The sequence below is a fragment of the Lacerta agilis genome, chromosome 7 (genome assembly GCF_009819535.1).
Source record: "Lacerta agilis isolate rLacAgi1 chromosome 7, rLacAgi1.pri, whole genome shotgun sequence".
NCBI lineage: Eukaryota > Metazoa > Chordata > Lepidosauria > Squamata > Lacertidae > Lacerta > Lacerta agilis.
The window spans coordinates 72,555,082-72,627,170 of record NC_046318.1 but is presented as its reverse complement, the minus strand read 5'-3'; the positions used below and the strand labels follow the sequence as shown (position 1 = coordinate 72,627,170).

Sequence of the window (72,089 nt, the reverse complement as noted above, 5' to 3'; positions counted from 1 at the left end):
TTATTTAAGAAGACACCACACAGCAATAACAAACAGTAATTACATTCAGGTATCATTAACAGCCTGCTTTGAATCCACAAACACAAAGGAGTCTCTCTCTCTCTCTCTTCTTGCTCTAAAGGCTGGAAACTCCATCCTTAAGTCATTTGTTTAAGGACTCTGACAAATATAGTGCGCCTGAAGACCCCCCTCTGCATCCCTCCTGCCCACAAACAACTGCATTAAACACACACACAGAGAGAGAGAGAGCAGTAAAGGATACAGTTTGAACTTTAACTCTCTTTCCTGAGTTGTGTTGCTTTTCAAAGCAAATCGCTCCTCCTCCTTTGCTTAAGTTAATACGATGCCTTGAGAGCTTGCTAAGAAGGAGATAATAGAGCATCTTCTAGACAAACAGATTCTTAAATCCTCATCTTTAAGGTCTGTAAGGATCTGGTCTCCCAGGTGTTAGCAGTTCAAAGCGCAGGCTTAGGTGAGTTTGTGTTGACCAAATAAGTTCAATTTGCATAGACACAACCGTTGAGAGCAAGGGTGGGTGTTTGTGTTATTTTTTTTTTTCTTCTTCTGTATTTAGGCATGGCAGGAAGCAAAGAGCTCACATCAAAGGATGCTGAAAGGTGCCTTGGAAGTTCACAAGCTAAAAGAGGCCTCTGGTCAGCTATCTGGGCGAGAGATCTCCTGGGAAAAGGCTTTCTCACAACACTTCCAGTCACTCCTAATCCTTCTCGGATCAGAAACATGCATTGGGCATGTTATTTCAGTTCCCCTGGTTTTGGTCAAACTCAGGGTGCAATTACATGGCCGTCTTAATCCAAGATGATGTTTTAAAACTGAATGGGGAGATCCAGATGGATTTCCAATTCAGGGGCAGCAAGCTGGTTTTGTGAGCTTCTTGTTTTTTAGAAACAAAATAGGAAACAAAATAGGAAATTCTTTCCAGTAGCACCTTAGAGACCAACTGAGTTTGTTCTTGGTATGAGCTTTCGTGTGCATGCACACTTCTTGTTTTTTAGAGTTTGTGGTGGATTGGGAACTAAATGTTTGCCAGATAAAAGGCAGCTGGACTAGATTAATATTAGGCAGGGGCCTTCAATGCATTGCTTGGAGCACCTGCTAATATATATATTTTTGTTTAAGCAAATCTAGCCAGAGTCCCAGAAATATAATTTTATTATTTGTATCTGTTTTAATTGGTTTGTTTTACCTGTATTGATAGGACGCAGGTGGCGCTGTGGGTTAAACCACAGAGCCTAGGACTTGCCGATCAGAAGGTCGGCGGTTTGAATCCCCGCAACGGGGTGAGCTCCTGTTGCTCGGTCCCTGCTCCTGCCAACCTAGCAGTTTGAAAGCATGTCAAGTGCAAGTAGATAAATAGGTACCACTCTGGTGGGAAGGTAAACAGCGTTTCCGTGCTCTGCTCTGGTTAACCAGAAGCGGCTTAGTCATGCTGGCCACATGACCCGGAAGCTGTATGCTGGCTCCCTCGGGCAGTAAAGCGAGATGAGCGCCACAACCCCAGAGTTGTCTGCAACTGGACCTAATGGTTGGGGTCCCTTTACCTTTACCTGTATCGATAATTTCTATGTAAATTTGTTTTTACTTTTTCGTTTTAACTGCATTTGGACAAACATTTTATATTGGCTTCGTAAACCACTTATAGGTTTTTTTTTTGGTCAATTAAGGTATTCAGATCTCGCCAGAGAAATAGAATGGATGGGTGTTTGGCCTGTTCCAGCAGGACTTCTCTTGTATTCTTACAAAGCAGTAAAAGTACCCATGTCTAAGAAGAAGTTACCTCTTCTCAGGCATCAAGTAAGGAATACAGTAGTAATGGAAACTACAAAGGAATTTTAAAAATTCCCTCACTAGGGTGGTTAGTTGTGCAATGCTGAAATACATCACCAAAAATGAGGATATTTTTATATGCATAAAATCTGCATGTGCACGCACACAAGATACAAACACTAGAACAGGAAGGAAGACAGGCCAGCTAACCTGTTATTTACCTTTAAATTGGACTTCTACTGGACCATCCTTAAACTAGAGATCTGTCCTCTGTGAAGTAGGACACATGGACCTCCTCCATATCCATCTGTGGTTTTTTTTCACCTATAAACCACCAATCATTTAGCTCATATCTTTAAAGGTGCTGATTTCTGGCCCAGAAAGCTAATCACTTCAAATGATAATAATAATAATAATAATAATAATAATAATAATAATAATAATAACCACAAAGGTAAGCTCCCCCCCCCCCACCGCCCAATTGCTGGGCAAATATCGTTCCAAAAATATTTAGATAATAAAGTATTCAATCAGCACAATGCGGCTTAAGTATATATATTTTCATTATTATTGGGAGTGTCTTGAGTTATGAAACCAGGTTAACAATGAAAACTATTCCATTTTTAATGTTCTTTTGATAGGAAACTTTGATGTGCTTGTCAAACAAACTGATTGCCACTTATTTAAAGTGAACATGCATGATGCTATTTTGACCGTTGGTCCATCTAACCAAGTGATGTCTACTGTGGCTTCTGGTGACACTCCTTGTTCTCCGTTAAAAGCTGTCAGTTTGCACCAAAGCCAATTTACCCATATGGATGTCATGGCTTACCGGAGATTTGAATTTGTGCATGCTGGTTCTCCTCTCCCAGATGTCCCGGCCCTACCATTAGGCAAGGCGATGTGATTCAGCTGAGTCTGATTTCAGCTTTCTCTTAATCAGCACCAAATTGCCAGTGGTTTAGTTTCTTAGTACACTTTTACCATGAAGAATTGAAATTGGGATTTTCCAGCACAGACCTTTACCCTGCCTCCCCTTCACCCAAAATCCCAGAGAGATAAATAACAAAATGGTATATTTTTCTATCCTTGCTAGCTCAGGATGAGAAAAGCTTTCTGTTTGCCATCATTACCCAATAGTATATGTGTTGAAACCCTACCGGTAAGAAAGACAGCATCAAGGAGCTAAGGGTATTACAAAATGAAGCACATTGCATTGATGCCTCTGAAAGATAATGGTCCAGGTGCTTGATGTGAACGAGCCACAGCACGCATTAGGCTTACATGCTTCTTAAGATTTGGGACAGATAAAAGGAAGTGCTTCAATACAGCAGTGTATTGTCAAACTAGCTCCCCCAGGAGGCAGTTATGGCCACCAACCTGGGTGGCTTTAGAAGAGGGTGTTATGTACTGAGTTGAATAGGATCTAAAATGCAGCAGTCTGATTGGTCCTAGAACAATAGGATTCAGAATGCAGCAGTCTGATTGGTCCTAGAACAATAGGATCCAGAATGCAGCAGTCTGATTGGTCCGCAGTGTGGTGATAGCCAGCAGATGGGACGACCAGTAATCCCAGAGTTCCTGCTCCCACTGCGTCGTGAAAGGGTCCGCTGGCTATGATCTGAAGGTAGTTGTCGTGAGTTCTGAAGGTTGCTGAAGGTTTCCGAAGGTTTTCTGCAGGTATCTGGAAGTTCCGAAGATTCCGGAGGTCTCCGGAGAAGAAGATAGGCTAAGCTAGGTAGCGGCCAAAACTTAGAAGGCCAAATAAAAGTTTTTTAAGTAGAAGAAATAAATAAATACTAAGAGACTGCAGTCAATGGTGAAGAAGCTCTCAACTGCTCTGTGTGGCTGGTTTTGCTTTCGGTTTCTCTCTGGCTTGTCTTGCACTAATGTTCTCTCTGGCTTGTCTCGCGCGTTCTCCACACACGCTACAGAGAGCGGAGGCTATTTATTAAGGAATCAAACATCGTCATAACATTTACATGAACCAATCACAACCTTGTCTCTATGCTAGTTTCAAGGCGGGAAACCATCTATTGACCGTTACATTGGCTAAATTGCTGCACTTTTCCCAAACGCGGAGGGATCCATGCAGCAAACTCCCTGCTGGATCCTTTACCCTTCCTTCCTAACGCGGAAGGATATCCCAAAGTAAACACAAACAAACAGGTGCAGTAGCACCTTAAAAACATATTCCCACACTGCAGGAGCCACCCAATCCAGTGGAAGTGAATCCGTGACCCAATTGGCATACAGGAGTATCCCGGAATTAGCCAATCAAGTGGGGCCCATTGTGTAAATAGTATATATAAAGCAGACGTTTTGGGGAAACTGCATTCCTCACTACTATGAGCTGAATAAAGAGCATGAAATTCACACTTGACTCCGAGTATATTTCAGAGGGTAATACGATTTCCTTGGTGTTAGGTACCATCTGTAGATACATTTCAGAGGAGTGAACATGGACCACGGGTGCCCAAATGTATGGGAAACCTCCCTACTAGAAAAGCTAACTAACAAACTCAAACTAGCACGGGGACAAAGGGGGATGCCTTCACCCCTAGAAGAAGTCCCAACAAGGGAAGAATGGATACAAAAACTGATGGAATATGCAGAAATGGCAAAACTTACCGGAAGAATAAAAAATCAAGATAGCAAACTTTTTTTATATATATAAAAGAATGGAAATGGTTTATTGAATATTTACAGACAAATTGTAAACAGATAAAAACACTGGCAGGATTAGTGTTAATAACCTGCAGCTGCATAAGTGTATACTGTATATTTAAAGAAGATAAATAAATGACTAAGTTAAGTTAATTTGGATACGCAGAAGATATTAAAAATAAACTTAAGGAACCGCAGAAAGAAGGGGAAGGAAGTCAAGTTTCAAAATGTCAAAATGACTGTAAAATCAGTGAAATGAATATATCTGAAAAGTATAAATTATATATATGCATATATGTGTATATATGTGTATATATATATATATATATATATATATATATATATATATATATGAGGATGCCTTCACCCCAGTGTGGTTTATCACATACACAGCACAAGAAGACAATGGCCTTTGCTCCCCTCAAATTGATACAAATCAATATGACTAACCTGAACCAACAACTCCTCCTCCACACACAAGCCACATTGCAACCAACTGAATGCAACCAGCCAAGCGCCTCCTAACCTCTTGCAGTGTGTGTGTGTGTGTGTGTGTGTGTGTGTGTGTGTGTGAAACAAAGGGCCTACCCACAAAGGCCTACACCAGTGGTTTTCAACCAGTGTGCCGTGGCACTCTGAGCTCCCTTAAATGATGGTCAGGGTTGCTGTGGGCAACACTGGCCTCTACCCCTCTTCCCTTCCTTCCTTCCTTCCTTCCTTCCTTCCTTCCTTCCTTCCTTCCTTCCTTCCTTCCCTCCCTCCCTCCCTCCCTCCCTCCCTCCCTCCACCCTCTGAAGACCTTTCGTGCCTCTGCCTTCCAAAGGCTTGCACAGCTGTTTATTGCAGCACCACAGGTGAATGGTTCGTCTGCGAGACATCTCTCTTTGGGGTGGGGGCAGTTCAGGGCCAGGGCAGGAGAGTGCTAGAGTCCTGTCTAGTCCAGTTGCGTGGGATCAATTCCAATCTGTTACCTCCGAGGATGTGGACAGGCTGCTTGGACGAGTGAAACCAACCACCTGTCTCCTTGATCCTTGCCCATCCTGGCTTATAAAAGCTAGCCGGGAAGGGCTGGGCGATGGGCTTTGCGGGGTGGTGAATGCTTCTCTCTGTGAAGGAGCCTTCCCAGACCCACTAAAAGAGGCGGTTATTAAACCGCTTCTTAAAAAACCATCTTTAGATGCGGCCAATATGGCCAACTATCGCCCAGTCTCAAATCTTCCATTCTTGGGCAAGGTGATTGAGCGAGTGGTTGCTGAACAACTCCAGGCACACCTGGAAGAAGCGGACAATTTGGATCCCTTTTAGTCGGGATTCAGGCCTCATCATGGGACTGAAACTGCCTTGGTCGAGTGATCAATGATCTCTGGCAGGCTAGGGACAAAGGTGAGAGCTGTTTCCTAGTTCTGCTGGATCTCTCAGCGACTTTTGACACCATCGACCATAACATCCTTCTGGACCGTCTAGAGGGGTTGGGAGCTGGGGGCACTGTTATACAGTGGTTCCGTTCCTTCCTCCTGGGCCATGTTCAGAAAGTGGAGATGGGGGATGAGTGTTCAGACCCCTGGGCTCTCACTTGTGGGGTGCCTCAGGGTTCTGTCCTCTCCCCCATGCTTTTAAACATCTACATGCAGCCGCTGGCAGAGATCATCGGGGGGTTTGGGCTGGGTGTTCATCAGTATGCGGATGATACCCATCTCTACCTCTCTTTTAAATCAGAAGCAGTGAAGGTGGTGAATGTCCTGTGTGAGTGCCTGGAGGCGGTTGGAGGATGGATGGCAGCTAACAGATTGAGGTTGAATCCTGACAAGACAGAAGTACTGTTCTTGGGGGGACAGGAGGCGGGCAGGTGTGGAGGACTCCCTGGTCCTGAATGGGGTAACTGTGCCCCTGAAGGACCAGGTGTGCAGCCTGGGAGTCATTTTGGACTCACAGCTGTCTATGAAGGCGCAGGTTAATTCTGTGTCCAGGGCAGCTGTCTACCAGTTCCATCTGGTACGCAGGCTGAGACCCTACCTGCCTGCGGACTGTCTAGCCAGAGTGGTGCATGCTCTAGTTATCTCTCGCTTGGATTACTGCAATGTGCTCTATGTGGGGCTACCTTTGAAGGTGAACCGGAAAATACAACTAATCCAGAATGCGGCAGCTAGTCTGGTGACTGGGAGCGGCTGCCGAGACCACATAACACTGGTCTTGAAAGACCTACATTGGCTCCCAGTACTTTCCAAGCACATTTCAAAGTGTTGGTGCTTACCTTTAAAGCCCTAAACGGCCTCAGTCCAGTATACTTGAAGGAGCGTCTCCACCCCCAGCGTTCTGCCCGGACACTGAGGTCCAGCTCTGAGGGCCTTCTAGCAGTTCCCTCACTGCGAGAAGTGAGGTTGCAGGGAGCCAGGCAGAGGGCCTTCTCGGTAGTGACACCCGCCCTGTGGAACACCCTCCCACCAGATGTCAAAGAGAAAAACAACTACCAGACTTTTAGAAGACATCTGAAAGCAGTCCTGTTTAGGGAAGCTTTTAATGTTTAATAGATTATTGTATTTTAACATTCTGTTGGAAGCCGCCCAGAGTGGCTGGGGAAACCCAGCCTGATGGGTGGGTTATAAATAATAAATTATTATTATAATTATTATCAGAGATGAAGGGTGGTGACAGCGGCTGCCCAGAGGACTCCCAAGGAGAGGGGAGAGGAGAGGAGGCTGAGGGAACACTCCACAAGGGAAGGTGTTCGTAAAAGAGTGAGAGGCTGCCAACTCTGCAGGGGAGGGGTGACATAACTGGGCTCCTGAGCTCCACAGGGGTGCCGCAGAAAGAATGCAGTTGGTTAAGGGAGCCATGGACTCAAAAAGGTTGAAAACCTCTGTCCTATACTAATACTACACAACAAAACAAATGAACAATGGCCCCCATTTCTCTCCCCCCCCCAGTTCTCTGCTTATTTGTCTGTTTTGCAACACAAGAAAATATTTAATGAAAACTAAGAGAGAGGATAAGACAAATTCATGGAAGGTAGGGCTATCAGTGGCTACTTGCCATGATGACTCTTCTCTGCCTCCACAGTGGGATGGATGCCGCAATGCTTCTGGAAACCACAGGAAGGAAAGGGACTCTTGTGCTCATTTTCTGCTCCCCGGTTTCCCACGGGCATCTGGTTGGCCACTGAGAACAGGATACTGGACTAGATGGGGCATTGGCCTGATCCAGCAGACTCTTCTTATGTTCTTACGTTCCTGCCTGCTCTTCTGCCACTGCCGCCCCAAAGACTTCGGAAGCTTTTGGTTAGCCATACGCTGTCATTCCATCTGACAAACTGTGGTTCATGTTAATCATGGTTTGTTTGAAACAAGCCAACTTCATACCATGGATATGAAGCAAACCCTAGTTAGTGTTAACTATACTTGACTCCCTACAGATCCTGAAGTTGAGGCTCCAGTACTTTGGACACCTCATGAGAAGAAAAGACTCCCTGGAAAAGACCCTGATGTTGGGAAAGATGGAGGGCACAAGGAGAAGGGGATGACAGTGGATGAGATGGTTGGACAGTGTTCTCAAAGCGACTAGCATGAGTTTGGCCAAACTGCAGGAAGCAGTGAAAGATAGGCGTGCCTGGCGTGCTCTGGTCCATGGGGTCACGAAGAGTCGGACACGACTGAATGACTGAACAACAACAACATACTTTAGAGTTCGGGCAAAATATTAATTCTTGGGTCCAACTCGGTATAAGACTGCTTTCTGTGTTCTTTCAGTGTCCTAAAACTGCTTTGTTATACAATCCATCCAATCTTTTAGCACACCTCTGCACCTGATGCGAAATAAAATTCACAACGATACAAGAAAAACACCTGAGCCTGGACTCAGTAATATAAGAATACAGTATAGACTCCATCTGTATTAGCTGAGTGACTCACATTTAACTGAAGAAGAAATAATTTCCTCATTAAAAAAATAATAATACTGTGTCTGATGTAAGCCAGGTTCCTAGGACCTACTGTGAGAGAAATGATCAGCAATGCATATTTTGCTCTACGCATTTTGGACTCTGTGGTGGAGGTCCTGGCTGCGTCAGAAGGTGGTGCTTTGAAAGGGGGAGCTGTCTGTCGCCATCCTAGACCATTGTTCCATTCTCATTGACAGAGCTTAGCAGCAGAGAAAGTCTATTTATTTTTCAATCCCCAGCTCTGTTTATAACAATTATGCTTTTGGACACAGGCAACTGACCATTCCCATCTCTCCTTTTGTTGCTTTTGGATTTGCCAGGCTTTAGACTTGGGCTAAGTCGCTTGGTATTTATGCAGTTAGGACTGGCTTCGGGAAGTGGTACAGCTGGGCATTTGCCAGGGCCACAAGCAAGCAAGCAGGCAGCCTTCCACCCCAACACGTTTGCGAAGAGTACCCAAGAAGATTAGGTGCTGTGTTGGAGAATTTTCATGTTCTGCCTAAATGCAAGTTTTTTATTATTATTAAATGTCTATCCCACAACAAAACAATGCAATAAAAAATAAAATGCATAAAGACTTTGCTGAGATTTTAAATCATCAAGAACATCTGAAACCATTTAAGACTGGTCACCTATCCCTGCAGCTGATAATTTCAAGGTGGCCAGGAAATATCTTTCAGCCAATGAATATATGGGTGAACAAAGATGTTTTAAATTACTCCTGAATGCTAATAATGAGGGGGACGGATGCGCCTCGCTAGGGATGACATTTCACAAACCGGGAACGACCTCCAAGAAGGCCTTGTCATGAGTCTGTGCAAGCTGAATAGGACCCAGTTAAGAGGGCCACTGAGGTTGCCAATTATGGTGCTGGAGGGGACTCTTGAGAGTCCCATGGACTGCAAAAAGATCAAACTTATCCATCCTTAAAGAAATCAGCCCTGAGTGCTCACTGGAAGGACAGATCCTGAAGTTGAGGCTCCAGTACTTTGGCCACCTCATGAGAAGAGAAGACTCCCTAGAAAAGACCCTGATGTTGGGAAAGATGGAGGGTACAAGGAGAAGGGGACGACAGAGGAGGAGATGGTTGGACAGTGTTCTCGAAGCTACTAGCATGAGTTTGGCCAAACTGCGGGAGGCAGTGAAAGATAGGCGTGCCTGGCGTGCTCTGGCCCCTGGGGTCACGAAGAGTCGGGCACGACTGAACGACTGAACAACAACGAGCAGCGCCGCCTTAAAGGGATCGGCCGCCCTGGCGCGACGATCCCTCGGCGCCCCCGGTGGGCTGCCTCTCCGCCCACCTCCCTCCCGCGCTGGCCGCCCCTCGGGAGGGGGGGTGGGCGAGCGGGGGATGAGGGGCGTGGCGCTGCAAGCCGGCTGCCCTCTGGAGCCCCAGCTGGAGCGCTGGGAAGGGCGCGCAAAGCCCCGCGCCGCTCCAGCGCCATGCCCCTCATCCCCCGAGGGGTGGCCAGCGCAGGAAGGAGGTGGGCGAACGGGGGATGAGGGGCGGGCGCGGGTTGGGGAGGGGGCACCCGGTATGTCGGTGGGCTCGCAGGAGCACCCCTGGGGGGCCTGGTGCCCTGGTGCACCGCGCCACCCAGCCCCTATGACGAGACGGCCCTGACAACGAGGTTGCCATGCCAAAGGACCCTCAAAATCCTGGTCGCTCATTGTTGAGCTATCACTAATCATGCTGCAGTCAGCAAGTTCTTTGTGATGCAGGGTGGAGCCTTAGCCTATGTCTAAAGATAGCTGGACTAAGGCAGGGTTTGGAGAAAGGGGGAGAATTGTGGATATAATGGAGAATGCTTTATTAAGCAAAGATCACCAGTGTTGAAGTAATGATTCTTCAACATCAACTTCATTGGACTGGTCATGTTGTGTGAGTGCCTGATTATCATATTCCAAAGCAACTACTCTATTCCGAACTTAAAAATGGAAAGCGTAATGCTGGTGGTCAACAAAAGAGGTTTAAAGACTCTCTCAAGGCAAATCTTTAAAAAATGCAGTATAAACCCTGACAACTGGGAAACACTGGCCTGCGAGCGCTCCAGTTGGAGAGAAGCCTTTACTAAGGTGTCATGGGCTTTGAAGGCGCTCCAACTCAGGATGAAAAGGGGAAACGTGCTAAGAAGAAGGCACGCTTGGCAAATCCACACCATGATCAACTCCCACCCAGAAACCTATGTCCCCATTGGGGAGGAACGTGTGGATCCAGAAATGGCCTCCACAGTCACTTACGAACTCACTGTTAAAATGGTGTTCATGGAAGACAATCTTACTCAGCTACAAGTGATCGCCAAAGAAGACGACTTTCAAACTTGCAAAAGTTTTTAACATGGGGTCATTCCTGCCAATCATGAATCAATGAGCCAAGTTTTCTGCAACACTCCCAACATAAAGGGGAAAGGGAGGGGTTAATTTTTGCCAGCCTGCTTGCCCACCTGCAGGATGCTGATGCTGCCACCCTAATGCTCTCCATTGCCTTTTGTCCAGCTCCATCCCCATTCTGGCAAACACAACATCCCTGCTTCACTGTGTGAAGAGCGGCCTCCTTCTCTCAGTCCCGAATATCCCAGCATTTGGCTTCATTAGACAGCCCCAAGTTCGGGTTTTATGAGAGAGGGAGAAGAACATCTCTTTCTCTAACCATACATAATTTTATACACCTCTGCATTTCTAGTTACGAACCACACACACACACACAGGATACACTTCCGGCCGATGACTCTGTGTCTCTTCTTTTCCCTTATCTGTTGATACTCTTCCACCTCCTTCACCCTTGATCCCCTCAGGGTCTGGGCTGAGGTTACCTGTGATTATCACCTTCACCCTAATCTCTGGAAACAGCAGCTTTCCGGGTTGTTGTTTTTTAAAACACACACACACAAAAATGTTCAAGAGTCAATATAGACTAATGTAATTGGCACAGGCGATGATTAAGCATTACTCACAGCTTTCCTGCCAAAACATGTTAACGCACCACCAGAAATCTACCTGACCTTTAAACAGAAACACATATCCTATAGCAGAATTATTTGGAATCATTTTCTGATTCCAGTTCAGCACTTTTATCGCCAAACTGGAAATTCAGAAGTCTTCCCTTGCTCCAATCCCCCAACACTTCCAAAAACAGGCTTAATATTCAACCCCATAATCAGTGACCATACTGATTCCCAGCTTTAGGAGCATAGGAATCAGAATCCTAGAGTTGGAAGGGACCCTGAGGATCATCTAGTCCAACCCCCTGCAGTGCAGGAATATGCACCTGGCCCTTACGGGGATTGAACCTGCAACCTTGGCATACCACACGCCAACCAACTGAGTTACCTAGCTGCCTAATATATTGAGTAAGATCATTGGTCTATCTACCTCAGCACTGTCTATCAATGTGGTTAGACTCCAGCTCCCACCAGCCACACACACCCAGCATAGCCATTGGTAAGAGATGATGGGATTTGTAGTCCAATAACTTCTGGATGCCAAAGGTTAGACACCCCTGGTCTTCCCTAAATGGCAGCACCTGTTCAGAGAGTCAGACAGGAATCTTACTCACCCTTACCTGAAGGTGCTAAGCCTGCATCTGAGACCTTTTGCACATGGTATGTACTCTGCCACTGAGTCATGAGCCTTCTCCCAATTATTTTGATCCTCCTGGAGAGAGCACCAGTGCCTTACATACCAGATCAACAGTCCATCTAGCTTACAGGTCGAGGTAGTATTGTCTGGGTTGGGTGCCAGCATCTGTCCAGACTGGGCTCTTCTTTCCCATCTCTACTAGGAGTTGCCAGGGATTGAATCTCAAACCTGTAGCTCTGCCAATGAACTACAGCCATTGGCACCGGGTTCTGCCCAACTTTGGAAGACCCATCATGCCCGCGTGATGTCAGGCACACGTGTGACGTCATGCAGCGGGAGAAGACTACAAGGTCCAATGCATCTGCGGGGAGGCCCAACCACTCAAGATCAGGGGGAGGCTCAGCCCTGTTACAATATATTTTGGGAAGGCTGAGGTGTCCTCAGCCCCATAGAGCTAGCGCCTATGGTTACAGCTGCTGAATCTGCAGAATAGGAGGTGAATGGGCTTATATGGCTGTATCATAGAGGCCCCGTAAGGTTGCTGACAATGGAATGCCTCCCTCAATCTGAAAAACGTTCCACTACTTTAAAACATAAATAGTTTTAATCACAACCAATTGCTACAATAAGCCCACCAAGTGATGACCAGATTCGATTTTCCGCACAAGGAATACCTCAGGGGGCTAAATTTGTTTATTGCACAAGAATATTGTTGGTAAGTGAATCTCCATTTCCAGACAGAAGAAAAATCACACAAGAAGCGTTCTGTCTATCGATAGCTGGGCGGTCATGTAAAGCTTGCCTGGAGCAGTTTTGTGAATTGGCAGATTTTCCTGTGCGTTACAACCATAGCCCACAAAACGGTTTTTGACTATGTTAATCAGCTATGAAACTGGCCATTAATCAGGTCGGGCTGGCTGGGATTTTTACGAGCGGCTTCACGGAGACTCCATAAAGCGCCTCCTTTACATCAATGGACAATAGGGTCAGGTTGTGTAAATCTCACTGTCATGGATGAACCCCGCATCACGCAAGCTAGCTCTTTGAAGTCGACGGGGAGATGTGAGGGAGGCTGGGGGCACGGAGATGACTAAAGCATTTCGCAAGAGACGGCCCATAAAGAAAGGAAGAGTTTTCCAAGTGAGAAGGATGATGTAAAGTTTGGAAGGGGGTGGGGAGGAGGGGAAATCTGACTTCCGAACTCCTAGACAGTGAAGAGATGTGGTAATTATTATCAGCAACATCTATGACAAACTCCAGCAGCCGGGATTAAGATAATAATATAATGAAGAGGGAAAGCCTTCAACTTCCTGCAGAGATTCTTTGAGGGTGTGCATCCAGGAAAAAAAAAAGTATGCTGCCTTGGTGCTTGTCAAGGAATAAATTAGACTTATCATGTTGTTACCGAATTGGGTGGATTCCCAAAGATTTTGTAAGACACTGGAGCAGCAGTCTTCAGCCTTTTCGATCCTAAAAAAACACACATTTGAGGACCCGTTTCTTGAATTTCTCACCAAGAATTGGTATGGCGGTAGTGAAGACCCTCCAACATTTCTCCAGGGAAAATAGGGACATCGTATTCAATAATATCAACAATAATAATGTTATTATTTATACCCCACCCATTTGACTGGGTTGCCCCAGTCACTCTGGGCAGCTTCCAACATATATAAAAACAAAATAAAAACTAAACAGGGCTGCCTTCAGGTGTCTTCTAAAGCTTGCATAGTTACTTATCTCCTTGACTCGGGGTGTCGCATAAGTACATACCCTCCAACATTTCTCCAATGAAAATAGGGACATGCTAAGGAAAAGTGGGACATTCTGAGATCAAATCAGAAACCGGGATGGTTTCTTTAAATCTCGGACTGTCCCTGGAAAATAGGTTGGTAGTTTCTTCTTTGGCAATCACTCATAGCCAAGTAAGATGATGATGATGATGATGATAATAATAATAATAATAATAATAATAATAATAATAATAATAATAATAATAATAATAATTTTATTTATACCCCGCCCTTCCCAGCCAAAAACCGGGCTCAGGGCGGCTAACACTAATTAAAATCACAGCAAAAACATAAAAACAATCAATTTAAAATACAGATTAAAATACAAATTTAAAAATTCAAAATTAAAACTGCAGTCTCATTTCCAAATAGCCCACCAATAAAAGAATGAAGCATAACTATCAAACAGAAACCAACCCAAAGGCCAGGTGGAACAGCTCCGTCTTGCAGGCCCTGCGGAAAGATGCCAAATCCCACAGGGCCCTGGTTTCTTGTGATAGACTGTTCCACCAAGTCGGTGCCAATACCGAGAAAGCCCTGGCCCTAGTTGAGGCCAACCTAGCATCTTTGTTGCTCAGGACCTCCAAAATATTATTATTTGAGGACCTTAAGGTCCTACACGGGACATACCAGGAGAGGCGGTCCCTTGTCTTCCATGAACATGGTTTTTTTTAACAGTGAGTCTGTAAGTGACTGTGGAGGCCAATTCTGGACCCACATGTCCTTCCACAGTGGGGACATTGGTTCCTGGGCGGGAGTTGATCACGGTGTGGATTTGCCAAGCGTGCCTTCCTCTTAGCAAGTTTCTCCCTTGCGTTCTGAGTTCAAGCATCTTCAAAGCCCATGACCCCTTTGATACAGGCTGCTCTCCAATTGGAGCACTCGCAGGCCAATGTTTCCCAGTTGTTGGTGTTTATACTACATTTTTTTAAAGATTTGCCTTGAGAGAGTCTTTAAACCTCTTTTGTTGACCACCAGCATTACTCTTTCCATTTTTAAGTTCGGAATAGAGTAGTAGCTTTGGAAGACGATAATCAGGCATCCGCACAACATGACCAGTCCCATGAAGTTGATGTTGAAGAATCATTGCTTCCACACTGGTGATCTTTGCTTCTTCCAGTACACTGGCATTAAATCGCCTGTCTTCCCAAGTGATGTGTAATCATTTTCATAAAATTCTGGTAGTGCCACTCTTTTGACCAACCTTAGGCTACAAGCCGGTAGTGGTTTCTAAGCCACCAGCTGAAGATGACAGCACTACAGCAGAACACCGGTTCCACACAGCCACAAAAACAAAAAGAAAAGCTGCAAAAACAGAAACCCAAATTCAATAGCAAAAACAGACAGACCTCAGCGTAACACTCAAAACGGAAGTGCGGCACTCATAACAGAAGTGTGGCACTCAAATCGGAAGCGTAACACTCAAAACGGAGCACGTTCGGCTTCCGAAAAACATTCGCAAACTGGAACACTTACTTCTGGGTTTGCAGTGTTTGGGTTCCAAGTTGTTTCAGTACCAAGGCATTTGAGAACCAAGGTACCACTGAATTGAAACATTGCTAAAGTCAACAGTTTCTAAAAACAAGTATGTCTATATACAAAAAAAATAAAAAAATAGACACCTGCGAAGAATCCTGGGAACTGTAATTCGTTATGGTTCTGGGTGCTGTAGCCCTATAAGAGGTAAACTACAGTTCCCAGGATTGTTTGGTGGAAGCAATGTGCATTAAATATGCTTTAAATGTATGGTGTCTGTTGCCCTTTCATGATACCCAAAATCTGCTGCCTGAGGCAGCCACTTCCACCTGCCTAATGATAGAGCCCACGCTGTTGGGAAATACTGTTTCAGGCAAACCACAGCTTTCTGTTTCCTGGTTACTGACTCAGAATAATCCAGAAGCGATGTCAGGTGTCATGCCCTTCCTGGTTCCTGTGTATCCGTTCTTTTCTTTGCATGTGGGACGTACCACAATTTACTCCAGCTTCACCGCCGTGAAATGAGTTTAGCCCTTTGTTATATAAACTCTGAAAAGGGGAAATAGAAGGAGCGGAATATATATTGCTCCTATCTATCCAGAAAAAACAACATTTTCTCCTTTAAAAATAACAGTTTAGATTAAAATATTATGCTGGTAAAAAAGGGAAAAAATGAACTGAAGTTATTATTATTTTTAACCTCTGGCCACAGCTGCAACCCACATTAAGCATTTCAGAATGAATGTTTAAGAGCTGGAATTGCTGGTCACAGTTTTGTTAAGTCGTTTTAGATGATACAACCCACAGATTTGAATGTGCTGTCCACCAGCCCAACCCGCAACCCACTTAAGCAGAATCTTTGCTGATCCCATTTCATTGAAGTCAACAGAGACATTTAAGCTTAAACACACACATCCACAAACTTAAATGGGCCGCCGGTCAGGCTATTAGTACTGACCCAAATTCACATCCTGGAAAACTGAGAGCAACATTTTGTGAGGCTATCTCAGATGTGGCCTGCCTATTGCTTTTACAACTCAGCTCCATTTATTTGCTAGACTTGTGTGAACGGAAACAAGAGGTTTGGTGCATAGATTGCCATCATTTGAGGTTATAAAATTGGTCATCCAATCTGGAATTATTCTTTAAATGCACCAGTACCAAACATGCACAGAAGGATTTGAGATATCTTCCTGGCTGCTTGCGTTCCTTCCTCGTGTTTGTTTAACGTGGTTAGCAGTTGTGCAAATTATAAATTTCTAGGTAATAACCTTTGGTTTACCAGAAACAGCAGCAATTATTGTAAAAAAAAAAAAAAAAAAAAAAAACCCTGGACACATTTCATGGAATGAGTACATTGTTTAAGACACAGTCTTTGAATTCAAGGGTCCTGGGGCCAGTAGAACAAGTTGGGCTGGCATGTTTTGAGAGATAGATTAATCATTATGCTAAGCTTACCACAGAGTAGGGATCATTGCCCAATAGTTCGTGTTATTCCAGCATAGAATTAATTCCTATTTTGCTTACAGCTCCTCTAGAATTGCCCGAACACAGAAAATGGTGGCTGCTCCAGTAGTAGACCAAAAAGAACTGATCAGGTTCTTCTCAGCTGTGGGAAAAATCTATAATACCTTAGTGATAAGTATACTGTTCAATAAATCCAGGAATACGTGTGTACATTTACAATAGGGGAGAGCACCATTTGTATCCTTGACTTCAAGCAGCAAAAAGTCTTGGATTGGTCCCAACCAATGCTGTGAATCACAGAATCACAGAGTTGGAAAGGACCGTGGGGATCATCTAGTAAAAGGTAAAAAGGTAAAGGACCACTGGACAGTTAAGTCCAGTCAAAGGCGACTATGGGGTTGCAGCGCTCATCTCGCTTTCAGGCCAAAGGAGCCAGTGTTTGTCCACAGACAGCTTTCCGAGTCATGTGGCCAGCTTGACTGAACCACTTCTGGCGCAAACGGAACATCGTGATGGAAGCCAGAGCACACAGAAACGCCATTTACCTTCCCGCCACAGCGGTACCTATTTATCTACTTGCGCTGGCGTGCTTTCGAACTGGTAGGTTGGCAGGAGCAGGAACAGAGCAATTGGGAGCTCACCCTGTCGCGGGGATTCGAACCTTCAACCTTTTGATCGGCAAGTCCAAGAGGTTCAGTGGTTTAGACCGCAGCGCCACCTGCAATGCAGGGATTTTTTTTGCCCAACATGGGACACAAACCCACAACCCTGAGAGTAAGAGCTATCCCAGGTGTTTGTATTATTTGAATATAATACAAACTCAACACTCAGGTGGACAACTTATGACAAACTATTAAGATATATGTTTTTTTTTTCTGGACAAGTGGTCCCCCAAAGAACTAGCAAAATTCTGCTTCAGACATATTACATTATGCTAGGGTTTCATCCTAATAAATCCAGCAAAGTTCTGTGGAGATGCACTTTCAGTAGTAATAGTGAGGTGTTCATTGCATAGATTCCATTATTTATTATTATTGTTGTTGTTGTTGTTGTTATTATTATTATTATTATTATTATTATTATTATTATTTTATTACCCTTAATCCTGTGCATCCCCCACTCCCCATGCCACTATTTTGCATGGTTCTATGGATGGATTCTGGGGTTCTAATAAAACAAAATAAAATTTGATCCCACAAGTCTGCTGCCCGCCTATCCTTGTCCTTTTGGGTTGAGTTATAAAGTGGGCTGAGTGGGGACAAGCAGCAATGAGCTGAACCACCCTATTTCAGAGGCTCCCGAGAGGTACCGTCTACCTCCCAAGTGGACTTCTAAATCAAAGGGGACGTTGTGATTAGATTAAGGCCCCAGAGTGACACCAGCTCTCCTTCAGTTTTGCTTTGAACTTTGGAGAGCTCCCAGGATGAAGTACTGTTCAAAGAGGCTTCCTTCAGATGAATAAATACGGGGCAGGGTCAAATTACCAACTCATCTCGCCTGTGTCCTCCTCTCCTCCATCCAGTCACACGGCTCAGATTTCAGCCATTTCTTCCTTTCTCCTTTAAAACTCACAACAACAAAGGCAGAGGGATGCTACTGGTTTGGGAAAACGCCAGTGCCCAATGACCTGCAGAGGCAGCAAGTGAGAATTTTTTTTTTTTAAAACCCAATAAACATTTGCCAGTATTGCACTCCGGGACTTTAATCCAACTAGTCGGTGCCAGTGAAACCAGTATAACATGCACACGAAAGCTCAAACCAAGAACAAACTTAGTTGGTCTCTAAGGTGCTACTGGAAGGAATTTTTTTTGTTTTGTTTTGTTTTGACTATGGCAGACCAACACGGCTACCTACCTGTAACCAGTATAACATGACTCCAGTTACAGGTGGGTAGCCGTGTTGGTCTGCCATAGTCGAAACAAAATAGAAAATTCTTTCCAGTAGCACCTTAGAGACCAACTGAGTTTGTTCTTGGTATGAGCTTTCGTGTGCATGCACACGAAAGCTCATACCAAGAACAAACTCAGTTGGTCTCTAAGGTGCTACTGGAAAGAATTTTCCATTTTGTTTCCAGTATAACATGAGTTAGCCACACACAACCAGTGCTTTTTTTCTATTAAAAAGAAATGTTTAGGGGTACTCTCATTTTAACTCAAGAAAATCACCATTTTATAGTTCAAATCGGGGGAAATAAATACAGTAAATGGACAAAAGTACAAAGATTCACAAATATTTTGGGGTATGAGTACACCTGCGTCCCCGTCCCCCCCAGAAAAAAGCACTGCACACAACTTACTCTTTATGTATGTGGCTGTGATTGCTGTAAAACTGCTTTGCTTCCATTCAGTATAAATATTGGAAATCTGAAAAAATTACGATTAAGGGTAGGGGAGAGTTACCAAGAGTCTCAAAGTTGACCACTCGCAGTTAGCACCTAAAAAGCAGTCAGAACAGACATGTGCAGATTTTATGCAAATCAGCATCCTCTTTCCGTCTTCTTTTTTAGGTGATGCAATCCTTCCTTCCCCTCCCCCCCCTCCACTGCTAAATGGTCGCCCTATAAACACACACGCATAAACATTTTGCTTCCTTCATTCTCCAGTCATAATTGATGGGTGTCTGCCAAGCAATTAGCAACACTTTCATCATTTTGGTTTCTCCCACTTAATGGGGGTGGGGGGCGAGTGATAATGAGTCTGAAGATTCCCCAAAGAGGACTCAGAAGATAAGGGAGGGGAAGGGTCCTTTGGAGAGATGAGCGTTCCCTGCTGTGTCCAGCTCAAGAGGCCCACACAGGCTTCCTGGGAAGATGAAGATTGACTGCTTTCTGGAAAGAGGGGCAAGAACAAGCAGGAAGTTGCGTCTGAGCAGACTTGGCAGGTCAGGAAGAGGCCACACACGAACGGAGTGTGCTAAAATTAAAAAAAGGGGGTCACAACACTGATTTGCTGGAACTGAAGAACAACGTCTGTTGTCAAATCGGTTGTGAAACCCAGTCCCTCGGTCCCGGCGGACGGGGGTCTTTCCTGACACCGCCGTTCTCTACAAGCCGTGGCTTGAAACAGCCAAATTCCTGCCCTGCAATAAGTGTTCCTTTTGTGGAGGAACCACTGTTTGACAGCAATCACATTGTTACCCAGAACTGCTGCTAAATGGCCGTTCCGCTTTCCCAGCTGGCATGCCTGTTTGTGGCAGGTATTTTATGGCCATTTCACAGACTAAATGGAGACCAGCTCGGGGTTGCCATCGAATGGAAGCAGCCGTTCCAGTTCAAGCAGCAGGGACAGAGGTTTCACGTCACTTCAAAGACCTGCTTTTCTATAGAGTCTGTCCGCACGATATTTATTTATTTCGTTTATAGACCACCTTTATCTTCCAGGAATCCCACGGTGGCCTAAATGGTTTTCCTCCTCCCCATCTCATCCTCACAGCAACCCTGGGAGATGGGTTAGGCTAAGAGATGGTGACTCTTTAACTACAGTAGATTGGTGTGGAAGAGTTGTTATCTGAGAGAGGAGCACCATTTTTACATTATCAGTATAGGCTTAATTCTTGTGACGGGTAAAATATTTACATTGACACATAAACGGAGGATGATTTCATTTTTGAATGTATTTGTTGTTGTTCAGTCGTTCAGTCATGTCCGACTCTTCGTGACCCCATGGACCAGAGCACGCCAGGCACCCCTATCCTCCACTGCCTCCCGCAGTTTGGCCAAACTCCTGTTAGTAGCTTCGAGAACACTGTCCAACCATCTCATCCTCTGTCGTCCCCTTCTCCTTGTGCCTTCCATCTTTCCCAACATCAGGGTCTTTTCCAGGGAGTCTTCTCTTCTCATGAGGTGGCCAAAGTATTGGAGCCTCAACTTCAGGATCTGTCCTTCTAGTGAGCACTCAGGGCTGATTTCTTTAAGAATGGATAGGTTTGATCTTCTTGCAGTCCATGGGACTCTCAAGAGTCTCCTCCAGCACCATAATTCAAAAGCATCAATTCTTCGGCGATCAGTCTTCTTTATGGTCCAGCTCTCACTTCCATACATTACTACTGGGAAAACCATAGCTTTAACTATACGGACCTTTGTCAGCAAGGTGATGATCTGCAGAACTAGCACAGTTGCTTATAATACTTCTACACTTGTAAAAAACTGAACTTTCATTGTAGCAGCACCTGCACTTTGAAACTCTGTTTACAGGCAGGTGCCTTTCCTATATTCTTTCTGGTGCCTGCTTAAAATATTTTTGTTCAGGCAAGCCTTTCTAGACAGATGTTGATAAGTTTACATCTCTTGCACTGTTAATTTTAATCATTTAAAAATGTTTTAAATTGCTTTTTAAGTGGTATATAAATTTCATTATATAAGCCCAAGAAGTTCACTTAAATCAAATGTTTGGAGGGTTATTTGCTTGGTCTGTCAGAATCAGACTGACCTTTATCAAATTCTTTTTTGTATATCTCCTTTCCCTTTGGCACCTTAAAATGGGATCCTCTGAACTGAGCATCTTGAATAGATTAGTTCTTCCGAGCTCATAATCAAACAGGTTAGCATATCAACTTTTCCTAGAGGAGTCAGATAAGGCCAAATGCATAGGAACATTGTCTGACAGATCGCATCAGATTATTGTAAACAGGAGAGGACTTCGACAACTTCTATTAGCATAAGCTGGTCGTTGGCAACTCAGGCAAGAAGTTCCATCTGGCATAATGCAAGGATTCCTCTTTGTGGAAGATAGTAAAATGTGAACTAAGACTTCTGAGTTACAGGTAGGTAGCCGTGTTGGTCTGCCATAGTCAAAACAAAATAAAAAATAAATAAATTCCTTCCAGTAGCGCCTTAGAGACCAACTAAGTTTGTTCTTGGTACGAGCTTTTGTGTGCATGCACACTTCTTCAGATACTAAGACTTCTCAGTAGAGATTAAATTAACTGGAGCACAACACAGCACAGTTTAAAGCTGATTTCAGAGGGAGGGATTTACATATGCACCAATGTCACCCATGAATATCTGCGGGAATCAAAAGTGTCAATTCTTGCATCAGCTTCAGTGCAGAACTGATGCCGAATGATCAATTAGTTTCACAATCACAGTTTTTTAAAGCCCTTTCCTTTAAAAGCAGTCAGTTCCCAAAAGCCTGTCAGAATATGACAGTCAGTCATGACTTACATCAGTCACTCAATCATATTATATAAATATGGCAGCATTAATGACGTTATCTGCTGACTTGGTCCAGCAGACAGTTGATTTTGACTTGCATCCCAGTCTCACTTGTTCCAGCCTCACCTGTTCCAACTTGGCCTTACGGCATTGGGCAAGCCCCTGTCTTTCAGCCATCTGTAAAATGGGCACAATAATGCAGAGTAATATAAGTGGCTAAAATCAAGACTGATCAGCAGCCGGAACAAGGTCTTAAATAGGTGACTAACACCCCTATATTAATTTAAGTTGCCGGTGAATAACCTGGATTCGCCCCCCCCCCCACCTTACAGATTTGTGGAGTCCCTCTTCAGAGGATGCATTGGGGGGCTATCAGCATTTCCCAGCCTGGTGCCCTCCAGATTTTGATGGACTCTGATTCCCATCATCCCTAGCCATGGGCTGTGCTGACTGGAGCTGAGGACAGCTGGACCTGAGCAACATCTGGAAAGGATCAGGTTAGGAAAGGCTATTCCAGGAAGGCAAAGCCAACTGGCAGAGGAAGCTGTTACAGGGCAGGCTAAAGGCTGAGACAGAAAGTGGGCAAGCAAAGGAGATTTGGTGAGCAGAGTCACCACTAGGCTAATGCGGTCAAAGCCTTAGCTCCTTATATATTTTAGGTCCTCAATTTTGCAACTCAGGCACAAAGCTTACTTAGCTCTCTCTTCACCTTATCTTCCTTACAGGGGTGGGGTTTGCTTTCATATTTATAGAAACATTTATATGTTTTTGTGTTTGTGGTGCACAACATTTTGACATAAAGCTGTACACACACACAAAACCAACAACACATACAAAGGTTGAAATCAGAAGCCAGCCAACTATTATAGCTGTCGCGAAGGCAGTGAGGGAAGCGAAATCAATGCGTGTTGGCCACCTTGAGCCTTTGGGAAGAATGACGCTGTTCACGATTTTGCTACTCACAAAGCCAGGAGTTCCTTCTTTATAAAATGCTTATTAAAAATGAGTGTGCTGAATCATGTGCCTTGACTGTTGGTCCCACCATTGGTCTTGGCCACACAATTCACTGGAGCCTGTCTTTGCATGCAGGGGAAGTCCCTTACTCACAGAGAGTTTGAGAACCATTGGCTACCTTCACCCGGTTTAGCCAGCCAGTCAAAGTTGTTCCCAGCCAGGGTGCTGCTGTTGTGGCATGTTGATAGCTCCTAGGAACCACAGGTGAGAGCTGAGTGCAGGGTGGGGGACCAAAGGTGGACAAACTACCCCAGAAGGAGCATGACATACCCCCAACAGGGGTACTATTCCTCCCCCAATACCCCTTACACCCCAAGGATGCATTATAGCCCGGCAAAAAACATTTAAGGAGGGAGTTACCTAGGGTTGCTATACGTCCGGAATTTCCCGGACCTATATTGAATACCTCCGTCAGCAGCAATGTCTGGGCAGAAGCCGGAAAACAACGTCCAGGAAAATCCAGGCGTATGGCAACCCATGTCGGCAATGTCGTCTTTGCCGATTTCCCATTAAAATAGCTCAAAAACGTCACTGTTTGAAATATGGCAACCCTTAAGTAGATAAGGGGTGAGAATGGATGTGGCTGGGGAAGACCTGCGGGAGAGAAACCAAAAGTAGGGAAGGCTGGGCGGCTCTGCCGCTTTTACCTGGCCCTTGACCCCACCCCCGGCCACCGTCCTTTGTCCCATCCTGGCCAGGGGCAGGCCCAAGGGCCCACCTGGGCCGGGGGAGGGGAACCCGACCAGGTGATCCTGCCCGGTGCCGCAAACCCCGCCCACCTGGGAAGGGAGGGCGGAAATTGTGGCTTGAGGAGAGTTTTGAGAGCCAGCCAAGAGAGAATTGGAGGGCCAAATTCAGACCCCAGGGCTGAGGTTTGGCAGGCCTGGTCTAGAGACTAGAACCTCCTGTGGCTGCAGAACCTTTATGAAAGAGTTGCATAGAAAGGCATAGGATTTTGCCAGCTTTTGGCTTCCGCTGCGAATGGAAAGCGTAATGCTGATGGTCAACAAAAGAGGCCTTAAGGCAAATTTTAAAAAATGTAGTATAAACACCAACAACTGGGAAACACTTGCCTGCGAGTGCGCCAATTGGAGAACAGCCTTTACCAAAGGTGTCATGGGCTTTGAAGACACTGGAACGCAGGACGCAAGGGAGAAACAAGCTGAGAAGAAGGCAGACTTGGCAAGTCCACACCGTGATCAACTCCCGTCTGTAAACCTATGTCCCCATTGTGGAAGGACATGTGGATCCAGAATTGGCCAACACAGAATCATAGAATCATAGAGTTGGAAGAGACCACAAGGGTCATCCAGTCCAACCCCCTGCCAAGCAGGAAACACCATCAAAGCATTCCTGACAGATGGCTGTCAAGCCTCCGCTTAAAGACCTCCAAAGAAGGAGACTCCACCACACTCCTTGGTAGCAAATTCCACTGCTGAACAGCTCTCACTGTCAGGAAGTTCTTCCTAATGCTTAGGTGGAATCTTCTTTCTTGTAGTTTGAATCCATTGCTCCGTGTCCGCTTCTCTGGAGCAGCAGAAAACAACCTTTCACCCTCCTCTATATGACATCCTTTGATATATTTGAACATGGCTATCATATCACCCCTTAACCTTCTCTTCTCCAGGCTAAACATACCCAGCTCCCTAAGCCGTTCCTCATAAGGCATCGTTTCCAGGCCTTTGACCATTTTGGTTGCCCTCTTCTGGACACGTTCCAGCTTGTCAGTATCCTTCTTGAACTGTGGTGCCCAGAACTGGACACAGTATTCCAGGTGAGGTCTGACCAGAGCAGAATATAGTGGTACTATTACTTCCCTTGATCTAGACGCTATACTCCTATTGATGCAGCCCAGAATTGCATTGGCTTTTTAGCTGCTGCATCACACTGTTGAGTCATGTCCTAGATCCTTTTCACATGTACTGCTCTCAAGCCAAGTGTCACCCATCCTGTATTTCACAGTCATTTATGGACTCACTGTTAAAACTGTGTTTATGAAAGACAATCTTACTCAGCTACAAGTGATCGCCAAACAAGAAGAAGAAAGATGCCCAGGTGGTTGGGGAAGGAGGCGTGAATGCCACATGCCGATTTGATTCTTTGGCTGAAAGTTTCCTGCATCCTTCCTCAGGGTTAACTTTCTCTGGACATCCAGCAGATGTCCAGGAAGCAAACTGCTCACTCAGGATTCTATCAGAAGCAGATTATGGGGAGTTTGCCCACATACTAATAAGGGGAAATGTCAGGGAAGGCAATCCGCACGCCTGTTTAACTGAACCAGATGCTCAATGAATGGGAACAACTGTCAAGAGAAGCCATTCTGACGCATTACAGCTAAGTTGGCGTTTTTCTGCCATTCAACCTCAGGGAAGGCAGATTGATACAAGCTTTTCACTCGGGTCCATGTGCATATATTTGCAAAAAATATTAGAAATCGTATGACCTTTGGCTAGACCAGAAGAACCTCATGGCTTATAATTTTTTAAACAGTGCCACCTGGCGGCGGTCAATTTTCTTGAAAATCTGTTGCAAGGAAAATGCAGAGCCCCCCCCCCACACACAAATAATGTTGTGTGCGTGTGTGTGTGTGTATGAAATAGTACCATGAATTGACAGGAATTTAGTAGTCATTATTTCCGTACACCAGCAGAGAAGAAGGGGGTCACTGATTGATCACGACAGCAGTTCCATATCTCTCAGCTGACAATATTGATGTAAGCAAGCAGAAGAAGGCGGCAGCAAAATTTGCAACAGGACTGATTTAATTTCCCATTCATTTCATTAAGTGTATTGGGCACCGTTGTGTAAATGGGCAGGATATAAATATAAGCAATAAATCGTCGTGGGGGGGGGGGTGTTGCAATGTGTAGGGCTCCCTCTTCAGGATTCTAGGCTCTCCGTTTCCTTTCTTCTCTTATTCACCCCTTACCCTAGTCACCCTTCTGTGGGTCACAGAGCACACTGTGTTTTCAATGGGCTGCTTTTTGGGTTTAACCCCTTAGGATTCTTCCCCACTAAAGAGAGGTGTGTGTGTGTGTGTGTGTGTCTACATCTCCAAACCTCAGGACTCACCCAAACCTGCCAACATCTCTCAGTTGTGTGTGAGTGGTGGTGTTTTGGCAGTCACACCCAGAACATGGGAACTAAAGGGGGTGATTGATATCTGTATCGGGAGTGGGTAAAATGTGGTACTCCAATTGTTGGTGGACTCCTAGCGTCATCAGCCCCAGCCAGCATAGCCTAAAGGTGAGGGATGATGGGAGCTGGAGTCCAGCAACATCTTGCGTTCCGAAGGTTCTCGCCTCACCTGAACTAAAGGAAGAAACGGAGAGGTTCTGGTTCAGATCTAGTCGTGCACATTTAGTCACGAACCACACAGCTCACGACTAACACGATGGGGGGGGTGCATTCCCCCCACTCCTCTCCATCAAAAAGCCAGTCAGTCTAGCGGGCCTCGAATGAACATGATGGGCACTGCCATGTGTCTGCATATCAAGATGCACATTCATGTTCCCAATAGCTGCCTGCACAGAAAAGCCCACTTTTGAGCATGGATCTTCCTGGCTGGATTGGGACCAGAACTTCTGGTGCAAAGATGATTTCAAAGACTGTTTCACCCCCCCTTCTTCCAGGCTTGCTCTCCAAAGCCAGTCCCGTTGGCCGAAGGACCGTGAATGGGTTTATTTCCCCTTTCCAATCGCCTGGAGTCCCTTCCAACCGTATCCCTTATTATCTCGCAAAGCTAGGCTGGATCAAGGAAGCAAAGCCAGCTTGTGTAAAGCAATTCCAATGAATTAAGAAATCATCAGAAAAGCAATCCCTCCACACCGCTTCCTGAGAAGAGGGGGAGGGGGAAAATATGAAACCTGGATTTTAAAAAAATTAATGCAATGTGCACCAGAAATCATTTACTACCCAAAACATACAATATGATTCCGGGAGGAGAAATGAGTGGCGGAATGGAGGGATTTCAAAAGCCCAGCTCCCCTCTCCCCACCCCTTCTAACACGAAGAGGAAATCAGGTGGTAGTAACACATGTGTATTGTATTTCTCTCTCTCTCTCTCTCTCTCTTTTTGCAATTTCTGTTTGCAATTAATTTAATTGAATTCACTCGAGTTTAAACTGGTCCTGTTGAATGGGCAGTTCTCTCCCTCTTCTCTCTCTCTCTCCCCCCCCCACCCCAACTAGCAGGAGTTCCCTCCCTCTCTCCCTCCCTCCTCCTCCTCCTCCTCTCCCCCCCCTCTCCACCCTATTAAAACAACCTCCAAGCCTTCACTGGTTTAAAAAAAAAAAGAAGAGAGAAAGAGAGAGACCCCTTAACTTGGAGCAGGCAGAATCTCAGCAGCCAAGGGAAGAAGGGAGACAGGAAAAAGAAGACGGGAGAGAGAAAGAGAGACGTCTGGAAAATATTATCCACCCGCTACTTCGGCTGTTTGCTGCTGCTACGCCGCCGCCGCCGCCGCCGCCGCGAAGCCTGAGATAGAAGTTCCATTCAGCGCGGACCAAAGAGAGAGAGTGAGACTCCCCCCCCTTTTTTTTTGCCTGTTGATGCTGCGCTGCCTTCAACTTTTCTTAGCAACTTCTCCGGCGGGCTCCTGGACTCTCCACCGCCACGAACAAGCCCACCGTCTCCATCTCTCTGGAAGCCAGCTTTGAGAAAAATAAGGAAGGCGCAAGAAAATTTGAAGGAAAAAAAAAGGCCAGAAACTTGAAATTTTAGGGAACTGGGAATCCAGGTGGGGGAGAAAAGATCCCCTTCTTCTGCTCCTCCTCCCACCGCCTCCCAGTTTTCTTCCCCATGGTTTGCAGGCCGTTTGGATCCAGCCCCTCCAAACACCCTCCCGAAAGCGTGAGTTGATCTATTCCCTCAATCTGGGGGGAGAGGGCTTCCAGGTCTTCGCACCGCGCCGACGGCCTCTTTGTAGATCTTGGATGAGCAGAGAAGAACTGCAAGGTGAGTAAGGGTTGCTTTTTTAAAAAAAATAAATGGCAATTTTATTTCTGTTTGGGTTTCTTGCAAGAAATCGGGTGGGGGGATTTAGGGGGGATTTATTTATTTTTAAATAAGAGGCGGACATTGTTTCCGAGGAGGGGGACAGAGAAATATTAGTATTTGTGGAGCGCCATCGAGGCAACTCCTGGCGCGCGTGTGCCTTTTAAACCGATGGGAACTCGGGTCTCTGCCCCGAGGAACAGTCTAATTTAATTGCCGTTGCTGTTGGTCACCTGAAGCTTCTTTCAGATCATGCTGTGCATCTCTTTACTGCATCCTGTGTTGGGGAGGCTAAATTTAACACGTAGGCTACCTTGGGCGCATCTTCAGGGCTCAGGACACGATCCTGCTAAGGTCAACCGCGTTTTAAGGCTACAATCCTGCGCGTACTTACTTGGGAGCAAAGCCCGTGTGAGCCTAAGCATGGTTAGGTTTTTTTTTTTGGGGGGGGTGCTTTTCTACTGGGGGAAAATGGAACTGGGAGGTGTTCACCTTTGGCCGGATCTTGCCCGTTTTCTTTATCCTGGTTTATAAATCGTTTACCAACTCCGACTACTCCTGCCAATGCATTAAGATCGAGAATTGAGCGCCAGGGTTTTGTGGCAGAAGAGAACTTACTCGCGAGTAAACACCTTCGGGGCTTGTGCAGGGGTAAATGCATCTAGGTCCTCCTAGGCTTTGGTCTCCTCTCTTTCTCTCATTTCCGTGATAATTGTGGGAACATCCAGAAAATCAATGGAGATAAATCAGTAGGTCTACTCGCAAGTAACTGGTGTGGGTGGGTACGCCTAAATAAAGGAATAGTTTTCTCCTCTTGTCTTGCAAGATTATATATATAAACACACGCGTATGAACACACCTATGTAAGCTATAAAAGGTTCTTGGGAGATTTGGAGACATTGATCTGGTTCCAAAATATCAAAGGAGGGAGTCTATCCCGGAAGGCGGGTCTGCTTTCCCGTTCTCTCTCTTTTTGGACTGCATACACTGTAGCTATTTAGACACTTGTAAAAACATGAAACGTGACTTTGCCACGCCCTCCCCTCCCTTCCCGGTTTCAAATGGGTGGAAGAGAGTGGAGACGGAACCTGGGAAGGAGCAGAAGGCGAGAGGGGGAGGGGTGTGGGTGTCAGATTCCCAGTGATTTTTTTTTTTTAAGAGGGAAAGGGGGGAGAGGATGTCTCAACAACCTACAAATCGAGCCAGAATCGGCCAGTAAATTTGACTGGAGGGAGAAAGGAGCTGCTCCGCAACGCTTCCACCTATGGAACGCGCTGCCACAAGATGGGAGGGTGGGAGGGGTGCGTTCTTTGCTTCTTTCGTTTTTCTTTCTCTGAAAGACGAATTGATGGGAGCTACAGATCTGTCAAGGCAAGGCCTGTGAAATGAAGCGGCCGTGTCCAAATGCATCTGAATAGCCAGATGTTGCGGTGGATGGTGTGCGGTGGTGGTGGGGAACATCTGGCTATTGCCCTCCCCCCGGCCAGCGACCATGGCCAGAGCTGCTGGGAGTTGGAGAGTCCAGCAACATCTGGAGAGCCGGTCTCCCCCTCCCCTCTCTGGAAGAAACATCTGTCTGCTCGGAGTTAGGAGAGGGGTGTGTCTGGTTTGGTGAACCCTTTTTGCAAGACCTATCCTGACGCTTCGAAATGCTTCGGGGGAGGGGAGGGAAGCAGAGATAAGTGCCCACCCTATATTAACACATGGGCACCCTGACTCCTCCACCCCACCCTCAAGATCTGCCAGTGCCTCTTACTCAGGCCTTAAGCCTCGCTGGCTTCAAAGCACCTTTCTTCCAGGTTGTCTATGTATAGGTTCTCTGCCGCAGCTGGGCGCCGTTTTACCGGAGAGAGGAGCAATGCAACTCCTCGCCCCCAGGCCTTGCAAGACTCAATGCTTTGCTACTTTAGAAGGGCTAAGTGCGGTGTGTGGCCGTGGATCGGGGCGAGGGATTTTTTAATTTAATTTAATTTTTATTTTGCGGGTGGGCAGGAGAGAGATCCTCCGCCTTGGAGGATGGGGCGCGCCGGCAGGCGAGAGAAATGAAAGGACGTGGCATCGGCTCCGGAGCCGCGCGTGTGTAGGCAGGGGCCAATCCGCTCTCCCGGCCTCCCCTCATCCGTGGGGCAGGACAAAGGGAACCAGGCTTGGAGGAGGCTGCGCTGGCCCCGGCTTGGCAACCGCCTGCCGGGCTCCAAGATGCCTATCTCTCTCCCTCTCTCCATGCCCTGGATGGAAGCCACCTCATTGTTTAGTTCCCACTGCTCTCCCCCCCCCCTTTTATTGCTCCGGATTCAGCAGTCATCTTCCCTCGTGGAAAGGCACAGCGAGTTTAGCAGGGTCCTTCTGCAAAAGACCAAATGCAAAAGCGTCTGGTTGCAAAAGTCTTCGTCGACAGGGCGCAGCTGGAGAGGTTCATGATGGGGAGGCGGGGGGGGGGGAGAGGCCGTGGTTATGGGCCAGAGTCCAGAGAGGTGCAGCATTCTCCCTCCCCCCCCCCCCCCTCCCCAGCGCATGAAAACAAGCCCCGGCCTGCCTGCAGCCCCGCGCCCCCTTGCAAGGCCGGGGAGAGGGGTCTGGGGCCCCGGCCGCTTCCTAACCCCCGCCTTCCCTTTTGCAGAGCGAGCAAAAAAAGGAAGAGCGAGGTCTCTCAGCTCAAAGCCAGGCAGACTTTTATTGCAGGCTGGGAACCCACGTGGCAGCAGGCAAGACCCGAGATGCAGGGAATGCCGACGATGAGGTCACTGTGTGGGAGGGTCCGCCTCCCCTTTATGACGCGGCGCCGCACCCTCTCCTGATTGGCTCCGGTTATCTGGAAGGGGTTCCCCCAGCCGGTCTGTGAGACAGCAAGAGGGGACTTTTTCCTACAGCTGGCGCCTCTGAGAGGGAAGAGAAAGGAGACGTTTCAAGGGGATTCTTGGCATAGGAAGGTCCTTTCGACTTCTCAGCCCTGCCTAGAGTGTCAGGGGATGGAACCTGGGATCTTCTGTTTTCCCACGGAGCTCAAACTTCTCCCCCCCCCTTTATTATTATTTCAGAATAAAAAAAAATTGAGCCACAGCAGATGTGGAAATGGATTGGAAAACAAAAAAAGAAATACATTGCGGGGGGGGGGGGACTCCTAGAAGTGCTTAATGTAAAATCAAGTATAAAAGTATTAAATCAAGCATCTGCGTAAGGCTATGATTCATTCCCAAATTATAACTATAAACGAGTCTCTTACATATGTACCTTAAGTATTATAAGGATGATACGTCTGGGATTTCATAGGCGGAAATGACTTCTGATTTTTATTTATTTATTTATTTTGGAATTGACATCTGGGGGGATTTACAAAAGACAGCGCAGGGGTTTTTTGTGTGTGCATGTTTCCTTCCTTAAAAAAAAGCTCAACAGCTTTGGGGTGTCCTGGTTTTTACTTTTGAAATATGGTAACCATAAGGAGGATACTTTCCTCAATGTCCCTTTTTTTTGCTTTTATTTTGAAAATATAGATATCCATATTCTGCAAATTAAAAACTTTTTTTGATATTCTACTGCACTGAAATGTTTATAACTGTTTCTTTGATTGTCCTTGAATCTTCCCGTGGTGCCCTATGAGAGCTGATTGGTTATTATACCATATAACTGCTCTAGAAACATGGGGCTTGAAGGTTAAGCTTTTTTTTCTTCTTAATCCCGTTGATTTTGGGGGTTGGGAGGGAGATTTAAAGCAGGTGATTGAGTGTTTCAGATGGTGACGTCCACGGAGCTCTGTAAACATGCTTAGGCTTTCCTTTCTCTAACCTCTGCCTTACAAACTGCATTTATTTCCTTAGACTTCAATATGAGTGCATGTGCTCATTTTTCCTAGTGCAGTGGTACCTTGGTTTACAATCATAATCTGTTCCGGAGGTCCGGTTGTAAACCAAAACAGGTTGTAACCCAAGGCGCGCTTTCGCCAATGGGGCCTCCCCCCCCAAAAAAAATGGGTTGTAATCCCCCCCAAAATGGGTTGTAATCCAAAAAAAGGGACACACACTTCTGGGTTTGCCGTGGTTTTAATCCAAAACAGTTGCAAACCAAGGTACCACTGTGTACAATACACAAGGTTGTGTACAATAAAATCAAAGGAAACAGAGGCGAAAAGGAGTCACCCAGGTATAAAACCTATTTCCATAGATGCAGGCTGGAGCTAATATTTTACCTGGGTTGGAAGGCAGTTACGTTCGCCTACAGAAGTATAAGAATTTTCTTACCATTTTAGTAAACGTGTTTCATGTACAAAAGGAAAATAACGGGGGGGGGGGGAGAGTGACCCCACTCCCAAATAAAAGGATTATTTTAGATTTTAAAACAGATGTGGGGAATCGGTGGCGCTTCATATGTTGTTGGATTCTAGCACTCAATATTGTTAGCCAGCATGGCCAGTGGTCAGGAATTATGGGAGTCAAAGGTGCCAGCTTTTCCAGGTGATTGAGAGGCCTGACACAAGTCTCAAGGAGCCGGGGGGGTGGGGGTGGTGGAACCAAATGCCCTCTGAAAATTGAAGGGGCCTGGCCCCCTCAAAAAATACATTGGGATTGGGGGGCAAAACTGCCTTGGCCCCTAAGGGGTCTGCCCCAATGATGGGAGTTCAACATCTGCAGGGTCACAGATGCTCCACCCTAGATTTGTGGGCTTTGTTTGTATAAACAGAGAACTCTGGGTTTTTGGGTGGTGGGAAGGGAACCCTCCTTCCATGCATGCACACAATAATTGCACTCCTTCCTCTTGCCCCAGATAGACCAACAAAGCATTGCAGCTGGTAGCACAGAACAATGGAAACAAATAATTGGCTGTATCAAAAGTCCTTGGTGGTCACATCCAGCACGTGTGCTCAGATCCTTTGAAGAAACCAAGGACCGGAGCACACATACTGGAAGTAAGCTTCATTTGAATCAATGGGATAATGCTGAGCAAAGATGCTTAGGATCAGGGTATTAGAGAGAAATGGCTTTCTCAAGGCCACAACAAATCCATAAGTAGATTACAGTCTCCAGCCTTGCAGGCCGACTGGACCTCATTGGCTCTCCACCGAATGCTCTTTGAAATAGTGTGTAACTGACAAGCCACATAAATTATCCCCAGTGGTTTCTAGTTTCCACACATCTTTAAGTAATAGCTATCAGCAGGAGCAGAAAACTACCACCACCCAGCAGTCTGCACAGGGAACAGGACAATGAGGCAGCTTTGAAACTTGAGACTTGGCATTTTCAGTTCTCTTCCAACCCACTGAAATGATACGCATCAATTTGTGAGCCAGCGGAGGCTGCAGTCCAACACAGGCATGCTATGGAGCAATCCTCCTTGAATTCAGTGGGACTTGCTTCTGGCGAAATCTGCACAGGCACAAACTATCCCTGGGAAAATAAAAATAAAAATTCCTTCCAGTAGCACCTTAGAGACCAACTAAGTTTGTTCTTGGTATGAGCTTTCGTGTGTATGCATTCCATGGAAGGAATTTTTTTATTTTTTATTTTGTTTTGACTATCGCAGACCAACACGGCTACCTACCTGTAAACTATCCCTGGGAAGTCTGTTCCACTGAAACGGATGAGGCTCACTCTGCTGCAAAATCCAGTTAAATGATTAGGGAACTGAAACTTGAGGCTAGTTTAGCTTCTGATAGTTCAAAATATAATTGCTGCTGATGAATCCAAGGATAGCAGTGCTCCTTTTGCTTTGCGCTGTATCAAGACCCTGTAGGCTGGGATGGTAAATAAACTCATACATAAGGAGAACATATCAGCAGGCTTGAGGAAAGCCCAAGGTTTGCAGAAGTATGACAAATCTATAGAAAGGGGGAACTCCAAAAATAGCTCAGTGATGAGGACTAAGAGTATATGCACGCTATGCCTTATAAAGCATATTTGAAACAAACTACAGTGCCCAGAATTCTTTGAGGGAAAGGAGGTGCCTTGAAGGTGTTTTGAAGGTATACTGTCTGTACACAAATGTACTCAGAATGCTGGCTGACTTGAGAGGCATTGGACAGAAAACTTGTGGAGAGGGAATGTAAACCGTAGCTAGAATCCTGAGCAGGCACATTATGCATTGCAACATTGCGTTGCAGGTATCTCCTGTAGTTGTATTGATATTTGTTAGCGTTCCAGCCATTCACACAGTTTGTGACTCTGCAATTTGTACATTTAGCCACCTCTACATATAACTAGTTGCCAGAGGTTTTTCCCCTAATTATATAGGGGGTTAAAAGTAAAGGTAAAGGGACCCCTGACCATTAGGTCCAGTCGTGCACGACTCTGGGGTTGCGGTGCTCATCTCGCTTTATTGGCAGAGGGTGCTGGTGTACAGCTTCTGGATCATGTAGCCAGCATGACAAAGCTGCTTCTGGCAAACTAGAGCAGCGCACAGAAATGCCATTTACCTTCCCGCCGGAGCGGTGCCTATTTGTCTACTTGCACATTGACATGCTTTTGAACTGCTAGGTTGGCAGGAGCAGGGACCAAGCAACGGGAGCTCACCCCCGTGGTGGGGATTCAAACCACCAACCTTCTGATCGGCAAGTCCTAGGCTCTGTGGTTTAACCCACAGTGCCACCCGCGTCCCTATAAGGGGGGTTAGGTTCATCTTTACCCGGTCCAGTATTGCAGAGGTTATTTCCTACCATATCTTTTCATAGAGGGGCTCGTGTACATGCACACATCACTCTGTGACGGGAATGTGCAAAATAGCTATTGCATGATCTAGCGTGGAGAATGGTTTGAAAGATTGCCAGATAAAACCTCACTTTGGTCACAGGACAGGCTAACTAGGTGGCCTTAAGGCAAATTGTAAGAGCAGGACGCTGGACAAGACAGGGGTTTGGGTCTGATCCATCAGGGCTCGCTCTTTGTTCTTTTTGGCCCCCCACCCCACCCCAGCAATATGGCAACAATAGCACTTGCCCTCCCTTACTGAGCCTGCTAGCAATTGCTGGGATAAGAAATACGATGTGCTTTGAACACACACGCATATGCAATCCTATGCATGCTTACATGGGAGTAAACAGCATTGGATAAAGTGCAGTTTATGTGCATGCAAAGGATTGCACAGTATGAAGGCAAAGGATTATTCTCACTTACCAAACGCCCCAACACTTTCACTTCCAGCACAATATTGTTCAATGGGGGATATTCACATGCTTAGTTATGTGAGTCACTGGGTACTTCCAGCCACACACAAGCCTTCCTTTTTCTCAGCATAGTATCCATCCCTCCCCCTCATTTCTTACTAAGAACTCACTCAACATTCCTTCCCAAAATGTTGGCACCCCCATACAGTGGTGCCTCGCAAGACAAAATCAATTCGTTCCACGAGTCGTTAAGTATTGCGAAAATTTTGTTTTGCGAAGCGCGGTTTCCCATAGGAATGCATTGAAATTTAATTACTGCGTTCCTATGGGCAAAAAAAGTCGGGGCCTGTTGCTGGCAGCAGCCGCCGCCGTAGCTGTCGTCTTCGCCCTGCTTCTCCCACCTCAGCCGCTGCTGCATCCCCCTCAGGCGGCGGGGCGGGAAAGGGGCCGCCACGTCTTGGCCAGGCTTGGGCTCCGTCTCCGGCCTGGGAAGGGGGAGCCGGAGGGAGGGAGGGAAGGGGTGGCGGAGCTGTGCCTGAGGGGAAGCAGGAGGAGGAGTGTTGTTGTTGGGCAGGCTGAGGCTCTCACGGCAGGAGCGGCCTCCAGTGCTCGCTCGCGCTTTGTGCCGCTGCAACCATGGTGAGGAGACGGAAGGTGGGAGCAGCGCCCATCCACACTGGCAGCGGCGGCAGCGAAGACGAGGAGGAGGAGGAGCCGCTCCATTTCAGGTTCCCGCACCTCGAGCCCTGCTGGTCTCCTCAGCCGCAATGCAGTGTAAAGTGGTGCTGCCGCCGCCACTCTCCTCGCAGCGGGGTTCAGGCCACGCTGTCACAAAAAAGACTCTGGAATGCCTCGCTCCCTCTGAGAGCCGCGCTTCTTCTTATCCCTCTTCTTCGCCTTGTTGTGGTGTTTGGTTTTCTTCACACCCTGCCTAGTTTTCGTGTTGCGAGTCACGGCCATAGGAAAAAAATTCGTCTTGCAAGTCACCTAAAAAATTGCAAAACCCTTTCGTCTAGCGAGTTTTTCGTTGCGCGAAGCATTTGTCTTGCGAGGTACCACTGTACTTTCCTCATTGCCATCCTTCAAATGATACTTTGCACCATGTTTGTTTGTTTGTTTTGTTTCTTTCTTTCTCCAGAAATAAAAATACAATGCAGCCTGAAACAGGGTGACATTATTGTCCCACCGGGTGCAGAGGTCAGTCCTGGTTGGGGATCCTGCTTTCCAGTGCCAACCCACCTTGGCATTTATTCGCTTCTCCTATTTATATCTCTCTTTTCCTCCCATGAGCTTGAAACGTGCTTCTGCTCCATCTCCCACTTTGTCCTTGCAACAACCCTGCGAGGTAGAACAGGCTGAGAGACTGTGACTGGCTCAAGGTCACCCAGTGGGTTTAAACCTTGGTCTCTCGGGTCATAGCATCGGCTCTGTGCTCCCAAGATGACAAGACACCCGGCCTCATTGATGCGGTCCAAAGGAAAGCAAGCAATACGTTTGGCAGCAGCTTGGCTGCTGGATTTTCCAGAAGGAAGCGTACAAGACTCCATCCAACCACCTTAGGGACTCTGTATTCGTGTGGCCTTCACTCCTTGGCCTTTTCTCTCTCCCCCCCCCAAAGATGTCCCTTGCGTAGTAGTAATCCCACCCTACCCAACTAGCAAGGTGTGTGTGTGTGTGTGGGGAGTCTTGTCTGTTTCACCATTAAAACATCCCCTTTATAAAGTTGTGTGGGGACGAACACTGCAGAACAAGCACCCCCCCTTCTGCCACAAGCATATTGCTCTCTATTTTCCTTAAGTCACCTGGAGTCATTACCACTGGGATGCCAGTCTTAAGAGCCAACTCCTTTGGCACCCTCAATAAAATATTGGGAGGGGGGGCCACACACACCGAAAGTTGATCAGAATTGCCATTCAAATGGTGTGTTTGTGCCATATGTCTACTGACTTGATTATGCGGGCCAGAACTTACCTGGGCCCCTCCAATGTTTTATTCAAGTTGGCATCCTTGGGTGCTAGTTTTATACTCCCTATCACTAATCCAGATTGGTTAGAATCCTTATTTTGAATATGGCAGGCAAGATAACTCTTGGGAAGCAGGGAGAGACCTTCATTTTAACGAAGCGTGCCTTCAGCTAAAAGGTATAAGACTTGAGAGCAATGGCGTAGGCAAACTGACAGTTCAGAATAGGGCCCCACACCTTTTAATTCAGTGCTACTCAGAGACCCCATATTGGGGTCTCTGAGAACGTACAGCTGGTTTCGTGTTTATAATGGCCTGATTTTATTATTATTATTTCTTTTTTTCATTATTGAAAGCTGGGCTCTCTCCTGTTCTTTAATTTGCACTTAAAACAGAGACCTGACGTCGGCTCTGTCTGATCCCTGCAGCGAAGATCAATGACATGTAAAAAATCTGGAAATGATAAATGAGTGGGAGACTAAGGCAACTGGGCTGCAGAGCAGTAAAGCCGTACAGATGTAACATAACTGTTCAGTTTTCCCTTCCATTGGCTCTTAAAACTGGAAGGGGAAAGAATGCTGACAGCTATTTTATGTTCATAATGAATGAACGCTGGGAATCATTTGTACTTCAAAGATGGATTTGCTTCTGCTGCTGCCAAAATTAAGTCTCCGCCAGCTTCCCAGAAATAGGGGTGCCATTCGGCTAATGTAGCAATCGGCTAATGTTATAATTTACAGGTGCCTGCGTATGGTTCGAATATAAATACAGTAAGTGTGAATGTAGAGATGACCACCCTCTGAAACTCCTTCTACCGATTTTCAGAAGCTGAGCAGCTAAGGATGCAGCGGATCTCTGGTTCATCTGACTGGTTCCTGGCACAACAGAGAACCATATCTTGAATCTGAGGAGGCTGTTCCTGGAAAAGAGGCAGTCTTGAGAGGAGAATAAGTCGTCATGTGAGGGAGAACTTTAGGCAGAGGTGGAGAAGCATATAATTGGGTAGAAGAATAAAGATAATCGGTAAATGTAAAGGACCCCTGGACGGTTAAGTCCAGTCAAAGGGGACTATGGGGTTACGGCGCTCATCTCGCTTTCAGGCCGAGGGAGCCGGCGTTTGTCCACAGACAGCTTTCTAGGTCATATGGCCAACATGGCTAAACCGCTTCTGGTGCAATGGAACACCGTGACGGAAACCAGAGCGCATGGAAACACCGTTTACCTTCCCGCTGGAGTGGTACCTATTTATCTACTTGCACTGGCGTGCTTTCGAACTGCTAGGTTGGCAGGAGCTGGGGCAAAGCAACGGGAGCTCAGCCCGTCGCGCGGATTCGAATTTCCAACCTTCCAATCAGCAAGCCCAAGAGACTCGGTGGTTTAAGTCATGTGACATATTTATGCTGCACCTGGTCTTGAAACTTTACTCATTTACATAGAATCATTTAGTCCTTCATGTAGTCCAAGCCCAGGCAATGCAAGGAATCCATTATTATAGGAGAGACATTCGTGAACTGTGGTCCATTCCAGTTCATCGTGTAAATGGGTTGAGAGTAACAGGTGTCAACCTGATAATCCTTTTCTAGCAAGTGCCAGCCTCCTGTATCTGCTCCAGGGCTTAGCCACTTGTCCCGCCACCCCTGGCCAGCTTGCAGTCATTCTGAGATCACTTCTGAAAGCTCCTCCTGAGTTTGTGCCCAGTCTGAAATTAGAACCAAAAAAGGAAAAAAAAAACCCAAGCCTTTAGTAATTAATAATAATAATAATAATAATAATAATAATAATAATAAATATAATTATTTCTCCCTTGAACTGGAACAGAGCAGAACCTGAGCCATTGTTTGACAGCCATTATTTGTTTTTTTTATAAGAATTTATTATATTTTGATAAAACAACAAAAACAAAACACTACAAAGATTACACAAAAAACAAAAATACAAATACAAAAAATACAAAACCAAAAATCTCAACATAAACAAAAACACATATTTCATTATACTCATACTATTACTTAACATTATTAGGGGACCTTCTCACATCCTCTCTTTCTACGTTCATTGCATATCCTCTTTAGTAATTTCAAAACATTATATAATCATCATTCTCTGAGAAATTCTATTACCTAATTCTTATCTCCTATCTTTAACTAATTTCATAACTGTAACCTTATAAGTCCTCTGATTCCATTCTCAAATAGTGATCTTTACATGCTGTTTCAAATAGTCTTTAAATTTCTTCCAAGGACAGCCATTATTTGAACCTGAACTAGAACAAGAGTCCTTAGGTTTCCAGTTTGTTTGGGGGGTTACAGCCTGTATTGGCTAGACGAGTGAGCGAGGAATTCTCCAGTTGTGGCTGTCTTTGACCTCAAGTGGGATTTCCTGGCTATTTGGAATTGTTCCAGCCACCAAGTCTTTCCTTTTGCAGGCTTATCAAATTTGTAATGAGCGGATTGGTGACTGGAAGGGTGCCAAGCAGCAGCAGCGGCTGCCACAATCTGGTCCCTGATTTTTTAAACTATCAGATCCTGGACATCAGATAGCAAAGGCCCCGGTTTCAAAGTCCTGTATCAAATGTCGGTGTTTCGCTATGACTGCAGTCCTGCCCAAGGCTATGTTGCTGGAAACCCGTTGGCTTCAGCTGTATTCAGGATTCTGGGCAAAGCAGCTCTAGATTTCAGTCTTAATAGCGGGACAGATTGGGAAAGTGATTGGGGATATCAATTTAGCTTGTGCGCTGATGGATTGCATTGCTGCAGGTGACAGAGCTTCTGCATGTGGAAGGTCACTGGCTCAGTCCCCAGCACCTCCAGGTATAGGCGAGAGAGTGGTCACCTCAGCCCATGCAGTGGCGAACAAAGCCACTTGGCCAATGGGAGCGGCAAAACCGGGGGGACACCCCCCGGGGGCGGGGTGCCACTCCAAAGCGTGCATGCGTCATAGAGTGGCGTATGCGCGCTCCGCAGCTGCGGCGTGGCAAACCCCGCGAGCAAGCCGTGGAGGGTTTGTCGCGACGGCGAGAAGGTTTGTGGGCAAGGTGTGGAGCGAGGCTGTCTCGACCTGCAACTTGCTCACTGGGTTTGCTGCGGCACCGCTCCGTAGCACGAATACACATGCGCGCTACAGAGTGGGCGGAGGCAAGGGGCGGGTCAGGGACCTCCCAGGCCTGCCCCTCACCTCCGCCCCAGTCTTTAAAAGGAAAGCGTGCGCCAAGCAGGTTTGCGAGCAAACCATTGGCGCGCACTTTCTACCAGGTGGCAGGGCTCTGTTTGGGTGTTGCGGGGGCGCGCGCCAAGTGTCACCCCTCCTCCAGGGTGGCACTCGGGGCACCCTGCCCCCAATGCCCCCCTTCCTATGCCACTGATCCCATGAAGGTAGCTAGTTTGGATTTGATATCCCGCTTTTCACTACCCGAAGAAGTCTCAAAGCGGCTAACATTCTCCTTTCCCTTCCTCCCCCACAACAAACACTCTGTGAGGTGAGTGGGGCTGAGAGACTTCAAAGAAGTGTGACTAGCCCAAGGTCACCCAGCAGCTGCATGTGGAGGAGCGGAGACGCGAACCCGGTTCCCCAGATTTCGAGTCTGCCGCTCTTAACCACTACACCAAACTGGCTGGGGGTTTGTCTCCAGGGGAGGCCTACCACACACCCCAGCATCTGCTGCCTGAGGTAGGCACCTCATCTTCCCTACTCCCCAGTTCCTATGTCCTTGTGAACATCTTACGTTTGGTTGGAATGAAATTAAATGAAGAAAAATGTATCATATTATTATTATTATTTTAGAGTTGGAAGGGGATGGAACTTGCAGCCTTGGCGTTATCAGCACCACACTCTTACTAACTGAGCTATCCTGGCATCATGCTTCCAAAATGTATTTTGTATAAATGAATTCTATGTGCCAGGTTAGGTGTGTGTGGAGGGAGGGAGGGAGGGAGGGAGGGAAGGGAAGGAGAGAGAGAGAGAGAGAGAGAGAGAGAGAGAGAGAGAGATTACTGTAAGTCCTACAGGATGCTTAACTGTAAAGCAACCACAAGCAGCAGGGATCTCTTAATTGTCACATTGCTGCAAAGCCTACAGTCTTTGGCTAAACTCGCATATCAAGCCCCCCCCCCCATCGCTACTGAAGTCAAAGAATTTCCCACAGATTTTTGCTGTGCTTTTAAGTATGTGGCAAATCTCCCACTGAGTTCAAGGCAGCCCAAATTACATCTGTCAGGTTGTTTTGATTCATTTCGAACTATGGGCTTAATCAGCTACACCCAGGGCCTTTATTCACATGACCATTTGGCTCAAGCTAATAACCCTTTTAACTTACACAGATTTTGGGTGCCCCCCTGCTTCTTCACCAGTAGTGTTTATCCATAGGTACCACAGCGAGGAGAAGCTGCACTGGCGGCTTCCGGAGAGATCTCGCAAGAGCGCTGTGATATCTTGAGAGAGCTCTGTAAGATCTTGCGAGGTCTTTCCAGAAGCCATTGCCATACAACCCTGGTAAGGAAGGCTGGAGGGGGGCAGCGGTGGGGGGATGGCACCTTTCCATTTTGCCTTGGGCGGCAAAACAGGATGGGCCACCCCTGGCATACATATCACCAAGTTGAGCATAGCTGCTATGCTAGTTTTCCAGGAGAGGGTCACTGTTGCTAACCTGGAGGGGAAGGCGGTAGGGATGTTGGCATGGTGCAAATGCACTGGCAGGCCAAATCTGGTGCTCCCGTCAATGTGTTTGCACCACGCCTAGCTCCCTGTCACCTTGCTCCTCCATCCTGGTAAACCCCAGTCAGATGTCGGTTTAGCTCAGTGCAACCGGTGTCCCCACACTGGGCACTGAGCCAAGGGGGATGCTGCAACTATGACGTAGTGCACGTGCATAATGGAAGGTGAGAGGTGCGACACGCCAAAATTTGGCTTTGCACAGGGTGCCACTGAAATTTGAAATGCCAAAGTCTGCCCCTGCTCCAGAGGCCAACCCTCTGGGAAGCTGGTGCAGCAGCTTTGCCCAACCTCACAAGCCATTCTAAGCAAACCCTATTGTGCAGGGACGTGGACTTCCAGATGTTGATATACTGCAGATCCCACCATCCCTGCCTTTTGGCCATGGTGGTTGTCACTGATGGAGGTTGGAGGGCCACAGGTTTCTCAGCTATGGTCTACTGAGTTCAACTGGGTTTATTTTCAGGTAGGACGTCAGGCTTCACCTTCCTCTCCATGTGGCTTCTCTGTTGATCTGAAACCTTATTATGCTTTCTGGTAGCTCTTATTTTGTCTGCTGCTAGACAGAATTTTGCTAATGATTATCATATGTTTGGTTAGGGTGCTTTGGAGGCTATTGTTCTGTGATGTTGCAAACAGCTGTAGGATCTTACAAGATGACTTGGATGATGGTGATGCATGGGACTGGTTGGCTTGGGTTCTGATAGCTATGATTCCTGCATTGCAGGGCTAAATTGACTCTTGGGGTCCCTTCCAACTCCACAATTGTATGATCCTAACATAGTCACGGTCTTCTTAGTAAAGTAGTTGCTTCAATATGCCCAAATTCTTAATGGATTGAGTTGGGTTGGGGGTGGTTGTTGATTCTGGTTTTTGTTTGTTTGTTTGTTTGTTTATTGTGTAGATGGTTGCAGCATCAAGTGCTGTGTCAATGAACCATCACAGATACAAAACCTCACAAGACAGATTGTCCATTACCCCTTTATCCAATGCATAATGGCAGGGGCGGTGCAAATTAGGGGTGGTGCAGGTGGTTCGCCCCGGGTGTGAACTCCGAGGGGGTTTGACATTTGGTGTGCTGCCCACCTGCGACTCCCGCCTACCCCTACTCTGGCGGCCCCCCTCCGTTTTGACAGCCTCACGCTCCCTGGCTGCTGGCGGAGGCATGCAGGCATGCAGAGAGAGAATGGGAAGGAGGCAGGCGAGCAAAGAAGCGGAGGGTGGAGGGAAGGAGAGAAGCAAAAGGTCCCTCAACTCAGGACCCAACCCCTGGTACCGTAAAAGGCCAACCCTCACCTAAAGAAAGCTCAACAACTCCTTGCAATGACAAATGGGTAGATCACAGCCAGTCTTTTTATACTGTGAGTAGATCGCAGTTTCTTGGGAGTCCAACTAGATTTCAAAGGGGGGGGTGAAAAGAAATTTTCTGCACCGGGTACCACCTGACCTTGCTACGCCACTGCAATAATGGTTTTCGATGGAGCCAGTTCACACGTCCAGCTGCTCCGTCACCTGGCACTGAGAAATCAAGTGATCACACAGACATGTAAGAAACAGCCTTGAAGCTTCAAACTGCTGGCGACACGTTTTAGGGTGTGACTCTGTAGATACTGCCAGACCAAGGGTTTAGATCTTTTAAGAATGTGTCTCCATTACAGAATCTGGAATAAGCTTTCTCTCTCTGAAGCTGTACATGAAAGCAAGCTTACTGCCTTCTTTAAACCTCCCCCACTCTTAACTTTAAGATCTCTAAAAAGGATTCCTTTCTCTTTATGACTCCTGTCCTTGTGATCTGCTAGAAGTGATCGAATACGTCCTTTTCTAATTTATAAAAGGGTGTAGCCCCCATCCCCCCAATGCTGTAAAGCCCTGTAAGACAGAAATGTAAACAGTTGATGAGTGTTGTATGGCTATAGTTAAGTAGAAAATCTTTTCCCCCAGCCTTTCAAAGGGATGGTCCTCAAGCATATGATGTCAGAGGGTGTAGTTCCAAATCAGATGTGGCCAACAGATGGTGTGCTGAATATTATCAGCATGCAGACAGAAAATGGTGAATGTAAGGAAAATGTGAATAATGGGGAAAGAGTCTGGGGATGAGGATGAGTCTGGCTATACTGCCAGAGTCTTCGGTTTAGGAATACATTTCAATTAACAAAGTCTTAACCATGTGACATATGGATATGTTTTCCTAGCTAAGGCAGCAATCCTAAACTCTGCATTAGAGAGGTAAAGGCAAAAAGGTATAGGACCTCTGGACAGTTAAGTCCAGTCAAAGGCGACTATGGGGGTGTAGCGCTCATGGCTGAGGGAGCCGGCGTTTGTCCACAGACATCATTTATTTATTTATTTATTTATTTATTTATTTATTTATTTATTTATTTCTACCCTGCCCATCTGGCTGGGTCTCCCCAGCCACTCTGGGCGGCTTCCATCAAATATTAAAATACAGCTTTCCAGATCACGCAGCCAGCATGATTAAACCGCTTCTGGTGCAATGGGACACCATGACGGAAACCAGTGCACACGGAAACACCGTTTACCTTCCCACCGCAGCAGTACCTATTTATCTAATTGCACTGGTGTGCTTTCGAACTCCCAAGTTGGCAGAAGCTGGGAAAGAGCAACGGACAGCGCTTACCCCATCACACAGATTCGAACTGCCAGCCTTCCAATCGGCAAGCCCAACAGGCTCAGTGGTTTAGACTACAGCGCCACCCGCATCCCTCTGAAGAGAGGAGGTTCCACTGAACTTGGTGGAACTCTCGTTCTGATAAAACATGTAAGATTATGCTGCAGAGACTGTATATAAGGGCACATTACATGTGCACTTCAGAATTCATTGAAATTCTCCATTAGGGCTCCTCTATTATCTTACCAGTCCTGGCCACCCATGACCTGCTTGCCTTCTTACTTGTAACCAGTCCAGTGGGTGGCGCTGGCTGTCAGCCTCCTCCTTCAAGTATTGGAAGATTTGGGACAGGCGAAAGGAAGTCCTTCTGCATGCAGCACATGGTTAAACTGTGGAACTCACTCCCACAGGAGGCCGTGACGGCCACCCACTTGGGTGGCTTTAAAAAAGGATTAGACAAATTCCTGGAGGAGAAGCCCATCCATGGCTACTAGCCGTGGTGGCTATGCTCTGCTTCCAGTTGGAAGGCAGCAATGATTCTGAAGACCAGTTGCTGGAAACCACAGGAGGGGAGAGAGGGCTCTTGTGCTCAAATCCCACTTGATGGTTTCCCACAAGCAACTATTCAGCCATGGACTAGATGGACCATTGGCCTGATCCAACAAGTTCATATTTCGCTTGCGTTCCAAGTCTCCTGTAGGAATACAATGTCATATCCTTAAATGAATTGGACCAAAAGACCGGTCGGATGCCTTTTTAGACCATCCTGCGATTGGCAGTCAATCAGCTGAAGGCCTGACTAAAGAGAAACGTCTTTGCCTGGCACCTAAAGGTGTATAATGAAGGCACCAGCCGAACCTCCCTGGGGAGAACATTCTACAGCATCCTCTTTGAAACTGCTGGGGATTCTGGGCTGCTCCTTTCAGATTGCATGCAGCTTGCAATATTGCTGTTCCAAGCAATGACTTTTCAGTTGCTTATACAGCTTGGCTGGCATGATGGTACCACATGCATCAAATAATAATTGGAAGTTATTGTAGCCAGAGAAGTTGCTGGGGAATCTTAATCTGAATGAAGGAATGATGGTGACTTGGCTAGGCTCCTAGTCCTTCCCCTTATTAGATGTTTGCTGAAAGCTAAGAAAAATGATACACAATCCTGGGTGCCACTGAACTGGTACATACGGTACCTTTTTCCTCCCTGTATTGTTTGAAGTCTGGTGTTTGATCGCTATATATGAAATCTGAGGATACATGCCAAATAAAAATGTTTGAGATGTAGGAGGGGGTCTATCCTACCTAGGGATGGGGGAGAAAGTTAATTTAGTTAACATTTAAATGCAAACCTGCCTAATTAACACTCTGAAACAATGTGAACCAAAACACAGCAATCCTTTGGAATTCACACTTCTCTGAATTTTTCAACTTAGCTGTCCAGTCTTCACGCAATGTGTACAAAATTCATATACTATGGCAAAGATTACATAAGAGGCATATATTACTTTAAATTGCATACAGAAATGCATGGCATTAGGCAAAATTGCACACAAACATTTGTATAGTAGGAGAAATTTGCATGAGGTTTTTTTAAAATAGAAGATTCACAAATTGTTGTGGGAATGTGGAAAATGGAATTTATGATTGGAAAAAATGAGAAGACGAGAGAACCTGAAATTGACAGATTACCCACCCCTAACTACCACCTTCCTTTTCCTCCTCCCCACTGTTTTCATCCTAGGATCTTGACTGTTTTCACACACAAATACCGAATCCTGTAGAATTCCAGCCGTTACATTTTATCTGCACAATCAGAATGAATTTCAGGAACCTAAAAGTCATATTGAAAAATACGGTCTTTGAGCCGTCTGGCCCCAAAATGACAACTAGGCATTCCGTTTTGGTGACCGTAACCCTGGTTCAAGGAGCCATTTGGTACCTAGCTTATATATCTGAGTTTATAACTCTGGGATCTGAGGAGTATGCCACTTGCTGCTGACCCCTCTGCTGTGACCCACTCACAGATCCAGGCCCATGTAACCCTGTAGCCCAGTGTTTTTCAACCACTGTTCCGCGGCACACTAGTGTGCCGCAAGATGTTGCCTGGTGTGCCGTGGGAAAAATTGAAAAATTACTTTATATATAGTCAATATAGGCACAGAGTTAATTTTTTTTAACATTTTCTAATAGTGGTGTGCCTCGTGATTTTTTTCATGAAACAAGTGTGCCTTTGCCCAAAAAAGGTTGAAAAACACTGCTGTAGCCAGTTTTCTGGGATACAGTTCCACTGAACTCTCTTGAATAGACTTGTCTAGGCTGAGTGGAGTTGAAGGGTTGTGCTAAGTCTTGCCCTGTTGAAATGCAACCCAGGTTTAAAGCAGAACTTTCTGAGATACTCCCCCCCCCAAATGCAATGCAAATCTATGCATCTTTACTCAGAGGTAAGTCCTGTTTAAATTATTCCCACCTTCACACAATGCTATGCATACTGACCTGGGAGTAAGGCCCACTGAGCATAGTGCAATGAATTTCTGAGTACAGATGCACAGTGCTGAGCAGCAAGTCTCTCTGTTCCTGGGAAGGTTTTAATGTATACACTTTGCTTATTACTGTGGTGCCTTCGCATCTTGTTCACTTGTTAAGTCTTGCATTCTTGTCAGATCATGCATAACTTGCGGAGTTTAGCATTACGGAGATTCCAGAGACAGACAAGCTAAGGGTGCCAAAAGTTGCCAGATTCTATTTCAAGTTCTGAAAGGGCTCAGCCTATATATAGTCTGACACCTCCTTTCTCTCTCTCTCTCTCTCTCTTTTAAAAAAAAGACATTCTAATATTAGTATAAGCAACACGGAAGAACAGCACAGCTGATGAAGTCACTTTGCGCCTCAAGATTTCTCTAGCAAGTTAAGACTTGAAGCTGGAGGATATTGTACAGCTTTTACGAGACACTTGTAACAGCCGACTGACAAGTGTATGAATTTTTGGAACTCTTGCTCATGGTTTTGTCACCTTGGAAAAATGATTGCTCTAGGGTTTTGTTTTTAAAGGGAGCTTATAAACTCTCTAACTCTCTCCCCCCCCCTCTCGTGTGTGTGTGTGTGTGTGTGTGTGTGTGTGTGTTTAGGCTTGAAAATATATGGGGTCACTCTTGGTATAAAGCATAACAATAGAAATTCCATACCCAAGAAAGGCTGGGTTTCATCTCAAATATTTTTGCTGGTGTATAAAGTAATGCAGATATGGTGCACTTCAAATGTATGAAGCATTTAACATACATTTTCTCAGTTCTCCCTAGTCTTACAGTCCTGTAAAGCAGGCAAATTTTATCCCCGTGTTGTGGAGGGAATGTGGATCATACAAAACACCTTGTGAATTGATTGCTGTGATGAGCTTTGAACTAGGGAAATGCACACATTACAGTTAGCTGCTACGCTGTATATTCCTTGTATATGCAATTTATAGGTACTAGGAAGGCTATGAAAAGGACCACTCTTTACTACACATGCATTGGGACTCAGCAATTCTAGGTCAGGAATCTAACAAGAAGCCGTAATGGGAGCACAGTGTCTACATCACAAGAAGTATTGAGTACCTCTCTCACAGAATCAAAGAATCATAGAGATGGAAGAGACCACAAGAGCCATCCAGTCCAACCCCCTGCCAAGCAGGAAACACCATCAAAGCATTCCTGACAGATGGCTGTCATGCCTCTGCTTAAAGACCTCCAAAGAAGGAGACTCCACCACACTCCTTGGCAGCAAATTCCACTGTTGAACAGCTCTTACTGTCAGGAAGTTCTCCCTAATGTTTAGGTGGAATCTTCTTTCTTGTAGTTTGAATCCATTGCCCCGTGTCTGCTTCTCTGGAGCAGCAGAAAACAACCTTTCTCCCTCCTCTAGATGACATCCTTTTATATATTTGACCATGGCTATCATATCACCCCTTAACCTTCTCTTCTCCAGGCTAAACATACCCAGCTCCCTAAGCTGTTCCTCATAAGGCATCGTTTCCAGGCCTTTGACCATTTTGGTTGCCCTCTCTATTCTACTTTTGTCAGACTACACTTTTAAGTACTATGTCCAGTTCTGAGCACCACAGTTTAAGGCTGATATCGGTAAACTGGAATGTGTCCTGACGAGGGTGGCAATGATGCAGAAAAGGGAGTGGAAATCTAGTCTTATGGAGAGAGGTTGAAGGAGTTGCAAGATATGATTAAAAAAACTATATGAAAGCCTTATTTTAAAAAAAACTGTCATATAAAAGGATCAGATATGTTTTCCGTCAACTCAGAGGGTGGGAGCCAAGCCAAAGGGATTTATTAGACTAAACATTAGGAAGAGCTTCCTTATGGTACAATCTGTTCAACAGTGGACCTGGTTGCTTCAAATAGTGCTGGTCTAACCTTTATTGGAAGCTGGATGGCCACTTATTAGAGATGCTCTAGCAGCAGAGTACCTACATCAGCAAGGGTTGGACTAGTTGACATTTGAATTCCCTTCCAACTCTCTATGAACTACAAGAGGTAGCTAGAAGCAGCTGGTTATGATACATCTTGGTACTGCAGGACCAGGGAGAGCTCCCAGAGACTGCAAGAGTTACATCCCAAATGGGAAAGATAATTTAAAGGGATAGCACCCTGGAATTGAGCCATGCAGTGTGGCACCACTGAATGGGTTTAGACTGCGGCCACTGCCAATTTCTATTCCTTGGACAAAATGTTTGATCTGCCAGTCCCTGGTTCAATCTCCTAACTTGATTCCTGAGGGGCTCAAGGATCTCCTAGGAGGTAGACACTCCTGGTTCAAGTCCATAAATAAGAGGTGTGGTCATATGGGGAGAGGGATAAGATACACCATAGTTTGTAGGAATAGGCAATTTCCTGCTTAAGTGAGCATTATCCACTAGTTTGTTTTTCTTGTTTTGCATTTTGGTCTGTGCAACATAAAATACAGCCGTAAAAAGGAACCTTAATGCACATCTGTCTCAAAGAGGAGATAAGCAGAATTGCATCCAGAAATATAGTTTGCTTGCGTCTTCTCTGCAGCTGCTTTCAATTGTCCTCTAGTTGTACCCTACATGAACCAGGTCACGTTGACCTAAGAAAACAATGTGATGTGGGGCACCATGGTGCTGATCCAGATAAACCCAGGTCATTTAGAGCCCTTGCATTTGTAGAGGAGCAGAACATCAAATGGGGGGAATCAAGGATGAATGACAGTGACTTGCACCCCCCCTGCTTTTGCTCTTATTTGCAAGGCATTTCCTGAGACCTGCTATGTTCCCCTGGCGCACACAGTTGCAAATTCCCAGTTGCCACTGTCCAACATATGGAAGACCACCACATCCCACCATGGAGCCCATAACAAAGCAATGGTTTATCTGGTGATTATTGCCTGGGCTTGTAGCACAAGATCCAATCAACGGGTATCAGAGTGGACTAAGTAGCAAGTACAAAAGTTTATTGATATAGCCTAACATTTTCCAAGATACTCTATAGAAATGCTTTGGGAATTTTGAACTACATTTCTCCTGGTGAAGAAGTATTTTTTTATCCGCTCAAAACATGATTCATTTGGCTCTGTTATCAATGCAGTATCCAAGATAGATAAATAGGAGCCAGCAATTTTTTTTAAAATTTTATAACCAGATTGCACATGATTGTTTGCAATGATTCTACCACTATTGCTCCCTGTTTTTTCCAATATTACGTATTTTCCCCCTCAGTCAGAATTTGGAAGCTATAAATTGCAGCTTATAGCTGTGTCTTAGGTGTCTGTCTAGCTGTGGGGAGTTTGTGGCCCTTCAGATGTTGTTGCTGAGGCTACCTGACCTCCCTCCCTGTGGTTGAGTCGATGCTTCATACCAGGATGGAGAGGGGAAGGGGGAGAGGTTGTGGCAAGTTGAGTGTAAATGCACAGGTGGAGCCAACCTAGTGTTCCTGTCTACCTGTTTGCACTGCACCAACCTCACTGCCCCTGTATCCCAGAATACGATAGCAACTCAGGCAGAGGAAGATCAGGTAAGCGGTGTAGCCTTGCCATGCAGTCCACTGCTACTCCATTTCCCATCATCCCTGACTATTGAATACATCAGCTAGGAGTTGGAGTCCAACAAGTGCCACAGGTTTCCTTATCCCTGCCTTAAACTAACCCGATCATCTCTTTTATCCAGAAGTATGCTTAAGTAACAATGACCTGTCTTGATCCATTGCAGATGCATTGCGAGAGGTTTCTATGTATCTTGAGAATACTTGGAACCACACTGTTTGGGGTGTCCCTCCTGCTTGGAATCTCCGCTGCTTACATTGTTGGCTACCAGTTTATCCAAACGGACAACTATTACTTCTCCTTTGGACTCTACGGTGCCATTCTGGCATCGCACCTCATCATCCAAAGCCTGTTTGCCTTCCTCGAACACAGGAAAATGAAACGGTCTCTTGAGACTCCAATCAAGCTGAACAAAACTGTTGCCCTTTGCATTGCTGCCTACCAGGAGGATCCCAACTACTTAAGGAAATGTTTACTTTCCGTGAAAAGACTCACCTACCCTGGAATTAAGGTGATTATGGTCATCGATGGGAATTCTGAAGATGACATTTACATGATGGACATTTTTAGCGAAATCATGGGCAGGGATAAGTCTGCCACTTACGTCTGGAGGAATAACTTCCACCAGAAAGGCCCCGAGGAGACTGAAGAGTCGCATAAAGAGAGCATGCAGAAAGTCACTCAACTCGTCCTGTCCAACAAAAGTGTCTGCATCATGCAAAAATGGGGCGGGAAAAGAGAAGTGATGTACACAGCGTTCAAAGCACTGGGGAGAAGTGTGGATTATGTGCAGGTAGGTATGAAAAGGCCCTTCTTCACCGCCAAGTAAAACAAGCTTCCAAAGAAAGCAGGTCTTGTACATCTTGTGCTGGACGTTGCAGTGCGTAGCCTCTCCTAGTCCCTCGGTGAACAGAGCGCCCCTTTCACTCTCCATTTGGAAAACAGCAGGGCTGTTGAAAAGCTTTAGCTTCTGAAATTGTTATAAGGCTGGTCAGATAGTACACAGTGACATGTCATGCTGGTGCAGGGCCAGTTTTAAGGGGATGGGCAGAACCTGACACTGAGCTGTGCAGTTACTTAACTTAGAAGCTTTCACAAACCATAACAAATTCAGACACCAATGCACCAGTGGGGGGGTGGCACTTATGTGCCAAGGTCCCGTGACCCGCAGTTCCCTAATGGACAATAAACACACGGGCACGAGTATTTTGGTTTATGGGTTCAAATAGGCCACAACTTTATTGGTTACAGATGTGAGCGGTTTGGCTTAGGCATTGGGTTTAGCCAGGCTATATCCCAACTCCTGCCTGCCTGCCTGCAGGAAGTCCATCTAAGAGTAAACCACCAATAGGGGGAGCCCTATGACGTACATCACACAGGGGCACCCCGAGGGGTTCCCATTGGGGTTGTGACATGGCCCTAGCCCACGTCCGACAGAATCGGACAGAATCCACACACCCCGGATCCCTTTAACAGGATACCCTTACTGAGGAGGGGCAGGCAAAGGCTACAACCTGCCCTCCATCCAAACGAAGGCTTACCCAATGCCTAACCTCACAAAGAGATTACTTTATCATATTCATTGCATACTGTACCCTAACTCATGGTCCAGTATGCAATGAATATGGTAAGGGGAGCACCCCAAAGCCTGCAAGTGATATCTATGATTACCTGGACCCTGGAACATCACTAGTTTGAAATTGGTACAAACATTGTGGCAGCCATTTCTTCTCTGAATGATATTCTTTCCCCAACCATATTTTTTTTTTAAGCAGGGATAGATTCTTTGCCTCTGTTTACATATGCTTCTGTTTACCATAACTGTTTATTGGCAGTTGTTCCTAAAGCCATAGATTAATCACTTGCTGAATTACATAACCTGCAACAGCAGTTGGTGGGGTGGTAGCACTTTACCTGCCCTGTCACCTGTGTTGCTGCAGTGCACTGGGAAGGAGAAGGGAGAGGGGGCGGTTTAGCCAGCGCAGTGCAAATGTGCTGGCAGAGCCAACCTGTGCTGCTGCCAAGTGCATTTGCATTCTGCCAACCTCACGGCCATCTCACCCTTCCCAGTACACTGCAGTGATGCAGGTGACAGGAGGTCAGGTAGGCACCACTGTCCTACCTTGCTGGCCACTGCTGGCAACCTGTATGATGGCTACTAGCAGAAGCAGCTTGTGAATGAATCAGGGTTATAAGACTGCAAAGACAGCCGTTACAGCCTCTCAGTGGGCAGTTGGTCTGAAGAAGAGAATTGCAGTTTGAGTGTGGGTTGCTATTTACTTGTCTCACAACAGTTTCAGAGGGGATCTCCCACTATCTACTAGCTTACATCATTAGGGGAAATGCTCTGTTTCTAGGAACTTACTTGAATTCAAGCCAATTCCTTCAAAAGGAGAAAGCGATGGAGCTACACTAGGGAGTTCCCGACAAGGAACTCTGAAATGCAGCTGATCCTAGCAGAGCTCCCAGTCAGAAACAAAAAGTCCCACTTACAAAGGGACACTCTGGATTTCAATTTTAAGTGCTCAGCTGATGGGTAGGGGGCACAGTCTGTCGGAAGCAGCTCAGCAAGCAAACTTGGGACTCACACCAGGCCCAATTACACCCACAGTACAGAAGTTTCACCACTGTTGAGCTACAGGAAGTGGCAAGTTAACATGGAGAAATGGAATAAATAATAATATAATTTATTATTTATACCCCGCCCATCTGGCTGGGTTTCCCCAGCCACTTTGGGCTGCTTCCAACAAAATATTAAAATACAATAGTCTGTCAAACATTAAAAGCTTCCCTAAACAAATGTCTTCTAAAAGTCTGGTAGTTGTTTTTCTCTTTGACATCTGGTGGAAGGGCGTTCCACAGGGCCGGTGCCACTACCGAGAAGGCCCTCTGCCTGGTTCCCTGTAACTTGGCTTCTCGCAGGCACTGGAAGGGACGAAAGGCTTTTAACTGAGTGGGAAAGGTTATGCTTTCTGTGCAGAAAGTCCTAGGTTCAACCCCAGAATCTCCAGGGAGGCGATTGCGGGGGGCATCTTGCCCTCGGGATTGTGGGTGCGACATCGCGCGTACATGCCTCCCCACAGCCAGTGAGACACCCTTTTCCATAGGGAGGGGCTCAGACTCTGAGGCAGAGAGACTCTACCTCCGCATCTGAGCCCCACTCCCAGAAAAGGGTGCCTCACTGGACGGCTGCAGAGGTTGGAGCTGAACTGCTTCTCTCTCAGAGGCAGCACTGCTGCTGCCTGCCGGCTTTTCTCATTGACTTTGTGGGAGTTTGCCCCCCCCCCAATTATATTATTGTGGGTGCCAGGGCACCCTTGGCCCACTGGAGTTGGCTCCTATGGAGGTGATGCAGTGGCAGCAAGTTTAGATGATAGTAGATAAGATGGTCCCATAACCTGACTCTGCACAAGAGAGTGTCCGATGTTCCTAGGAAGGGGTTGATCAACCCCCTATATCTGGCAATCTTTTTTCTGCCTCTGTTGCTTTTAAGCAAAAAATATAATGGGTACCTAATCCAATGGGATTGAAGTTGCCTCACTGTGTCTAGTTTCTTAACAGATGTTAAAAAAAAACTGCCTTCATTTATTGAAAGCATCATTAGTGTTGCTGCTGCTTGCAAATAACGTCTCTCTTAGAAAGGTCATAGAACCTTGGACCTCGAAGGGACCCAAGGGTTATCTAGTCCAACCCCCTGCCATGCAGGAATCTCAGCTAAAGCATCCATGACAGATGGCCATCCAACCTCTGTTTAAAAGCCTCCAAGGAAGAAGAGTCCACGGCTTCTCGTGGGAGTCTGTTCCACTGTCTTTAAACAGCTCTTGCTGTCAGAAAGTTTTTCCGAATGTTTAGTCGGAATCTCCTTTCTTGTAACTTGAAGCCATTGGTTCAAGTACTACCCTCAAGAGCAGGAGAAAACAGACCTGCTTTGTCTTCTATGTCACAGCCCTTGAGATATTTGAAGATGGCTATCCTATCTCCTCTCAGTCTCCCCTTTTCCAGGCTAAACATACCCAGCTCCTTCAAGTGTTCCTCTATACCCTATACCTCTCTATTCCAGGAGAGGAAGACTAGCATCTGTACCATAGGCTGGGTCCTGGGTGCCCCTACCAGTGGTGACTGGTGCCCAGGGGGGCTGGTGAAGCAGAAGGCAAGGGGACTACAATATGGGAAACCAGAGCCAATGACCGACAGACCCCACCTCGTGGCTGGTTGTTAATAAGGAGGCAGACAGGTGGGGGGTAGGTTGAGGTATTTGGCACTGCCCCATTGGGATTATGGAGCAGCCTCCAGGGGCCCCTACCACAGTCATTAGGGTCTGGGAGTCACCTGGCACACAGAATTCACCCCAGTCCCTTGAACACCGAACAGAGTGTCAATCTGTGGCAGTGTCTTTGTGCCTCAAACGCCTCACACCAGGGCCTGCCTATCTGCATTCCTCCACAGTGAAGAGCCCTGAACTTTGGTAGCAGAGATCAGCTTTTGAATCCTCACTCGGCCCTGATGCTCACTGGGGGCCAACATTTACACTATACACTGGTACCTTGGTTTAAGAACAGCTTAGTTTATGAACAACTTGGATTAAGAACGCTGCAAACCTGGAAGTGGGTGTTTTGGTTTGTGAACTTTGCCTTGGAAGCAGAACATGTTCCGCTTCCTATTGAGTGTGTTCCAATTTGTAAATTTAGTCCCCCGCTGCTATGGGAAAGCACGCCTTGGTTTAAGAATTGCTTTGATTTAAGAATGGACTTCTGGAACAGATTAAGTCCATAAACCAAGGTACCACTGTACATGTAAAACTTTGATACAACTTAGTAAACGCTCATGGCTTCCCTCAGCAGGTGCTGAGAGATGGTGGGAGACGCTTATTCCCCTTGCAGAACTACAGTTCTCAGAGTGGTTTAACAATCAGGGGAAACTCTGGCTTTGTGAGGGGAGTAGAGGCCTCTTAACAGCTCTCAACACCCACAACAAGGAGCTCCCATAATTATTTGGGGGAAGCCATGATGGTTAAAGTGGTATCATGGTACTTTAAAAAATACAGCGTGAATGTGGCCTATTGGGACACTCTCCTTTCTCCCTCCCTCCCTCCATTTCTTGGCCCCAGTCTACCTTTTTGAAAGGATAAAATGGGGGCAGCCCACGCCCATGTATTCCTCCCTAAAGCTCAACGGCAATTACAAATACAAGTAGCCTTCGTGAGTTAGAAGAAGTTCTTTGTGTGTAATCTCTTTGCCCCTTCCATTTTACCAGGCCTAGTAAGGAAAGGGGGGGGTGTCTATGTCAGATGCAGCACAGCTGGCAAATAATCCTTGCCTGCAGCTTGTACTTTGCAAAGGGGGTGGGGTGGGTGCTGCCTAATTCATTTTTAAGTGAACGGTGTCACTGAGGTTTCAAAGGCCAAGCTTTTGCCTTGAGTGAGGTAATGCAGCTGTAAAGGATGAAGCCAGCACTCTTTGGCTGAGGGATCTCTCCTGTTTGTATTTCTAAGCTCTCCTCCTCCTCCCCCCCCCCAGCCACCGCCTCCTCCTCCCTGCTTCTTAACAAGTTTTTATAGGGCTTTAAAACCTCTCCCATTTTCGCAGACTCTGCCAATCCTTTGAGATGCTCTTTCTGAGCAGCAAGAGCATCTGTTTGCATATGAGCGCCTCTGAGTTTCTCACAGAATGAATCATGGCCTCGGATCCCAGCAATACATCTGGCAAGGGGGGGGAAGAGGTTTTAAGAAGTGTTGTTGGGATTTTTTTAAAAGCAACAACCGAAGAGGGCTTTTTAATGTTTTGATTCACTATTGATATTTCTAGCCTCAGGTGGCAGATACGGTTCTTCCACTCTCCATAGCATCCTCACAGCAACCCTGTGAAGGAGGTTGGGCTTGAGAGTCTGTGACTAGCCCAAGGTAGGGATGGGGAGGGGATATTGAATTCACTTCTCATTTAAAGGTGAACTTACCTAAATTGCACTTTGCGAAACGGTATGCCAACCGAAACATGGCTGTCCTCTGTAATTCACACCACTCTGAATTTTGCAACGCAGTTCTCCCACCAAATAATTTTTTACAAAAATGCATATTCTAGAGTAAAGTGTGGGTATAAACGTCTATATTAGTGAAAATAGCATGGAAACATACATTCTGTTGGGGAAAACAACTCTGTGAAATCGTGCATATGAGAAGGGCGTACAAAAACTGCCTTATCAGGAGAAATTTGCACTAAAATGCTTACAATTTTTCATGAGGATTTTAAAAAATGTAAATCGATTTTGAAATTGGGAGAACCAAACTTAAGACTGAAAAAAAAATGGGGGGACACACCCAGAGAAACCAAAATGGGCAGATTTTTTCCCTGTTCCTAGCCCCATGGCAAAATAGGGATTTGAACTCTGGTCTCCCAGGTCCTATAACACCACATTAGCTCTTTCAAATAAGTGAGATTTATCACAAATATCAGGGAATATCCTTCCAGTAGAACCTTAGAGACCAGCTAAGTTTGTTGTTGGTATGAACTTTCGTGTGCATGCACACTTCAGATACACTGAAACAGAAGTCACCTTCTGGTGACTTTTGTTTCAGTGTATCTGAAGAAGTGTGCATGCACACGAAAGTTCATACAAAGAACAAACTTAGTTGGTCTCGTAAGGTGCTACTGGAAGGATTTTTTTGATTTTATATTTTGTTTTGACTATGGCAGACCAACATGGCTACCTACCTGTATCAGGGAATATGGCTACCCAATGCTTCACAGAGCTTGCTTATTAATGTACCTGCCACATGACACACCTGATGTCCAAGGCAAAGCAGAATCTCCACATTATGATGCACTAACAAATGGACAAAAAGACACTTCTAATGTTCTCTAAGCCCACGTGCAAATGACTGTAATCCTTCCCCCCGCTTCTAAATGAAGGTACAAATTTGTAGATCTAGTGAATGGGAAAAGTTTATTTACATTTGTATTTCAGTATTCATGCCAGCTATGAATAGAACTGCTTGCCACCCAGTAATCTATTGGTCTAACTGGGAAACTAATGAATGGGAGTCAGAAATATTAATAAACACTCTCTTTATAGCAGGCTTCCCTATAACCTGTTAGCACCACTCTGTCCCTTGACCTATCAGATTCACCTAGGTTCACTGTCAGGTCTATGACCTGCTCCTGGTGAAGTTGGTGATAAAAGGCCTGGGTTTGAATTCCTGCTTGAACTGTGAAGTTTCACTATGTGACCTTAGAACAGTCATGACTGGTCAGCCCAACAAGGTTGTTTTGAGGATAACCGAGGAGGAAGGATAGACCCAAGTGAATGTTACCCAGAGCTCATTAGAGGAAGGGTTAGAATAGAAACATTTGCAACAATTAGTGGGTGGAAGGAACTTTCAATTCCAATTCTCTCCATTGCTCGTTTTTTCAATATTAAATTTGCTTCTTCAGATCTCTGCAGCGATTTGCATTTTCAAAGCAATCCTCATGAAAATTCATTCGGTGTCACATGGAAGGAGGGAACAAGCTTGTTTTCTCCTTCTCCAGAGGGTAGGACTCGAACCACTGGTTTCAAGTTACAATAAAGGAAATTCTGACTAAACATTAGGAAAAACTTTCTGACCATAAGAGCTATTACAACAGTGGAACAGTCTTCCCTGGGAGGTTGTGGACTCCTTCCTTTTTAAGCAGAGGTTGGGTGTCCATCTGTCATGGATGCTGCAGCTGAGATTTCTGCATTGCAGGGGGTTGGACTAGATGGCCCTTGGAGCACTTTCCAACTCTACAATATTCTATGAGTCTGTGTCCCTAGAGGTTGGGGGGAGACCAGCAGCAAAACTGGACACCATAATGAGGATGATGTCCCTTGTGGGGTGCCACCTGAGGCAGCCACCTCACTCAGCCTCATGGTTGGGCCGGTTCTGCTATGTCTTCTGCCCTTAGTGAGCATCTGCTGCCATGGTCATTTTGCTCAACAACAACTCTCTTCAAAGGAGAAGAAAGCCATACCTGCAGAACATTTCAAACATGCTAGAAATGAGATCAGAACATCCTTTAAAACAATAACAAGCAGAGCAACATTAAATGCTACAAAACGCGAGTGAGCGATTATGAGAAACAGTTCTATAGGCGTGTTGTGAATGAGAGAGCTCCATGAAACGCAGGTTCAAAGAGATCTGGTTGGCAGAATCAGCTTCTGGAATCATATATACATGAATGGCTAAACCTTCTGTGAGTGGGGGAAAAAGGGGGCTATCGTATTTCTTCCCAGATGCTCTGCCAATTTTTATAAGCATCTGTAGGTTCACTCATCATTCATTCCCCCCCTTAGGACAGTGGGAAACTTTTGAACTGGGGGCACCAAATGCATCCGGTTTCCTTCTGTCAAATGGGATCAGGAAAAGTGCAGAACACCCGCAAAGTCCCCCCCCAACACACACACACACACACACACACACACACACTTTTCCATACCCCATCTCATGAACATGGTCCTTGTTCAAAGAAGTTGATTCAATGTGCGAATAAAATAAATACCTCTGGTTCTGAGAACAGACGTTTCTTTTATAGCCGCAGTACTCACACAACTGCTGTTACATTTAAAGGATATGCCTGCTAGCCTGACACAAATAGGGTTTAAAAGGAGAAACACTGCAGATTCCAGTGGGGAGTGTTTTGGAGCGAGCGGAGTCAGATGTGAGGAAACAAAGAGAATCTTTAAGCCTTACAATGTGGGAAAAGTACATAGTTGAAATTTGCAGTTAAAAATTGAAATCTGCCAAAGGCATCATCCCCTTATGTGAATGTATGACCCCTTTTCAAGTTTTGTAAGCGTTGCTAAGCTTCGCCAATGTGGGTCCCACAACCTGTGATTCGCTTGATAGGATTTGTTTCAAAGCACACCATTTGTGAAACAACAGTTTTCGGCAGTGCTGACTCTGGTTCCTTTATTAATTCCACATTTGCTTACTTTTCTCGTGGACAGGTTTGTGACTCTGATACAATGCTTGATCCAGCTTCATCAGTGGAAATGGTCAAGGTTTTAGAAGAGGATCCAATGGTTGGAGGCGTTGGGGGAGATGTGCAGGTGAATATAGCAATTTTCAAAATCTGCATCAAAGATTGTAAATTTAGGACCACCTCTATGTGCTCCCTTGCAATTTTGCAAGTGAAGATTGATAGTCACGCAGGAAGTAACATGCATATTTTATGGGCACTGTGAACATTTCTCCTGTAGTGGATGCATAGATCCAGAAGCCACTAGATATCTAGGCTGGATTTGGGAATATTGATCCATGAACTTTCCACAGAAGACGTTCCTATGTTATACCACAGTTCATGCATTTACAATATGTTTGCTATTTCATCCTGAGTAGGAAATGGTAATACAGGCAACCCCGATTTGCATGAGGGTTGTGCTCTGGGTCATTGTGCATGACAACGGAGCATGCATAAGCCCACTCACACACCCTTTTCTTCCCCCTTTTCCAGCCACTTCCATACCCTGTCACTTGTCTTTCTTGGTCATTGTCTGTACATGAGCCATGTACCCTCCAACATTTCTCCAATGAAAATAGGGGTGTCCTATTCCATAATAATATATTTTTATTATTATTAGTTTAGCGTTTATGCCCCACCCATCTGATTGGGTTGCCCCAGTCACTCTGGGTGGCTTCCAACATATCTAAAAACATAATAAAACATTAAACATTATAAAAAGCACACATCCCTATCCTTCCCTGCCTTCAGATGGTTTGGGGGTTGGATAACTGAGCTTTTCTGCTTATCTGAAAAGCCTATGTGGGGCCTGTATAGATAAAATGGACCCGAATGTAAAGGATCTGGGGCACAAAACACCGACTGAGACAAGATAATAGAGTGGCGATTACAGTGCTGCCAAACCTCATTCTTATAGTCCACATGAAGCTTTGACTCTTGGAATCAGTCATTGCATTTCAGGAGACTTATTTGCTCGTAGGGCAAGGTTCAGATTCTAATTATATAGGGGTAAAATAACATGATGAGGAAAGAGCATAAGACAGAGATGGGTGACCGGGATGGAGTGAGCTGCTGATCTGGCTGTGCTTAGTGTCAATGAGCAGGGGCGTAGGAAGGGGTGTGTGGCCCGCCCCGGGTGTAATCCCCGAGGGGGTGACAAAATGGCACACTGCAGGGGGTGGCACTTACCGCGGGGCTTGGCCTGCAGCATGCCCAAGCCACACGTCTCTCCTGGGAGTGACACGGTGGCTCGGGGCCCCATGCTGCCCCAAATGGCAGCATGGGGCTTGTGTCTGCCAGGCACTCCCCTGGGTGGATCGCCACAGCAGCACCCCCCCATGGGCGGCTCGGCCTGCCCCGTGCACAGATCAAAGTGAAGTTGTGCAGTCAAAGTGGATTTGCAGGTCGCCAAAAACAAAATAAACAAGACCTTGGAAAAAGCCGGAGTCTAGAAATATACAGAAACCAGAGTACTTTGGTCTGGGGAACGTAGTTGGCTTTGCAGACTCTGAACTTAGAAATGATATGTATGTCTGTGTTCTTTCTGCCATTTAGGGTCTCTTGCAATTGTTCCATTCTATGTCCAATGAAGTCTTTGTTCAAAATTGGGGTCTAGATGAGAGGGAAGGATGCTGGAAGTAGGAGAAACCCCAAGATTAGGCTCTGAGCAATTCCAGGTCTTCTCCTATCACACAAGGCTGAGCCACACTACCCATTTGAAGCACACCCAACACTAATTGAAAGCGCACAGGTTCCCCCAAGGAATCCTGGGAACTGTAGTCTGTTAAGGATGCTGGGAATTCGTAGCTCTGAGGGGGAAACTGCAGCTCCCAGGATTCTTTGGGGACAGTTATGTGCTTTAAATATGTGTCAGATGTATTTTAAATGCATGGTACTGATCCACACGCAGTTTGAAAACCACTGTCACAAAATATCGGTAACGCTGTTATTGTGTGAGAGACCCAACACGAAGTGCATGATTCTTGCATTAGAGGATTCTATGATTCTATGAAAACATGGGTGGGAGGGAGTATCAGAATATTAAAAATAATGTAAGAATAAAAGAAAATTGTTATAAATCAATTTGGAGATTGTATTTAACACCAGCCAGATTAAATCAAATAAACAAGGAATATTTGGTGTTATGTTAGAGGGGATGCCAGGAAATAGGAAATTGTGTTCACATGTCGTGGGGGTGTAAATATGTAAAAAAAAAAATTGGCAAAGGATGTTTAAGGAGATAACATAAATCACTGGGTTAAATCTGACCAAAAGTCCAGAGGTAGCATTATTATCAATTTACGACGGGGTGGAAGGTTCGCAGGCTATGAAGGACTTGCTCACAAATTTATTGACAGCTGCACACATTATTATAGCTAGGAAGTAGAAGGAGTAAGCAGAATATAAAATGGAAGAATGGTTTAAAGAGGTGTGGGACGTAGCTATTAATGATAAATTAACATGTGCCATTAAGGTAAGACTGGGAATATGCAGGAGAAATTATTTTGAGGAGATATGGAGGGTGTTTGTAGAATTCGTACTGTTAAAACGGAAAGGGGTCAAACCATCGCAAGAGGTATTGAAACTTTGGGAGGTTGGATAGTTACAATGGAATGGTCTCGGGGGGTGGGGTGCACATTTTTATTCTTATTTCGTTATGATTATTACTATGTCAAAATAAAAAAAAAATGTGAATGGCAGTATTTTATGACATATACTTATGGTTGTTGTTGTTGTTTTCCCCCCAAACACAGTTGCATATTGTTTTCCTCGTTATAAAACTTACTTTTCGTTGTTGCTGCTTGCAGATTTTGAACAAGTACGACTCGTGGATCTCCTTCCTCAGCAGCGTTAGATACTGGATGGCATTTAACATCGAGAGGGCGTGCCAGTCCTACTTTGGCTGTGTGCAGTGCATCAGCGGGCCCTTGGGGATGTACAGGAATGCCTTACTCCACGAATTCGTGGAAGACTGGTACAATCAAGAATTCATGGGGTCTCAGTGCAGCTTTGGAGACGACCGGCATCTCACCAACCGAGTCTTGAGCCTTGGCTATGCAACGAAATACACGGCTCGGTCCAAGTGCCTTACCGAAACGCCCATAGAATATCTCAGGTGGTTGAACCAACAGACCCGCTGGAGCAAGTCCTACTTCCGAGAGTGGCTATACAATGCAATGTGGTTCCACAAGCATCACTTGTGGATGACTTACGAGGCTGTCATCACCGGCTTCTTCCCATTCTTCCTCATTGCCACTGTCATCCAGCTTTTCTACCGGGGGAAGCTGTGGAACATCCTCCTTTTCTTGTTGACAGTCCAGCTGGTGGGCCTTATCAAGTCTTCCTTTGCCAGCTGCCTTAGAGGGAACATTGTCATGGTTTTCATGTCTCTCTACTCAGTGTTGTACATGTCCAGTTTGCTGCCGGCAAAGATGTTTGCCATAGCCACGATAAACAAAGCAGGTTGGGGCACGTCGGGCCGGAAAACCATTGTGGTCAACTTCATAGGACTCATCCCAGTCTCCATTTGGTTTACAATCCTCTTGGGCGGTGTCATTTTCACGATATACAAGGAATCCAAAAAGCCATTCACTGAATCGAAACAGACCGTGCTAATCATTGGTACGATACTTTACGCCTGCTATTGGGTGATGCTATTGACTTTGTACTTAGTCCTCATCACCAAATGCGGAAGGAGGAAGAAGGAACAACAGTATGACATGGTGCTTGACGTATGATTCAACCACTGTGACCCCCCCCAACCCCACTTTTTAAAAAAAATTCTTTTTTGCTGCCCATGGAATCTTTCTTGTCACAAGATGAACCTTCTAGCGTTTGTGGTACTTGAGATCACCAAGGGGAAAGGATCACTGCTGCTGGAACTTGAACATGAACGAATTCATGACCATGCCAAAGCAATAATAATTATAATAATAATAACTAAATGTGATTGTGCCTTTTTATCGGGAAAGGGTGGGGGTGGGGGAGAGAAGAAAATCACAGGATTCAACCCATTCCTGTGGGTGGTCTCCCAATGATGCACTTTCTTCTGTTGTGCGTACGCCCGAAAGTGTTAACGTCCTATATACCTCATTGGCCATGCTCATGTTGGGCGTACATGGAAGAAAGGGAGTTTTGGAGACACAAGCAAAGGATCTGGTAACCCATTTTTAGGATCTGCAACCTAATTTATGAACCTTCTTGTTGTTCTGTAACTTTTTGTTTCCTAGGAAGGGGTGTGAGTGAGTGTGTGTGTGTGTGTGTGTGTGTTAGGCTGCAAACTGTAATTCCAAAGTCAAGTTTTTATAAGGGTTTTGATGACCAAGGGTTTGTATTTTTATATAATTGTAATTATTTGTCTTTGTTTACTTTTTACACCAGTCTCTTTTTTTAAATAAATAAATAAATAAAAACCTCTTATTTTATATTTCTGCCAAAAAGTACACTATTTTCACCCCCTCCCCGCCACTATTACAGTCTCTTGCTTTTTTTTTCCTAAATAGGCTTTGAAAAACTCCTCAAAAAAGAAAAAGAAAAAAAAGACTTGCCCACAATGTGAAAATGGTTTGCTGATTTTTGAGTTTTTCCCCTCCCACTATTGAAAGAAGAATTTTTAAAAGTCTCTGTATTTTTAAACTGATGAATGTTTATTTCTGTGAAAGTATTTAAACGTGTGCTTTTGACTTTATTTGAGGCGTGGAAGGGAAAATTAACATCATTGTCAATTTTTGGAGGCAAAATCTTTGTGCGCAAGGAATAGCACAATCCCCAGGATATTCTCCTGCTTGGACCCCCATTGAAATCAAACGGGAGCTGCGTTAAATGATCACAAACAGCTTCAGCGGCACCATTTGGGCAGATGTCCAGTGCCCCACATAGCAGAATGATTAGAGTGACAGGACAAAAACACCAGGTCTGACTGACCAAATATTGACGTCTCAATGGGACCATTAAATCCAGAGCCCAAAATTCCCACCTGCGGTTCTGCACAGCTCCCACCAATTTCAGTGCGAATTGTGGAGGAGGACTTTCTGCGGGATTGGGCCCACAAAGGCCAATGGGATAAATACGTGCAATCTCTTTCTCCTCCCCATAAAAGTTTTAGAAGAGGAAACTTATAACCGTCTGCCAGATGGTACACAGGCATTAAAAGCAGTCTTCCATCCCACGACCGGGTGCCTAACGCTATGTTCTCTCTATATATGAGGAAACAGTGTTGCCGGAGTGAAACTCTTGGTTTCCAGTTTAGAAAATATGTAAAGATGGGTGAAATCCTAGTTGCGTATCTTAGTTTGTTCAAATTGAGTTATGCCAACCCAATGAGGAAATTCTTTCCAGTCTAGAATGGAAGCTGTTGGCAGTCAATTAGCTTCCAGAGAAAACTATTGGGACAGATCCTGTTTAAAGTAAAGCTTTAGTCTCATTGAAATCAATGGGATTTTGGTGAATCATGACTTGTCTGAATTGATTTCAGTGAGCTAAAGCATGAGTAACATATAGCGGAATCCCATATGTATCAACTCAGAGTTTTAAGTCCCACTGAGTTCAGTGGGGTTTATTCGCAGGTGAATGTGTATTGGATTACATTTTAAGTATGGATCCAACCTAATGGAAGAATAGCATGAATCTCTACACCTCTTGTACTGTAGGAATTCCTTCCATCCCCACTGATGTACCCATCACAAAGTTTTATTATTATTATAAGAATGCCCCAAAATACATTTTTTAAAAAGAGGAAAATATGGGCCCCAATTCCTGCATAGGCAAATTAATGTGATATTAATCCCTAAGAATATTTGTTAAAAAGTGGAAGAGTATCAACAACATACTGATCTATATTTTCTTCTTAATCTTTTTGACATGGACCATCACTGTGGTAAAATGGAAGCTCATCTGGTTGTTTTGGGGGATATATACTGTAGTTGTCTGATTTTTCTGCTGTGGGATGTGTAACACCTTTTCTGATGATATAGAGATCACGTTTGCTTGCAAAATTTGCCTTAATATATGCTTGCAACTGGGGGAGAAAATGGATCCTTTCTGGTGACCAAATGGATCAGTATTAAATTTTCTTTTAAAAAACATGCAAATGACACAAATGGGAAAAAAAGAAAAGAAACTTGACTTTTGCCTTTTAACTATTTATATTGTATAAGTTAAAGCTTTGGGGGTAACAACGTTCAAGTGTCAAATAAAAACCTCTCATTCTTTAAAGGATTGAAATAATTGCCTCTATTTATTCCAGCAATTATTCAATGCATTTCAAGTATAGGTTGTTTAGTACAATTGTTACTTTAATAAATAAAATATTTTTGATACGATTGTGAGCACTTTGTGTTCTTTCCTGAGCTTCATACATGTATTTTTAAAAGGAGTCCAAATCTACCAAGGAAGGTGTGCATAGCAGCTGGTTCTATATATGCAACCAACACAAATGTGATGGCATCTGTATCACAATGCTCACCTGGTCCTATTGCTGGCGAAAGGTAAAGGGACCCCTGACCATTAGGTCCAGTCGCAGACGACTCTGGGGTTGCGGCACTCATCTCGCTTTACTGGCCGAGGGAGCCAGCGTACAGATTCCAGGTCAAGTGGCCAGCATGACTAAGCCGCTTCTGCCAAACCAGAGCAGCGCACGGAAATGCCGTTTTCCTTCCAGCCGGAGCGGTACCTATTTATCTACTTGCACTTTGACTTTCTTTCGAACTGCTAAGTTGGCAGGAACTGGGAATGAACAACGGGAGCTCACCCTGTCGCGGGGATTCAAACTGCCGACCTTCTGATCGGCAAGCCCCTAGGCTCTGTGGTTTAACCCACAGCGCCACCTGCATCCCCTAGATGCACCTTTTTCTAGGTGGAGGAATGCGGGTGGCGCTGTGGTCTGAACGACTGAGCTTCTTGGGCTTCCTGATCGGAAGGTTGGCGGTTCGAATCCCAGCGACTGGGTGAGCTCCCGTTGGTTTGCAAGCATGCCAGTGCAAGTAGATAAATAGGCATTGCTGCGACAGGAAGGTAAATGGCGTTTCCGTGCGCTCTGGCACTTGTCACGGTCCTCCGTGCGCCAGTAGCGGTTTAGTTATGCTGGCCACATGATTCGGAAAACTGTCTGTGGACAAATGCCGGCTCCCTCTGCCTGAAAAGCAAGATGAGTGCCGCAACCCCAGTCTCCTTTGGACTTAACCGTACAGGGAATGTACTAGCTGAACACGTAGACTCCATCATTTCAGCACCTCCAACGTGACTTCTGGTGCTTTGTGAGACCCTGGAAGTTGTTTCTGGGACCTTATGGGACCTCAGATGCGACTTCTGATAGAAACTGGAAGTCACAGCAGAGGCCTCAGACATGACCTCCAAGGCCCCGCTGCTGTAGCACACACAATGTAAGTGACATGACATCACAACATCACCTTACGGCGTGGATGCCATTGGGCACCCATAATCTGGGGCCCATGTCGATGCCCCTGGTGCTGAGCTCCCAATGTTGTTGGACTGCAACTCCCATCATCCATGGCTGTTGGACATGACATTTGGGGCTGCTGGAATTTGTAGGGCACCATTTGGACACCCGTGCCATTTATGAAGGGGGATTAAAACTTCCCCATGATGCACAGAAAGTTGACACATTTGGATTGATATTTGGCACTTTCCCAACAGCCCACAACAAACCAAAGCATTTTAGAAAACCAGCATTCCCACCCATACAGTCCTATCGAAATACAATGACTAGGGATGGAAGAGAAAGTTGGTTCAGTTAATACTGAAAGACAACCTAGCAGATTCAAACTTTCCCAAACCTCTTAGACATGAACTGGAACGATACAGCCATCCTTTGAAATCTGCCCTCCTCGACTTTTGCACTGCAGCTCTCCAGCCCAGTAACCTGTGCTAAAATAAAAAAAGTGTTAAATGTGTGTAAAAATGCATTGATTCATGAAAATAGCATACAAAGATGCATTGCGTTGCAGAAAAAAATGTTTGTGAAAAAATGTGTATATTCTGGGAATTGCATATAAAATGTGCATATGGGGAACTGAACTGGAGATTGGGAAAACGAGAGAAAACAAAAGTTGACAAAATCACCCATTTCTAATAGTAGCATATTAGCAAACAATAAATTCAATAAATAAATGCAGCCCATACAAACCTAGAACAATTCAAAAATAGAAGTCCTCAGAAATTGTGTCAACTGGGCGCCACCACCGAGAAGGCCCTCTGCCTGGTTCCGTGTAATCTCACTTCTCGCAGTGATGGAACCACCAGAAGGCCCTCAGAGCTGGACCTCAGTGTCCAGGCTGAAAGATGGGGGTGCATGGGTGGCTCCTTCAGGTATACTGGGCTGAGATAGTTCAGGGCTTTAAAGGTCAGCACTGACACTTTGAATTGTGCTCAGAAATGTACCGGGAGCCAATGTAGGTCTTTCAAGACCGGTGTTATATGGTCTCGGCAGTCACTCCCAGTTACCAGTCTAGCTGCCACATTCTGGATTAGTTGTAGTTTCCAGGTCACCTTCACCTGCAAGATGTTTAGGGTTCAACAAGATGTGTTGAAAACAGAGTTTCCTCAAGATACAAAGTCAGACCATGGGTCCATTCAGCTCAGTACTGTCTACCCTGACCAGCAGTGGGTGTCCAATGTTTCAGACAGGGGGCATTTTTTCAGCCCTACCTGGAGAAACACTGGTTTGGCCCAAGTATCTTCTGCATGGAAAATAATAATAATAATAATAATAATAATAATAATAATAATAATAATAATAAATTTATTTATACCCCAGCCACTCTGGGCGGCTCCCAACAGAATATTAAAAACACGATAAAACATCAAACATTAAAAACTTCCCTAAACAGGGCTGCCTTCAGATGTCCATTTCATAGCTTGAGCCTTAAGGGAGCCTGGGCTTGTCAGATAGTCTCAGCCCTGGATCGAACGCACACTCCCTTGCAAACTGCAACACGCTACAGGGCACCCTTCGGGGTGGCATGCCTTAAGCAGGTGTCAAAACAAACTATACATGGCCCTGTTTTTGAGCTGGGAGGACCACAGATGTTAGACTGGGGGAGGGCAGTTCTTTCAGACCTGACTGCAGAGTGCCTTTATTTAGCTGCAGATCAGGACGTTGCAAAGGTCCTGAAAAAAAAGAGAACGTCTCTTTTAGCAAGCATTTTTAATAGGAGGGCAAAGAAGCCCATCATTCATTGGCTGCCAAAACTGTTCCAGTGTGCGATCGCTTATGAGCCTGTGTGCGTGTTTGTTTCTGATCACTGCCCTTTTCAACAGCAGGAGGAAACTTAGGCAAGGGCATGCAAATCGGGATTATGTAAAAGGATCCTTAAAAAGAGAGGGGGGACTTTCTATTTTAAGTCTACACCCCCCCAACCTAAATATGAAATAGGCATATTTTGGTAGCCAAAATTCTTTCAGAGTACATCTAATTAGAGGGTTAAAAACAACAACACACTGTTAATTGTGGGGAATTTAGACATGGCAACTGATTAAAGTTGCTATGTTCTGATTATAGCTTAAGAAATACACTTATAAACTTAGCTTGAAAACCTTTGTTGAAGGGGATTATTATTATTATTGTTTGTTTTCCATTTCTCTAGGGTATTTTTTTTAAGTGCTGTGTACTCCAAGCCTAAAATGGGCCTCTCTTCAAAGATATTTAGTTGTTTTAACAGAGGATATTGGGCAGCTGTATGTGATGTGAATTTTGCATGAGTGTGTGAAGCTGCCTTATAATGAGCCAGTCCTTTGCTTCATCTAGCTCAGGGGTGGCCAACTTCCAAGAGACTGCGATCTACTCACAGATTTAAAAACTGGCAGTGATCTACTCCCTTTTTGCTGAGCTTTTTTTTTTTTTTTAGGAAGGAAAGCCCTATTTATGGTGGTTCAGGTAATTTTAGGGGTGCGCGGCAAAGATGTTGAGCTTTTTTTTTAGGGGAGCCAAAGTTTTTTAACTTCTTTGGGGGGAGCCACTGATCTACTGGTGATCTACCACAGACGGCCAGTGATCTACCGGTAGATCACGAGCTACCTGTTGGACATGCCTGATCTAGCTCAGTATTGGCTACACTGAGTGGCAGCAGATCTCCAGGATTTCAGACAGCGTTCTTTCTCAGTCCTACCTGGAGAAGTCGGGAATTGAATCTGGGACATCTTGCATGCAAAACAGGTCCTCTAAAACCGAGCTATGCCCCTTACACACAGAGGATCCGTTTCGTTAACAATATCTTTAATTCAAAATCACAACAATGAAGATGAATTATAAGCAGTAAGTTTGGAGTAAAGGCCCATGGCAGCAACAGTCCTCTTCTTTCACTGAGGGTCCAAAATGTGCCAGCTCAAAGTGCAAAGCGAGAAGAATTCAAATCCAGCTTTCTAGACCTGCATGTACATTAAAGAACAGAACATGCCAACGCATATAAGAAGTTTCTTTGAACCCCTTTGTTTTGTTTACCAACTTGAGGCAAGCTGCCCAGGGCCTAATTATCCCTTCAAATGGAAGACTCCTTCGAACAGAGGACAGTCCTCTGTAAAGTAGAACACACGGCTACCTGAATCAGCTAGCAAAACCTGAAGTTTCAATTGCAGGCGGAGCCTCCACAATATTGGTTTAGTGGTGCAGACCCTCCAACTATCCCTATTTTCCAGAGACGGTCCCAGATTTACAGAAGCCATCCCAGTTTCTGATTTGATCCTGGAATGTCCTGCTGGGCTCTGGTCCATGGGGTCACGAAGAGTCGGACACGACTGAACGACTGAACAACAACAAAGGAAGAGGGCCTTCTTGGTAGTGGCGCCCGCCCTGTGGAACACCCTCCCATCAGATGTCAAGGAAATAAACAACTATCCGACTATCCCCAGCCACTCTGGGCGGCTTCCAACAAAACATTAAAAATACAATAAAACATCAAACATTAAAAACTTCCCTAAACATTAAACAGTTAAAAACTTCCCTATATAGGGCTGCTTTCAGATGCCTTCTAAGTGCCTGGGTAAACCCAACCAGATGGGCGGGGTGTAAATAAATTAATAATAATAATAATAATAATAATAATAATAATAATAATAATAAATTAATTTTATGTGACCCCTGAGCCAAGGAGATAAGCAACTACACAACCTTTAGAAGACACCTGAAAGCAGCCATATAAAGTTTTTAAATGTTTAATGTTTTATTATGTTTTAATATATATATGTTGGAAGCCACCAAGAGTGGCTGGGGCCACCCAGTCAGATGGTTCGGGTATAAATAAATTAACAACAACAACAACGGATTACGACGTCCCTGTTTTCATTGGATAAATATTGGAGGGTATGCAAAGCAGGCTGTATGATTAAATAAGGACGTTTTGTAGCTACTTAGAAAGAGGTGGAAACAGGCAAAAGAGCTGTAATCTCATGTTGAGGCTTTCCTCCCAACATTACACTGCTCATGCAGTCAGACCACCCTGGGTGAACAGGTTTGGAGAGCACGTCACTGCTGCGAAAGATCTCTTCAAGGAGGCCCTGGGCTTGTTCCTGCAAATTCAGCAAACCTCTAGGAATGGTATTTTGCATGCAGAGAAAGGAACAATCTTTTGACCCAAAGTAATTCATTATACCGATCACGCTCCACTCACACCTAGATATTCTCTAATGAAATCAGGCTGGTTAAATATACAGGGTTGAATAATCTCACCCTTGGTTAAGGAGGATTAAATGCAACATATTTAAACAGTTACAGGTAGGTAGCCGTGTTGGTCTGCCATAGTCAAAATAAAATAAAATAAAATAAAAAATTCCTTCCAGTAGCACCTTAGAGACCAACTAAGTTTGTTCTTGGTAGGAGCTTTTGTGTATCTGAAGAAGTGTGCATGCACATGAAAGCTCATACCAAGAACAAACTTAGTTGGTCTCTAATGTGCTACTGGAAGGAATTTTTTATTTTATTATATTTAAATAGGGTTTTAATGGGCCAATGGATTGCAGCCTTATGCTGGTACAGTTCTGGATATGGGTTGAAATCTGATTCAGAGTGCATTTAAAAGTCTTCATTGTCTAACACAACATGTAAACTGAAACACAGCCATCTTTCGAAAATTCACATTTCTACAATATCCGCACACACAAAAAGCCTCATGTTACCGGAAATTCCTTTGCAAAAGGGTATATATTTGGCAAAGATGCATTGAAAATATTTGGAGTATTGGAGTCCAGCAACATCTGGAGGGCACCATGTTTGCTCTATCATGTTGCGGCTTCCTCTCTCTGCTAGCTGTCACAGTTTGGATGAATACAAAGGAATGGTGGGGGGAACCAGCTGGGGAACCCACAAGGGAAGAAGGCTCAGGGATTGGTGGTGGAACAACGATGGAGGGAGAAGCAGGAGAAGACTGTGAGAAGGAGGTGTCAGAAGCTGAAGAGGTAAGAGGGCTCAGTTAGCTGGGAGAGTCTGTGGAAGAGGTAAGTACAGAATCAGAAGGGAGGCCGAGAGGCAGAGATGAGTGAAGCTGGTGAACAGTCCTGGGTGTCTCCCCCCACAACAACCTCCCCTCCTGCCTGGTCTTCCAGAACTAGAAGAGGGCTGAAATGTGCAGAGCAGGGGCAGGCTGCACACAAGTCTCTGACTGCTTACATAAAGCACACTTACCTTACAAACCAACTGCTCTGACACAGAGCATTAAAGTGCTAACCTGTGCTTGGAAAGAAGGGGACAAAAGGTAAGTGGGGATAAGCCCCTATTCCCTAGTGAGTATAGAATTGGAGTTTTACAGTGACAATCCTAAATATCCTATCCATTTCCGGCGGCGACAGGGGGGGTGGGTAGGTGGCCATGTTC

General features: G+C 45.5%; 1 protein-coding gene across 1 annotated transcript; it reads left to right on the top strand.

The window, feature by feature from the left end:
* Positions 1–27,632: 27,632 nt before the first annotated feature.
* Positions 27,633–63,035, top strand: HAS2 (hyaluronan synthase 2). The gene is made up of 4 exons (XM_033155799.1): positions 27,633–27,820; positions 50,461–51,087; positions 59,256–59,357; positions 62,077–63,035. Exons 2-4 carry the CDS (start codon positions 50,461–50,463, stop codon positions 63,004–63,006), a joined length of 1,659 nt encoding a protein of 552 aa, XP_033011690.1. The 5' UTR covers positions 27,633–27,820; the 3' UTR covers positions 63,007–63,035.
* Positions 63,036–72,089: the final 9,054 nt, after the last annotated feature.

Excerpts from the sequence above, each read along its gene's own strand:
- HAS2 (XM_033155799.1), top strand. The coding sequence starts at position 50,461 with ATGCATTGCGAGAGGTTTCTATGTATCTTGAGAATACTTGGAACCACA. Across the intron at positions 51,088-59,255 it reads GAAGTGTGGATTATGTGCAG|GTTTGTGACTCTGATACAAT; the intron begins GTAGGTATGAAA and ends TCTCGTGGACAG. Across the intron at positions 59,358-62,076 it reads GCGTTGGGGGAGATGTGCAG|ATTTTGAACAAGTACGACTC; the intron begins GTGAATATAGCA and ends TGCTGCTTGCAG.